The 54,512-nt window shown below is 41.2% G+C and overlaps 7 protein-coding genes across 7 annotated transcripts; 6 read left to right on the top strand and 1 right to left on the bottom strand.

The window, feature by feature from the left end:
- The first annotated feature begins 5,314 nt into the window (after positions 1–5,314).
- LOC121650539 (olfactory receptor 11A1-like) lies at positions 5,315–6,259 on the top strand. Its single transcript, XM_042002094.1, has one exon. The coding sequence runs from the start codon at positions 5,315–5,317 to the stop codon at positions 6,257–6,259; it is 945 nt and encodes a 314-aa protein (XP_041858028.1).
- Positions 6,260–10,724: 4,465 nt separating this feature from the next.
- On the top strand, positions 10,725–11,669 carry LOC121650599 (olfactory receptor 6N2-like). Its single transcript, XM_042002164.1, has one exon. It carries the CDS (start codon positions 10,725–10,727, stop codon positions 11,667–11,669), a length of 945 nt encoding a protein of 314 aa, XP_041858098.1.
- A 7,354-nt stretch (positions 11,670–19,023) lies between these two features.
- Positions 19,024–19,956, top strand: LOC121650582 (olfactory receptor 6N2-like). Its single transcript, XM_042002147.1, has one exon. It carries the CDS (start codon positions 19,024–19,026, stop codon positions 19,954–19,956), a length of 933 nt encoding a protein of 310 aa, XP_041858081.1.
- Positions 19,957–26,287: 6,331 nt separating this feature from the next.
- Positions 26,288–27,205, bottom strand: LOC121650581 (olfactory receptor 11H2-like). Its single transcript, XM_042002146.1, has one exon. The coding sequence runs from the start codon at positions 27,203–27,205 to the stop codon at positions 26,288–26,290; it is 918 nt and encodes a 305-aa protein (XP_041858080.1).
- Positions 27,206–35,149: 7,944 nt separating this feature from the next.
- LOC121650578 lies at positions 35,150–36,585 on the top strand. The gene is made up of 3 exons (XM_042002145.1): positions 35,150–35,278; positions 35,963–36,397; positions 36,520–36,585. The coding sequence occupies exons 1-3, from the start codon at positions 35,159–35,161 to the stop codon at positions 36,583–36,585; spliced, it is 621 nt and encodes a 206-aa protein (XP_041858079.1). The 5' UTR covers positions 35,150–35,158.
- Positions 36,586–42,717: 6,132 nt separating this feature from the next.
- On the top strand, positions 42,718–43,635 carry LOC121650577 (olfactory receptor 11H2-like). Its single transcript, XM_042002144.1, has one exon. The coding sequence runs from the start codon at positions 42,718–42,720 to the stop codon at positions 43,633–43,635; it is 918 nt and encodes a 305-aa protein (XP_041858078.1).
- Positions 43,636–53,233: 9,598 nt separating this feature from the next.
- LOC121650576 (olfactory receptor 11H2-like) lies at positions 53,234–54,151 on the top strand. Its single transcript, XM_042002143.1, has one exon. The coding sequence runs from the start codon at positions 53,234–53,236 to the stop codon at positions 54,149–54,151; it is 918 nt and encodes a 305-aa protein (XP_041858077.1).
- The last annotated feature ends 361 nt before the right edge of the window (positions 54,152–54,512 follow it).

Genomic DNA, 54,512 nt, shown 5'->3' with positions numbered 1-54,512 from the left:
AACTTAATGTTAACCTCTAAACTTTGTACTGCATTCTGGTGGATGCTTTGCTTAACAACCATGCCAAATTATAAAACTCATGGAGTATAAAAGCAGTGATCTAAATGCTAGAAAATGTCAATAAAAGGTTAAGAATGAAGGACTGTGCACAGACAGAAAGAAGCAAGGCAAAGACCTGAAAAAGTAACAAACAGTATGCCAAAAAGAATTTAGGCAAGGCAAATTTATTTATATAGCACATGTCATGTACAAGACAATTCAAAGTGCTTTACATAAGCAATACAAGTGCATTAAAAAAACAAAGATTAAAAGAAATAAAATTAATTAAATAAAAACAGAAAGAAAAGGCTAAAATAAAATAGATAAAATGCAAGAAATAAAGTTCCAGTGTGGGGAAAGATGGTATTAAAACATGATCAAGTTTAAAGATTCCAGCTTAAAAGAATCAGGTGGAGAGCTAGACTTCTACATAAAAACGACTGAAATGCAGCAGTAGACAGGTGGGCCTTTAACTTGGATTTAAATAAACTGAGTGTTTCAGCTGATTTGAGGCTTTCTGGGAGTTTGTTCCAGACATGTGGAGCATAGAAGCTGAATGCAGCTTCTTCATGTCTGGTTCTGACTTTGGGAACTGATACGAAACTGGATCCAGATGACCTGAGAGTTCTGGTAGGTTCATAATGGGTCAAGAGTTCACTGATGTATTTTGGTCCTAAACCATTTAAATCAAAATCAAACTTTATTTATAAAGCACTTTTCACGCCACAGGCAACACAAAGTGCTTTACATGATTAAAATCACTTATGCATAATAAAAATAAAACAAGCCTTTACATACATCAAAGTAGAATTACATAACAATAAAAACACTCATTAAAATATTTCACACAGTTTCACACACATGTATACACACACTCCAAGCAGCCCCAACCACTCTTTAAAAAAAAGTGACTCTCTAAATTCTGTCTCTGAACTGAATGTTGGTATAAAACATGTGAGAAAACAAGCAGGGGATCATGGGGATCCAGCCGCACTAGGGCCCAGTCCACCCATGTCCAACAGCGGCACGGCCCAGCTATCCATCCTCCTGCCCGATATGACACCGACGAGGACCAGATGCAGTTGGAACAGGCCAAGCTGTCAGCAGCAGAACAGCAGCACCAGAAGGAGAAGGACCTGTGCATGTACTGTGGGGAGGGGAGTCACCTCCTGCCTGGCTGTCCCCATGTTTCCAGGGCCAAAGGGGATAAAGGAGGGCTGCCTTCTGCCGACCCCAGGGTGAGTGTTACACCTCCCACATGCAGCTCTGATCAATTTGTTGTTCCAGTAGAAGTAGGTGCTGGTAATGTGAGTTTCCCTGTCTCAGCCCTAGTTGACTTGGGGACCGCCGGCAACCTCGCCTCCCCTGTGTTGGCTCATCAACTTCATTTATCTCTCCACCTGCTTTCCAGTCCCATCGCTGTCCGTACCATCGACAGAACACCCATCAGCGGGGTCTCGGTCACCCACTTTATTGTCCCTATTGAGCTGACGATAGGGGCTTATCAGGGGCAACTCTCCTTCGTTATTCCACAATCTCACCACCTCCTGTTTCTGGGTTTACTCTGGCTTGTGGCAAATGAGCCCGTCATCCACTGGAAGGACAGAGACGTGAGATTTCCCTCCTTATCACCTGGCATCTCATTGCCGGCACTGTGGTGTGCTTCCAAAGCGATTGAGAGCCCCTCCACAGTAGTAGATCCCTCTATTTCGGGGGTCTATAAGAACCTGACAGCGGTATTCAGCAAGACCAGAGCCACACCATGGCCGCCACATCACTCATGGGATTGTGCCATTGACCTCCTGCCCGGCACCTTTCCCCCTCGGAGTTGGATCTATCCCCTCACCCAGAGGCCCTTAAACAAAAGTTCATCCGCCCGTCCTCACCTGCAGCCGCAGGATTCTTCTTCGTCGATAAAAAATAGACGGTGGTCTCCGTCTGTGCATAGACTATCGGGGACTGAATGATATCACGATGAAGTACCACTATCCCCTCCCTCTAGTACCTAGTGCTCTGGATCAGCTTTGGATGGCCACTATCTTCACCAAGTTGGATCTCCGCAGTGCCTACAACCTTGTGCGCATCAGAGAGCGGGACGAATGGAAGACCGCATTCAGCAACCATGCAGGCCACTTCAAGTACTGTGTCATGCCCTACAGGCTGGCTAATGCTCCCTCAGTATTCCAAAGCATGATTAACAACATCTAACGAGACATGCTGGGTAAATATGTCATCGCTTACATTGATGACGTTCTCATCTACTCCAAAACCAGGTCCCGGCATGTTCGGCAGGTATTGGAGCGGCTGCTGGCCCATCAGCTGTATGTAAAGGTGGAGAAATGTGAGTTTCATCAGCCCACCATCTCCTTCCTGGGGTACATCATCAGTCCTGAGGGGGTAAGAATGGATGAGGTTAAGGTTGATGCAGTTACCTCCTGGCCACTTCTCTGCTCTGTGAAGGACCTCCAGCGGTCCCTTGGGTTTGCTAACTTTTACTGCCGCTTCATCCGAGGCTTCAGTACCGTGGCATCCCCTCTCACTCCTATGCTCAAAGGCAAAACAAAAACCCTGGCGTGGACACAGGAGGCTAAGGAGGCTTTCGAGGACCTTAAACATCGCTTTACCACTGCGCCTGTCCTGCGTCTTCCCAATCCCGATCTGGCCTTTGTGGTGGAGGTGGATGCTAGTGACACCAGCATGGGGGCTGTTCTCTCACAACGCTCAGGTGAGCCGCCTAAACTCCATATGTGCGCTAACTTTTCCAGGAAGCTTACGCCAGCAGAGCGCAATTATGACCTGGGGAATTGCGAACTGCTGGCTGTGAAGCTGGCTTTTGAGGAGTGGAGGCACTGACTCGAGGGAGTGCTCCATCCGTTTAAAGTCCTTGCGGATCATTGTAACCTTAAATATCTCCATACTGCCAAACGGATGAATCCACGTTAAGCAAGGTGGGCACTGTTCTTTTCACGCTTCAACCTTTCCATTTCCTACAGACTCGGTAGCCGCTATACAAAGGCAGATGCATTGTTCCGCAGAGATAGTCTGAGTGATGAAGCCACGGAGCCAACACCCATCCTGTCTGCCTCAATCTTTATTAATCCCATCATCTGGGACCAGGATGCCGATATCAACCCGGAGTTGAGACGGACTCCTGCACCTCCGGAATGTCTGTCCCACTGGAAGTTCATCACTCAGAGCCTGTGTGATCCAATCGATCCTTCCAGTGGATTGGATATTGCCTCGGTTTTGACCAAAGCCACAGCAGGGAGAGGAAGAGGATGGTAAGTAACCAACAAACGCCATATATCAGTAAGCCTAGCAAAATACTAAGTGTCCACCCTTAATAAGTCGCTACATGAGCCAGATTGTATCTCTGTGTGGTTTACTGTTGTAATATGACTGTCGGACTTTGGCCTGAGTTTGTCCCCGCAGGACACACCAGACGAGTATGTGTGTGTGTGTGTGTGTGTGTGTGTGTGTGTGTGTGTCTGTGTGCGGATTCAGTGTCAGTGACGAGGCAGCTCCGTCATATCATTCAACTGAATAGTAAGTACATTGTGTTTATTCACATCACGTCTATTAACAAAGGTACCTGCACCCTTTCAAGCCCAAATGTCTTAAAATAGTCACTTTTACCAAACACAGCTAAATGAATGGGGTAACTACATGGGAGCGCGGGGGGCAAATTATCCAAGACCGAATATCACAAAGCTTATGTTTTTTTGTGTCAGTTTCAAAGGGGACAACAAACTTTAAAATCAGTGTAAACCAGTCAATGACAGTTATTTTTTGATTATGAAAGCTGTATTCTGATTTACTTGTAAAGCCAAAGGAAAAAAAAAAAAAAAAAAAAAAACTCAAGGGATTCTTTTGCTGCCAGAACCATCTGCCTTGACTCCCCTTTCCTTAAGAAGTGTTATAGTCTTTCTTTCCACAACAGTGTGTTTTTTCTTCTAACGCAGCTGCTGAGGTTCTTTGGCTCTGCTGGCACCTACCTAAACCTAAACCTCCACCACTTGTGCTACACCACCACCCGGACATCACTTTCCCCACCTGTCGAAGATATGTCTATCATGGCTCATGCAGAAATTTCCTTCACACAAAAACATTAAATCTTTCTGGTCCACTTATAGTTGCCCGCACAGAAACTTTGGTCGGGCTGTTGATAGACTTGCATTAACCAGCTTTTTGTTCTGTGCAGTATAATGTTGTGTTTTGCAGTATTGTTATAATGTGTCGTATTCTGTGTAACATTGCCTACTTGGTGATAGTAGTCCAAGGGCTTGGTCTGTGGAAAAGAATTTCCCCTCTGGGACAATAAAGTCTAAGGGTTGGTCAGCTAATGCTGCTGTTTTCACGGTTTTGGCTCTTTTTTTTGAGATATGGCCTGTTTCATTTATAGTTGCAATAATAATGCTACTTTGGTGCTTAGGGGGTTATATAATAATGCTCGAGAACCTGCAATAAACCAGTAAAATATAAAAAAATACACAGTCATCACTAATGCTAGCAGCATCATGACATCTAAAACACTACTATAATCATGTGACATTACAGACAGGGAAGTAATACACAGTGGTTGGTTTTATAAGTATTCTATTGCCTAAAACTCTTAGAAGTGTGTAAGGAAACTCAAAGTATTAAATCTGATATTTTGACTGGCAGTTATCAAAGTTTTGACTCTAGAGTATCACTACCGCCATCCCTGGCCCTGACATTTTAATAAACCTACTACCAATGTATTGGTCTTCAACTAGTCAATTGTGTATTTAACTAGTTGAAGTTTTATCTTCTCTAGAAGCTATAAATTTGCTGAAAAATTGGAACTACTTACAGAAAATGCCATTTCGCATACTTAGGACAAATTGCTGTCTTCATAAAAAGTACCTGCATACATATGATACTAATTTAGCACATTTGGTAGTACTGGTTACTATTTAAAAAGCACCAGGATGATGCAAAGTTGCAATATACAAGTTGCAAGGGTTAATTAAAAGTTGTCAAACTAAAGTGTCACTTTGAGCCTCCAAGTTTTTATGAAAAGGTTTAATTAGTTCCCTGAAGAATAAAGTGATCTAATAAAACATTTCATCATAATCAAACCTTTCCCTTTATGTATTTTGGAGATGAACATATACTGAATGCAGTTAATACTTTAGAGGAGGTTGTTTGGTTTTCATGCAAAAGGTGAAAATCCTTTTTATTATCCATGTTGTTCATATTGACTTTGCAGTCTCTGTGTTTTATTATTAAACAGTTAGTTTAGGAAACATTAATGGAAAATAGTACATCACTTAATGTAACAACTTATATTATAACTTTTGATGGGTTTGTAGACTTGCACAAATTCAGATATCTTTATTTTGTATTGACATTGACAGTGTATATTTTAATAATCTTCAGTAATGTCACCATTGTGTATCTTATCTCAACACGACAGAGTCTCCATGAGCCAATGTATGTTTTCATTGCAGCTTTGCTTCTGAACTCTGTTTTGTCCAGCACTAATATCTACCCAAAAATGCTTATAGACTTTTTGTCTGATAAACCGGTCATATCGTATTCAGCTTGTCTCTTCCAGTTTTTTTTTATTTATTCTTTGGCTGGTTCAGAATTCTTTATTTTGGCTGCCATGGCCTATGACAGGTACGTGTCTATATGCAAACCCCTGCAATATCCAAATATAGTGACAAACACTACTATTGTCATTTACTTGGGTTTAGCTTGGCTTGTACCTGTTTTACATTCTACGATTGCATTAATTCTGATACATAAGGCTCAAGTTAAACTCTGTAACTTTGATGTAAAAGGAATATTTTGTAACAATGCAATTTACACACTTTACTGTGCAAGACCAAGATCAGTTACTATATTTGGTATATTGGTTGTGGTAGATTGTATAATACTTCCTCTACTCTTCATTGTTTTTACATACACAAAAATACTGATCATAGCCTATCGAAGTTGCAAGGAGGTGAGGAAGAAAGCAGCTGAAACCTGTTTACCCCACCTGCTGGTTTTATTCAGTCTGACTTGTTTGAGTGCATATGATATCGTCATTGTTAGAATAGAATCAGATTTTCCAAAAACAGCAAGGTTGATCATGACATTGCAGATAATTGTGTATCATCCTTTGTTTAATCCAATAATATATGGGCTGAAAATGAAAAAAATCTATAAACATCTAAAGCTGCTGTTCTGTCAAGCAAAAATCATCTGATGCATTATAAAATTGACTGTAAATCATTTTTCCATGTATTTTTAAATGTTTTCTTTGTTTCTAATTGAACAGTTATGAGTTCAGTTTGCAGTTGAATACTGTTTGCAAGTGATTCTCTTTGGGATTATTTGCTGCACGTGTATTTGAAATATATGCAAGCCAGAGAGGAAGCAGTTACTAATTTGAAAATATTGCATATTTCATCATGTGTGTTCCTACTCCAATACATCTGACTCATATTAATAAACCTCATCAAATTCTTTGCAAGCCTGTTAACGAGCTATTCATTGTATGTATTGTATTCATTGTAAAGTAAGGTTACCCGAGAGAAACATTTTTTTTCAGAATGGTTTTATTTATTATTATTTAATTTGGGCATTTGTCATTTATTGCTGCATGTTCTGACCAAGAGAAAATTATTACTTTCACTTCAGATCTCATCCCTCAAATCCTATGCACATTGACAAAACAGGATAAAAATTTATTACTGTGTTGGTCAGCTGGTCTGACACAATTTATATTCAGAAATTTAACAAACAATTATTATTGTTATCTGTTTTCTGCTATTCAAAGTCATCTTTCAAGGGTGTTTCTGTAAAGCAAAAAAAATGGGACGATGGAGATGAAAAGATGGAACTCATGGAGTATGAAGGCAGGGATGTAAATGCTTGAAAATGTCAATAGAAAGGCACAAGAATGAAGGACCGTGCACAGGCAGAAAGAAGCAAGGCAAAGACCTGGAAAAGTAACAAACAGTATGCCAAAAAAAATTTAATTCAAATGATTAATAATAATTTTGATAATAAAAGATTCACACTGAGACCTAGTTGTCCTCATTTTTTCAAGTGAAAAACAAGCTCATAAATAGTCACCCACTGAGATTCAAATCATTAGCATAAGTATTAAGTCAGCCTTTAAAGCAGCTTTATTAACAAATATGCAATTTATTGCACCTGAACTTAGAGAGCAGTCCTGCAATCTGGTCCCATAAGCATGTCTGGATGCACACATTCTTCATTTGCTAATATCTCTGAAGACGCTTCTTAAATTCTTTTTTTAAAATGATCTCAAGACATTTCATAAAAAAACAATAAATAAATAAATAACTTTGTCAGATTTACGAATTAGTTTGTTGACCTCAACATGGTTCATGTCCTTAATCTCAGATTAACCAAAATTTGTAATGTAAATTTTGGAATGAACTGTTAAGTTATTCTCAGTTGAAATATTTTTTTTTTTTAGGCCAAGACATTCAAATAGTGTGTTAGTTCCATAGATATGATGTCCTCAAATAAATCACATCCGCCTGTAGTAACATCAAAATGAGTGAAATTCTTAGGACACAATCACATTGAACCCCACAACACAGGCTTGTAGTTTCTAATGCAGATTCGGGTTGAAAAATTCACGTGTTCTACTACTGAAAATACCTAGACTGGATTCAAATTTCCTTTAGTTGCATAGACTCTACACATGTATTCCTAAAAAAAAAAAAAGAAAAAAAAAAATCGTTTTGTGTAGACAGTGTTTCATTACTAAACCAAATAAATAGTTTTTAATAGTTTACAACTTTGTGCAGTGTGATAATAAGAATTAGCAAGTATAACTGAACATGTTTTGTTCCTGTTAGAGGGGGTGGGGCCACTTTCAAAATGCAACATATCTGGACCACAAAAGTTCATGGACAATGCATGTTAAGCAAGAATTAAACATTTTGTGGTTGCTAACTTAATTTAAATTATGTGCATTAAAAAATTAAATTAAACTAATGTGTTTTAGTAAAGACTAATGGTTGCACGTGTTGATACAACTTAACCTGTTTAGTTTTAGCATTTGTAAAACTAAAGTGGTTTTGGGTATTGCGGAGCACCAACCTCAAATTTAAGCCAAATGCCACAGCAGGCTAAGACATGTGGCTTTCTATAAAAACGAGTCACGCTAAACCAGTGCACTCATCACAATGTTTTATTTTTCTTTATCTGTCATGGTGGCTGCTCTGCTGGGCTTCCAGTTCATTGATTAGGCTCATTGGCTCCACCTGCAGTTCCCTGATTGCTCCCTTGTCTCACCTGTGCTCTGCTTTACTTAAACCCTCTCCAGTCAGCTTCTCTCTGTCTTGTAGACCAGGAACCAAGAACAAGAAACTGGATGCCCTCTCCAGAATTCATGACTCCCCAGAGGAGGAGCAGATCACCAATCAGACTGATTACATCTTACCACTCTCTGTACGGTTGGCATCTACCAGGTTGGACCTTGAGAACAAGATAACCGATTCACATCAACATCATCCAGTACCAGTCAACTGCCCCATGGATCGATTCTTTGTCTGAGGTATTGTCTTTTTGCCCTTGCTCCCGTTTGTACTGTCACCCAGGGGTTAACAAGACCCCATCTGTGGTTAAGGGTCATCTCTGGTGGGAAACTCTGTTCCAGGACGTTAAGGAGTCCAGTCCTGCAGACACTGCAGCCAAGCCAAGCCTTCCCGTCGACCACCTGTTGGTCTACTACGTACTCTTCCTATACCCTTTCGTCCTTGGTCTAATCCAGGGCTACTCAATTCGGTCCTACGGGGGCCGCAGTCCAGCAGGTTTTCCATGTATCCCTGCACCAACCTGAGTCAAATTAATGAGTCATTGTGTAGCACCTGATTGGCTGTTAGAGCCACCTAATTTGACTCAGGTGTGTTGGTGCAGGGATACATGGAAAACCTGCTGGATTGCGGCCCTCGTAGGACCGAATTGAGTAGCCCTGGTCTAATCTATGGATTTCATTACAGGTTTACCTGTCTCGGACAATCACTCTGTGTTACTCACCATCGTCGATCAGTTTTCCAAGATGACGCATCTGGTTCCCCTTCCCAGGCTGCCTTCATCCAAAGAACTCGGTATCATCCTAGCTAAAGAGGTTTGTCGTCTTCATGGTCTTCCTGTCAGTATTGTTTCTGACAGGGGTCCGCAATTTGTGTGAAAGTCCTAGAAAGAATTCTGTTCCCTACATGGGATCCAGGTGGTCCTTTCGTCTGGCTTTCATCCACAGACTGATGGGCAAACGGAACAGGTCATCCAGGAAGTGGGAACCAAGCTACGCATTTTGTGTAAGCAGGATCCCTCTATGTGGTCACAGAACCTGCCGTGGGTGGAGTACGCCCTCAGCTCCCTTCCCTCCAACTCTACCGGCCTGTCCCCATTCTATACTGTGTATGGTTACCAACCTCCTGTGTTCCAGATCCAGGAGGGGGTCACTGGGGTTCCCTCTGCCCATGCTGCAGCTCATTGCTGCCAAAAGGTATGGCGACGAGCCCGCCGGGCTCTTATCTACTTCTGCCCTGTATTCCAGGTCTGCTAACAGGCGACGGATCCCCGCACAATAAATTAACTTAAACTTATCCAACTCATGTCGTGGTTTGAATTATTGGGTCCTCTGGGAAAACCCTTACATTATCCATATCACCATCGTAAGAAACAAACACTTCGAGTGATGTAAGGATATATAAAACGGTGCATTTAGATGACGTTAATGGTATAAACAATGATGACGGTCAACAGAAAATATCTCCCCAAGCTCACCCTGCCTCCATGCTCCAGGCCCAAACCCGACACAGGTGAGCATAACCATTATCGAAGCCAACACACCCACAGTGCCAACCATAATTACCAGTGATGTCACTATGCATGTGCAACATACATTATAAGGAAAAATAAATAACCTGACATATGGCTCCTACATTGGAAAACAGGTTTCCATGCAAATTTCTAATAAACTCAACTAATCTGCGATTACTGTAGGTTATCAGCTACTATGCTGTTTATAGTGCTTTTAATAAATTCATTCAACTGAAAAGTAAGTACAGTGTTAAATCTGATATTTTGACTGGCAGTTATCGAAGTTTTGACTTGAGAGTATCACTACCGCCATCCCTGCCCCTGACATTTTAGTAAACCTACTACCAATGTATTGGTCTTCAACTAGTCAATTGTGTATTTAACTAGTTGAAGTTTTATCTTCTCTAGAAGCTATAAATTTGCAGAAAAATTGGAACTATAAAAAACCAATTTGCATACTTAGGAGAATTGCTGTCTTCATAAAAAGTACCTGCATACATATGATACTAATTTAGAACATTTGGTAGTACTGGTTACTATCTCGAGTGGAATATTTAACCCAGCAAACAAAGTAAACAAAGCAGAAGAGCACCAAGATGATGAAAATTTGCAAGTTAATGTACAAAATCACATAGGATTAATTAAAAGTTGTCAAACTAAAGTGTCACTTTGAGCCTCCAAGTTTTCAAGAGAAGGTTTAATTAGTTCCCTGGAGAATAAAGCGATCTAATGAAAACATTTCATCATACTCAAACCTTTCCCTTTATGTATTTTGGATGTGAACATATACTGAATGAAGTTAATACTTTAGTGCAGGCTGTTTGGTTTTCATGCAAAAAGGTGAGTTAGTTTAGGAAACATTAATGGAAAATAGTTCATCACCTAATGTAACAACTTATATTATAACATTTGATGGGTATGTAGACTTGCACAAATTCAGATATCTTTATTTTGTATTGACATTGACAGTGTATATTTTAATAATCTTTAGTAATGTCACCATTGTGTATCTTATCTCAACACGACAGAGTCTCCATGAGCCAATGTATGTTTTCATTGCAGCTTTGCTTCTGAACTCTGTTTTGTCCAGCACTAATATCTTCCCAAAAATGCTTATAGACTTTTTGTCTGATAAACCGGTCATATCGTATTCAGCTTGTCTCTTCCAGTTTTTTTTTATTTATTCATTGGCTGGTTCAGAATTCTTTATTTTGGCTGCCATGGCCTACGACAGGTACGTGTCTATATGCAAACCCCTGCAATATCCAAATATCATGACAAACACTACTATTATTATTTGCCTGTGTTTAGCTTGGTTTGTACCTGTTTTACAAACTACGATCTCATTAATTCTGTTACATAAGACTCAAGTTAAACTCTGTAACTTTGATGTAAAAGGAATATTTTGTAACAATGCAATTTACACACTTCACTGTGCAAGACCAGGATCACTTACTGTATTTGGTATATGGACTGTGGTAGATACTATTATACTTCCAATGCTCTTCATTGTTTTTACATACACAAAAATACTGATCATAGCCTATCAAAGTTGCAAGGAGGTGAGGAAGAAAGCAGCTGAGACCTGTTTACCCCACCTGCTGGTTTTATTCAGTCTGACTTGTTTGAGTGTGTATGATATAATCATTGTTAGAATAGAATCAGATTTTCCAAAAACAGCAAGGTTGATCATGACATTGCAGATATTTTTGTATCATCCTTTGTTCAATCCAATAATATATGGGCTGAAAATGAAAGAAATCTATAAACATCTAAAGTTGTTGTTCTATCAAGCAAAAATCATCTGATGCATTAACACGTTGATTGGTAATAGTTTTTATCCAACATTATTAAGACGTGTATTTTTAAATGTAATCTTTGTTCATTATTTTGCAGTTATGACTTTAGTTTGCAGCTGAATACTGTTTGCAAGTGATTCTCTTTGGTATTGTTTGCTGCATGTGAATGTGAAATACATGCAAGCCAGCGAAGAAGCAGTTAATAATTTGACGATATTGTGTTCCTACTCCTACACACCTGATTCATATTAATAAACCTATTCAAGTTCTTTACAAGCCTGTTAACGAGCCATTCATTTCATTCAGGTGTGTTAAGGGAGGGTTACCTGAGACAAACACTGTTTTACACAATGTTTTATCTTTTCTTTTCTTTTTTTTTTTGTTAATTGCTGCATATTCTGACGAAAATTTTTACTTTCTCTTTAGATCTCAACCCTCAAATCCTATGCACACTGACTAAACAGGATAAAAATTAGTGTGTTAGTCAGCTGGTCTGACACAATTTACATTAATAATAAAAGATGCACACTGAGACTTATTTTGCCTAATATTTTTTGGTGAAAACTATTTTTAAATAGTCATCCACTGAGATTCAAATGATCAGTTGTGCATCAGTATTAAGTCAGCCTTTAAAGCAGCTTTATTTATAAATATGCAATTTATAATTTATTGAACTTAGAAAGCAGTCCTGCAGTCTGGTCCCATAAGCATGTCTGGATGTACATATTCATCATTCACTAATATCTCCTGAAGAAGCTTCTTAAATTCTTTAAATTTATTTCAAGACATTTCATAAAAAAAAAAATGTCAGATTTACGAATCAGATTGTTGATCACAACATGGTTTATATCAGGACTCACCAACCTTTTTGAAACCAAGAGCTACTTCATGGGCACCAAGTCATGTGGAGGGCAACCGGTTTGACACACTCCTCTAAAATAACACATTGTAAATATATATGTGTATATATATATATATAACTAGTTATAGTCAATAACTTAGAGTGGGAAATATATATATATATATTTATTTATTTTATTATTTTTTTTTTTTACTAATCTCAGCAATATGGTAGCGTCACTTTTCTGTGACGTTGCCACTGACAACATCTGGCATCAGTTTCTTTTTTAGTGAGTAGACTGGCATTGCATGCTGTTTACCTGTGTATTGTATTCAGGTGTGTAACTTGACACTGCAACTCTGAGTGAATCTTGCAGATGTGCATCAGTGAGACGTGTTCTGTGTTTGTTCTTGATGAAGTTCATGTCTCCAGCTTATCCTAAATACTGGAGCATAAATAAAATACCCACATTTGTCTACTAAAGAGGCACCAATTCAAAACTCTGCAAGAATATCACAGACCTCGTATGTTATTGTCAAATAAATGGTGGTTCATTGTTACAACCTACCCCACTACTGGTAGGTTGTAACACATAGACTACAGCTGAAACAATCAATGTTTACCTCAGGAGTGTGTGTATGTGTGTGTAAATGAGTCTACTGGAACTAACTTTAATAACAGTATAGCTGCTTAATGAACACTGCAATTGTGTGAAAAAGCTATGTGTGATATCTAGCCTATATAATTTTTGCAGATAAGAAAACAAAGAACAAAACAACAAAAGATCAGAGCCAGTTTGTTTAACACTACTGCCTAACCTTTTGTAAGGTGCTTTGGATAAAGGTGTCTGCTAAATGATTGTACTGTAATAAATCAATGTTAAATAATGATTGGGAGCCCTGGAGTGCAAGCTTGGCGGGCCCAAAGACTACGTAGGGTACATTTTATACCCCACTTCCTTTGGCCTTGAGTTGCAAAATGGCTCCATGCAGACAACTCAAATTTTATCATCATCTGAGGTCTCAGAGTCCTCAGCATTACCTTTCAGCTATGTTTCCCCCCTTTGGGAGGATTTTTCTTCTGCTTTTCTTTATTCTTTCCCATGTTATTTGGTCTTGCAGTTTTGCCTTTTCCTTTCTGTTCCTCTTCCATCAGTGCTCGTTTTATTGGTGTAAAGTATCTGAGAGTATTTCAGATTGCCTCTTCTTCCTGATTCTCATGCTTGAAAACTCACCAAATTTTTCCTAACCTCCAAAGGAATGTGAAAATGTATGTATTTTGGGGTGCTCGGGACTGTTCAGGCTAAATTGAATGTGAGCGCCACCTATTTATGTTGCCCCGCCACTGCATGTCATCAATCTTTATGAAATTCGCTACACATGTTCTAAATGCTGGGGCGAACAAAAAATCCTCATGGAGCAATGGCTAAAAATCAACAGGAAGTCGCCATTTTGGGGTTTTGCTCACTTCGCTTAAAATCTATCTCCTCCTAGAGATTTCATCGTACTGCCACCAAAATTGCTCAGGACGTTCAGAAGGCATGTATCTTTAAAAGCTATCAAAAGTTTTTTAATAGGAGAAAGAGCATAGAGGGGACGGGGCGACACAGTTTGATGTCTCGCCATGAAAAACGAAAGTGATATAACTTCCACATAAAACAACATATCTGAATCAAAATGGCGTAGGATTGCCAGTCCCATCCTGAACTCATCTACATGTCAATAATTGGATTATGAATAGGCCACGCCCCCTGGTGACAGGAAGTCATGGTTTTTACTCGAAGACCCACTTCTCTGATGTTTTGGACACAACCAGGTCCAAACTGGGTCAGACAACAGAAAACAAGTTGGTGATGATATCCAGTGAAAACTGTTGCTCTATGCAGCAGAGCGAGACCGCGGCGCCATGGCGAACTTCGATAAGATGCCATGACATCATAAATCAGTATAAATCCCTCAATTCTCATCCAATCCTCATCAGACTTGGAGAGATTAATCAGGGTATGGCCCTGAACAAATCCACATGACCAATTCCGGTCTAACCCTAAGCCTGCGCACTTTCAACAGGAAGTACTTTTTTTCCAGACACCATGGTCCTTCTCCTCAGGAATGAAACTTACACATTTGAAAGTGCCTCACAACAGGTCCAACCCTTTCATGATACCACAATAAAAAAACTCAAGTTTCTTTGCCAAATGTAACCTTGGCAAGTTGTGGTTCAACGCCATGACACAGGAAGTCCTTGTAACTGACCCATTGTAACGTTGATCTCCACCAAACTCGCCAGGGAGGAAGACGGTCAGGCCAGGAACTCAGCCAAATTGACATGTCGGAAAAATTGCAATATGTCACTATAGGACTCCCTATAAATATTTAATCTATCAGCCCCAACTACTGTATTGACTGACATTATGAAATGTGGCATATTTATATAACATGCCAGGACAAACAAAAAAGCCTCTTCATGTCCAGATGCTGTCAATGCCATTCCTGGAAACAGGAAGTCCCATCATTTTAACCTTGTAAAACTAATTCAAACTCATTAATATCATCCTTCATGAAATCATGGTTGAAAATATGACTGACTTCTTGCAGCATCATGATTAAAATGGCTTCCTGTGATGGTTATATCATTCGCTATGAAACAGAAAATGGCTCTAACCCTGCCGTCAATTGACCTATGAAGGTGATATTTTCCTGTTCTCATTACAGTTCCAACCTGAACATGTTTCTATATGAAAAACGACTATAGCACCACCCAGTGGCCCCATGGAATTTTCCTCTTGATAAAATTATGCTCCGGTTTGTAAGAATTCAACAGTTTGTAAGAAACAAGGTCATGAATGGTTCAGATGTCATCACTGGTCAGACTGAGGTGAAAGTTGATCCTCTAATGAATAAAATCACCCCTTAATGCAGACAACCTCTGGAAGAAAGGGCATACAGCTGCGGGCAAGAGCGGCCAGGCGGTAGGACGGGGGTTACCTGCTGATGGGGCGGTGCAATAAGCCGGAGCAGTGCATTAGGAATGAGAGCCTTCATCACTGCTTGCAGCTTTAATTAGGGTCCGAGCCATACAAAGTATGGCGAGACCCTATTGTAGTTGAAATGTTTATTCTCCTCCTTCTAAGCTCCTAAAAGCCATATTTGACCCCCTAAACACCCATGAAAAGTTGTGAAATTCGTCACACACATCAAGCCCTGAGCAAATTTCGATATTCTATGGTCCGCATACACTTCAATGCAAAAATGGCTCAACAGCGCCACCTAGAGACCAAAAAAATCCCCAAATGAATGGGGTCCCAAAAGTCTACTTCGACGTAGGAAGACGAAACTCGGCACACACGTGTACCACCCCGAGTCGAGCAAAAAAGTCAATGAAACACCTGTTGCCATGGCAACGGGGTGCCCGCCATCTGGCGTGTGCGGCCATTTTTTGGCCATTTTTTGCACTTTACACACATCGTATTTGAACGAACTAGTCTGAGGGGATTCGCCCGACTGACTCCAAACTTGGTGGGAAGCTTCCTGACAAGTTGGGGACCAAACGCTCCTCAAATCTTTCTAATAGGAAAAAGCGTGTAACCGTAGCAACCGTCAGAAAAACGCCTTCTCGCCATGAAACACGGTTTGCTCATATCTCCATGGAAATACGTGGGATCTGCACCAAACTTGACAGTATTCATACGTGTCACACCCCAACTCCAGCAAAGAAGTCAATCGAACACCTGTTGCCATAGCAACAGGATGCCCGCCATCTTGGATTTCACTGCCATTTGAACGAACTAGTCTGAGGGGATTCGTGCGACTGACTCCAAACTTGGTGGGAAGCTTCCTGACAAGTTGGGGACCAAACGCTATTCAAATCTTTCTAATAGCAGAAAGCGTGTTACCGTGGCAACCGACAGAAAATGACCTCGCCAAGAAACACGGTTTGCACATATCTCCATTGGAATACATGGGATCTGCACCAAAGTTGACAGGATTCATACCTGTGACACCCCAAGTCCAGCAAAGAAGTCATTCCAACACCTGTTGCCATGGCAACCGACGGAAAATGACCTTCTCGCCATGAAACACGGTTTGCTCATATCTCCATGGAAATACGTGGGATCTGCACCAAACTTGACAGTATTCATACGTGTCACACCCCAACTCCAGCAAAGAAGTCAATCGAACACCTGTTGCCATAGCAACAGGGTGCCCGCCATCTTGGATTTCACTGCCATTTGAACGAACTAGTCTGAGGGGATTCGTGCCACTTACTCCAAACTTGGTGGGAAGCTTCCTGACAAGTTGGGGACCAAACACTCCTCAAATCTTTCTAATAGGAGAAAGCGTGTAACCGTGGCAACCGACGGAAAATGACCTTCTCGCCATGAAACACGGTTTGCTCATATCTCCATAGGAACACATGGGAACTGCACCAAATTTGACAGTATTCATATACGTTGGGTCCTTAACGCATTACAACACCTGTTGTCATTGCAATATCGGGTGGCGGGGTCCAGGCCGCTCGGACCCGATGGATGCCGCTTGAGGCTTTAATTTAATTTGAAGTTGCTGCTGTAGTGTCAAATTAGTAAAAGTATTTTTCACTAATAACTCCAAATCGTCACCCTCCATGTTCGCACTTAGCTTAGTGGTGTTGCTAATAGTGATCGCTATATTACAATCATGTGGACAAACTTCTCTGATTTGATTGATATGATGCAGAGAAGTGACTGGCTTCCCTTGGCACAAGCTCATCTAATCACACTTTGGTAGTGGCGTTACATTAGCCTCATCTGATTGGCTGATCATTAAATTTTATTGGCCCTATTTGCCCACCTCACGGCTTTAGCATAAAGTGTATCACCACTAATTTACCACAAAAGGGCAAAGAGACGGCAATTTGCAGAACGGTAAATAAAAATTGTCTTTGTATTTACTCTAAAATGAAATGTTTCAGAACAATGACAGTCATGGTCTTAGAAAAATTTATCAATGATTGAATGGACATAAACAAAAAATAAGTAGAGGAGGCCTAGCTTCACTTCGCCTCTGGGAGAAAACGCCACTGCTGTTAAAATAGGGGGGGGGGGGGGGGGGTCACATTTAGCCTAAAAGACAATTTACTGTAAGTCATATAGTTTTATCTTCAGTTATATAAGTACTAAACAAAGTTTAGTGTTAGTAAAAGAAAAAAAAAACTTCAATATCTCAAAATCTGTTTTTCTCAATAAAATCAGCATACATGTATTTAAACCTTGATCACTGCCATGTGAGACTGAGAAGGAAGTGGGCAAACCTTGAAATGATCATCTGATTCCTGTTTCATTCCTGATTGGTGGAAATGGTGACGTTCCAACTCTTCCCATGTTCCAACCATTTCTGGTCTCCCCTACATTAAAACAAATGAAAACAAGAATTAAAGAAATTAAATATAACACAAAAAGTTAAGCTAGAAAAGGGCATAAAATGCAAGAAATTTCCGGTTTAAGAAATTAGGAACCATTTTAAATGAAAACAGGAGCAAATTGAAATGCTTTTTTACCTTGATGTAAAACAGCTGAGTTTCAGTAGACCTGCAGTTTTTGGAAGTTTATTCCACATGTAAGGAGCATGAAAACTGAAAGCTTCTGCTGCACTAGGAGTGAATGTGAGCATGACCGGTTGTTTGTCTCTAATTGTTGAACCTGTGATGGACAGGAAACCTTTCTAGGGCGTGCCTTCCCTCTTGTCTAGTAGCAGCTGGGATTCGCTTTAGCACCCCCCCCACCCCCACCCCCCACCCCCACTACCCTGCATTGGAATAAGTGGGTAGGCAATGGATGGATGGATAAATTCACTATGATCTGACCAATAAAAACTAACAAATCATTTGCTTGGTGTCAGGTCACAGATAATTTATGCCATTCACAGAAACTAATGATAGCCAGTTTAATAACTCTGCTACACAGTAATCTCTGCCTTCTGTTTATTTGACATCCAGCTATCTGTTCAGCATCCATAAAAGTTAAGCTACAGTTCACTTAACAACTGTGGCTCCTGACATAAACTGCTATTTTCTGTCAGAGAAATTGTTTTATTTGCAAATATATCTGCATACATATGTTATTAATTTGGCACCTTTTAGTGGTACTGGTTATTATCTCTGGAGTGGAAAACCAAGTAAACTAAGCAGAAAAGCACCAGGGACATGAGCAGTTATGTGTTATGTATAATGTGACACATGCTTAATTTTAAGTTGTCAAACTACAGCACCACTTCAGGCCTCTACGTTTAAAGAAGTTCTTTGCCAGTTAAAATTAGTTTGAGAGAACGTTTAATTAGATCCATGGAGAATAAACCAATCTAATAAAATCTTTCAGCATGCTCAAACCATTTACAAAATGTATTTTAGAGGTGAACGCACACCAGATGTACGTTTCAGGTAATTTGGTTTTCATGCAAATATGATATTGTGTTTTATCCATGTTGCTTATAATGATTTTTTTAGGTTCTTTGTTTTATTAGTGAACAATTAGTATAGAAAACATTCATGGAAAATAATAACACACAAAATGTAACATATATAACTTTTGATGGGTATGTAGATTTGCACAAATTCAGGTATCTTTATTTTGTAATTCTGTTGACAGCATATGTTTTAATAATCTTCTGTAATGTCACAATTGGATGTCTTATCTGGACACACAAAAGCCTCCATGAACCCATGTACATTTTCATTGCAGCTTTGCTTTTTAACTCTGTTGTATTCAGCATTAATATTTACCCCAAACTGCTTATAGACATTTTATCTGTTAAACAGATCATATCATATTCAGCTTGTCTCTTCCAGTTTTTTTTATTTTATTCTTTGGCTGGTTCAGAATTCTTACTTTTAGCTGCCATGGCCTACGACAGGTACGTGTCTATATGTAAACCTCTGCAATATCCAGTTATCATGAGAAAATCTACAGTTACTACTTGTCTGTGTTCAGCTTGGCTTTTGCCTGCTTGCTTTATTGCAGTCCTGGTAACACTCAGTGCTAATATGCAGCTCTGCAAATTTAATTTAAATGGAATTTTATGTAATAATTCAATATACAGTCTTCACTGTGTGAGTTCTGAAACACGCTCTATATTTGGTGCTGTTGCTCTGATTATGTCTGCACTTTTCCCTCTGCTATTCATACTTTTTACCTACACCAGAATACTTATAATATCCTATCACAGCTGTAAAGAAGTCAGGAGGAAAGCTGGACAGACCTGTGTTCCCCATCTGTTGGTTTTAATCAGTTTCTTTTGTTTGTGTGCTTTTGATGTTATAATAGTTCGAGTGGGCTCCAGCTTTCCAAAGGTTGTGCGCTTGACAATGATGGTGCAGTCAGTTTTGTATCATCCTCTGTTCAATCCAATTATTTATGGAGTAAAAATGACGGAAATTTCTAAACAATTGAAAAAATTCTTCTGTCAAACTAAGGTAATCTAATGACGTGAAGGTAAAAGTAAAAAGTAGGAATATAGATAGACGTGTGTATATACATTTATATTATTTGTAAAGAGAAAGCAAATATTTTAATTATCTCATTGTTATATTTTTTGGAAAAATGTTAAATTATATGAAATGTTCTATTGTATTTGCGGGAAACCAAAAAGCAATGAGAATGAATAAAATGTTGAAAAATATGTGTTTTACATTCCTGTTGTGGCTTTATTAGTATGTTGTGATGTGAAGAGGAAGTAAGGTCTGTTTTTTTTACTGAGGATTTAAAGATATGCAGTTTAATGAGTGATTGATACTACTTAAGAACAGCTCTCTGAATGCAACTCAAAAAAAGAGAAAACATGACAGAAACATTGACTGAGCCATGGACAGCATTTCCAGCATGTCACAGACTTTCAGACCAGTTTGAACTCCCAAACCCTGAGAACGATTCTTTTCAACTTCTTAACTAGTTAGTCGTTTCCAGACCAGGTTCTTCTATCTTCTGTCCCAGTTCTCTTCTTGATTTTGAAATTTTCCTGCTCAAACCAAACTGATTCAATCAGTGTTACAGCGCATCAGCTCATTGTGTTGAAGCTGAAAACTGTGGAGTTTGTTTGTTTTCTAGAAAACTGGCTCAACAAGTGCACATCCACTGGAAGCAACGTGTTAATAATAATCCAGCCCTCCAGGAAAGCATTATGTTTAATATAATTTACATGGACAATTGTTTACTACAAGGACATCAAGCTGTATTACAGAAGTTGTGAAAATAGCATAATGAACCATAAACCTGTAAAGAATACCTGCTTTCTTAAAGACTTATTAACAAAGCTGACTTTTTAAAAACTATTGCAGTAATCCAGTACCAGATACAGGAATCAATAAGATTTTATTGATACCGATGTCATACTCAGTGCTGCTTATCTATATGGTTATATATCGATCGCTTGTTGAGCCATGTTTTCTAGAAAACAAATAAACTCCACAGTTTTCAGCTTCAACACAGTGAGCTGATGCACTTTAACACTGAATCAGTTTGATTTGAGCAGGAAAAGTTCTGATTAGAAAGAGAACTGGGACAGAAGAACCTGGTCTGGAAACAACTAACTAGTTAACAAGTTGAAAAGAATCGTTCTCAGGGTTCGGGAGCTCAAACTTAAATTAAACGTTCTCTCAAACTAATTTTAACTGGCAAAGAACTTCTTTAAACGTAGAGGCCTGAAGTGGTGCTGTAGTTTGACAACTTAAAATTAAGCATGTGTCACATTATACATAACACATAACTGCTCATGTCCCTGGTGCTTTTCTGCTTAGTTTACTTGGTTTTCCACTCCAGAGATAATAACCAGTACCACTAAAAGGTGCCAAATTAATAACATATGTATGCAGATATATTTGCAAATATGATCGGACTGTGGTGCTGCTCACTGAATGAGGAAGGAGGTGGAAGTGACATCAGCATGAGAATGCCTGCCATTTTTTTTAAAAAGGAAGCCCTGCTATGCCTCCACGTATTGCAGGTTGAGCTGGTTCATTCAGCCACCAGCAGTATTTTAATCACTACACTTAAACTTTAATTCATTCCCTTTATAGCTAAAATAATAGCTAGGCTACAGCATATAGCCATAATAAAATAATGTTTTAAAATCAAAGTATAAAGCAACAACTATAGCACTGTTTTCCACAAGAACAAACAAAATCTAATCTTCAATTTGTGCAGCCTGAATATTTATAAAAAATGGAACGGGGGTGGATAAACCAGAAGTGGTAGAGAACACCAAAACAACATGACAAAAGTAAGAGAGAGGTTAGATGATGCTGTCATGACAATCTACATTATTTACTATGAGGCTAAAAAAAGCCTTGGCTTAGAAGTCACAGTCAGCTCAGATCATGTCTCTGCTCCTGCAGCTCCTACCAATACTGTAGCACCTGCACACAGATTTGCCTGCTGCCGGTGTCAGAGGTGTTTTTTTTTTTTGTTTGTTTTTTTTTAACCCCAGCGTCTCTTTACCTGACACTGCCTCCTTTCTGGAGTCTGCTGCAGCTTTGGATTGTGCTCCACGTGTTATTACAGGTTGAGCTGGTTCATTCAGCCACCAACTGTAATTTTAATTGCTACACTTAAACTTCAATTAATTTACTGAGGCTAAAAAAGCCTTGGCTTAGAAGTTACAGCCAGCTCAGATCATGTCGCAGCTCCTGCAGCTCCTGCAGCTCCTGCCAATACTATAGCACCTGTGTACAGATCTGCCTGCTGCCGGTGTCAGAGTTTTGTTGTGTTTTTTTCTTTTTATCCAGACGTTTTATCTAGTTTTATTTTATCTAGACGTTACTCTGCCTGCTGCTTTCAGTCCACTTCTTGAAGATGATGTGGACATTTATTCCTACAAGGTCCAGTATGCTGTAAAATACAGCTTTGATCTATCTCTGTGTACCATCCTTTATAGAATACTTCCACATTATCGATCCAGAACGAACGAAAATAGAACAGCACAAAATCTGGTTAAAATGACCACCTGTGGGTGAAATAAGTAGAAATTATCCTCTGTTCTAATGTCTGTTATATTAAAACTACTTTTTCTGAAAGTTCATGTAGTTTTAGGAAAAGTCAAGGACCAGCAAGGTTTCATGATTTTATTAGACAAAGTTACTGAATGAATATGCAAATTTCAAAACAGTTAAAATGCCCACCTTAGTAATTCTGGTGTTAAAAAGAAATTCTGGTCAGATTACTAACAAATGTGCAGTGCTTAACTATTACGCTACAGTAATCTCGAATTTCATTATTTGCAGTGTCATTATCACAGTTCCTGTAAGAATTGTCCCTCCCTGGTCACTAGGATCTACTGAGCAGCTTACATCGATTGTATCATTGACAAGGTTCAAGCTTAGAGGCGTTCAGGCTTTCGCAACAGTGGCACCGAGACTCTGGAACAAGCTGCCTCTAAATGTTAGGCAGGCCTCTTCACTGCCTGTTTTTAAATCTCTTTTAAAATCCACTTGTGTACTCTGGCTTTTTCTAATAAAACATGTGACTGAATTGTTCTGTGTTTGTGTTGTATGTGAAGAAAGATTTATATATATGTACATGCATATTTATAGACATACTGTTGATTTTATCTGTAAATGTTATTTATTATTTTATGATGTCTTCCATTGTTACCTGTTTGTGGGTCTTTCTGCTTTAAGTTTTGCCCAAGCGGTAACCTTCACCTGTATAAAGTGAAGCCTATGTGGAAGTGCAAAAAATTGCAGTTCACCCCTCATCCGCTAGGGTCTGGCTCCAAAACAAAGCAAATCCCCATAGACTCCCATGTTAAAAAGGCCAACTTCACAGCAGAAATAAACATGTTTAAAGGCTGGTACAAAAATACATTTTAGGATTAATAGGTCAAGTTTACCTTCATGACAAATGTGAGGGGGGTGAATGTTTTTATAACTCATCAGTTTGGATGTTATTTAATCTTGAATTAGGCATAATTAGGGGCATGTCCTTTTGATTGACAGGTATCTAATATCTGGGGCAAGAAAGGAGAGTGCAGCACAACCAAGGTTTTTAGCCGGCTAACACTGTGCCTTAGCTTTAGCCCACCAACCTTCATTAGCCGGTTAACTCACGTTAGATCCGAATTGACTCAGTTAGCTCTTAACTACAGGCAGCTCGGAGTTTGATAGTCAATCATCCACCCCCATGCTCACAGCCCCCCTCTGAGCTCTGCCACTTTGCCCATCTTTGTATTTTCTGGGAGCGATGGCAGGCATGACGCTGCCTAGATGGCGATGGTAGGAACCACCCAACGAGCTTCACTTTTGCTCTTCAGAAATCTACGGGTGACGTCACAGAGGCTCCATCTTTTATATACAGTCTATGGTTTTGTCTTAAGCAAGAAATTCATAGTTAATCGTATTGATTTCATCTGGCTACTTCTGTCTGCTGTCACATCAAAATAAACATCAGTGACTCCTCTGTATGTGCCCTCATGAAGTCTTCTCTTTATGGTAGCCTCTGGAGAGTGTTATTCACTTGGGTGGATGTTGTGAAGGGGTTTTTCATCACTAAGGAAAGGATCTTGCAAACATCCACCTCTGTTCTCTTCCATGGACATCCATACCTGTTTTAAATTCCCAAGCTTACCAGTGAACTGTTTTCCTTGCAAAAAGTACCTGACTGTTGAGTTGGTCATTCCTAACATTTCTACTATCTCTCTGACGGATTTCTTTCACATCCATTGAGAACTCTTTTGACTGCATGTTGTGGGTTCACAGCAATAGTTTCCAAATGCAAATGCCACACCTGGAATCAACTCCAGAACTTTTACCTCCTTGATTGATGATGGAATCATGTGTGTGTGTGTGTGTGTGCGTGTGTGTGTGTGTGTGTGTGTGTGTGCGTATTTTCTGGACGGTCCAGAAAGTCACTCGCTGCTCCAGAGCTGCAGGTTTTAGACCCCTGATTTAATGTCTGTAAACCAAAATTTACTACATTTTCATCATATAGGAGGAAGGTCTCTTTTAAAGGAAACAAACATTTTGCGTTTAACAATACGATTATTCGCAATTAATCTTAATGTAATTTTATGTAATTAATATATACAAACACACACATTTCTGTTTTCAAAACAGCAAAATCCAGCCTGAGCCAGTACAATTTGTCATTGATCTATGTTTTATTTATTTATTTATAGCAGGAAAATGACAATTGATGGACCAATGTGGAGACAAAATGTCACTAAAACAGGATGACAAATTACTTGAGAGAAAATGAAAAAGAATGGAGAGATAAATAAATACATGAGTTAAAAAAAGAATTACAAGTTGGATGGGGTCAGGGTGCTTATTACTGTAGTAAAGCAAAAAAAAAGTAAAACAGGTCACAGGTAAAAATAAAATGCATAATAAAAAATGCAGGGGTATGGCCAAGTCACTGAGATTAATGCTTTTGTTTTTATTTTATTTATTTATTTTTTTTTTTAAAGAACTGTGTTGTGTTTTGGATATTTAAATAACAGAATTTATTATCTGGTGCTGGACTTACCCTTACTGAGCTGGATTTGTGATTCAGGAACAGGAACATGTCTTAAACCTGAGACTGTGGATATTTTGTTTTTGCAAAGCAATCTCGGTTCAAATTAATGTCAGCTGTGAACATTTCAGAGCAACACCCAGTTTGACACTCACAGGCCTGACTGAGACCGGAGTCGAAATTGTACTTCACAGTTGTCTACAGCAGAAAAGCAGAGTGAAAAATGTGTTTGATTATATCACTCTCTGATTCTCTTTCTCCTAATTTGTTTCTGAGTTGACCCTTTTTGTCAAAATGGGAAAGGAAGAGATAAAGTTTGAGTAAAAGAAATTAGGACTGTTGGTCTAACATGATACAATGTGGAGAAGCTAACTCCTGGGAAACTGTGTATTTACTCATCAGAGATGCGTGTTTAAACTTTTTAACATATAATTCAAACCTGACTACAGCCTTTATCTAAGCAACTGATCAGTAGGTTTAAATGGGTTATTATAATCCTCACACAGAAAGTCAATGTGAGCTGCTTCATTAGCTGAAACTAAAGATGCACAATATCGGCCTAATAATGGTGTCGGTCAAGATTAAATATTGCATATTGGCCATTCCACCAATTTAATTAACAGATAAAATAACAGGCACTGGCAACATAATCTAAGTCTGTTTTGTTTAAAAACAATTGTCATGATTCAGTTTTTTCATGTTGTACATAATTTAAGTTCAAAAACATTTTCTTATTTTAAACAGAGTAGTTTTTAAGTCATTTATTTATTTATTTTTACACCTGCATTTGCCAACAGCCAAGATGACAGAGTATGCAGGATAATAAATTTAAATTTCACAAAAAAAGAAATCAGATAATCTCTGCAGTTAGCTGTGTGTGTAGGAAATATCAGTATTGATTATCAATCAAATGAGCTGTAAAATATTGGCATATTGGACATCAGAAAAATTTATCATGCATCTCTAACTGAAACAGAAGTACTGAAGCTGGGAAATATCTAAAAAAAAACAAAGAGAAACTGTGATTTTATAAAACTTGTAAAGCCATTGTTACATGCAACATCTGTAGAAAAGCTGACAGATTACACCATGTAAGAAAAAAGTGATTTTAAACCATTAGCAGGGGACACATGTCTGTGCAGCTTCTCTTCTGACTGCTTTATGATGTAAATTGGATATCACCAGTATTTTACTGTGATTATTAACAGCAGATGGTGTGCTGTCATAATTAAAAACGATACACTTGAACTTACAAAGTACTGGCTGTAATTTGAATAATTACATAAACAAGTGTATTTGCAGTTAGAATTAGGTTAAAGTAAGACACTTTTTCAGATGTTTAGAAATTTCTTTCATTTTAAACCCATAAATGAATGGATTAAACAAAGGATGATAAAGAAGTATTTGTAAAGTCATTATCAACCGTGCTGCTTTTGGAACATCTGATTCCACTCGAACTATAATTACATCATATACAGTCAAAGTGGAGAAGCTGATTAAAACTAACAAATGCGGTAAACAGGTTTCAGCAGCTTTTTTCCTGAACTCTTTACCACTGCGATGAGATATTAGCAATATCCTTGTATATGTAAAAACTGTAAAAAGCATTGGGAATATTACAAGATTTAACAAACAAATGAGTCCAAATATGGTAATTGAACTCGATGTCACACAGTGAAGTTTATAAATTGAGTTGTTACATAATATTCCTTTTAAATTAAAGTTACATATTTCAGCTCGAGCACTCTGTATTGTTTGTACTGCAATATGACAAGCAGGAACAATCCAAGCTAGAACCAGGAAAACACTCACAGTGTTTCTATTCATTATAGCTGGATATCTCAAAGGTTTACATATTGACACATATCTATCGAAGGCCATTGCTGAAAGCAGTAAGAATTCTGAACCACATGTAGAATAAAAGATAAAAAACTGAAAGTGGCACGCAGAATGTGATATGATCTGTTTTTCAGATAGAAAGTCAATCAAAAGTTTTGGGTAAACAGAAGTGCTGTAAAGGATACAGTTAAATAACAAAGCTGCAATGAAGACATACATTGGCTCATGGAGGTTATTGTGTATCCAGATCAGGTAGACTATAGCAGAATTACTGCAGAATATTAAAACATATGCTGTAAACATTACACAAAAATATAAATACCTGTATTTGTTCATTTCTATATACCCATTAAGAGTTATCTGGGTAATGTTTAGGTTGTCATCCATAAATGAGCAAATAACTATTGTAAATGTTCAAAAGAGAAAAAGAGAAATATTCTATGTTGCACAAAAATCTAAACTGCACTGAACATGTTTTTCATTTCCTGAATTTAAAATACACTGGTTAAACTGAGTTCATTATCATTTGAAGTATGACAAACTGAGCAGGATGAGTTTGCAGAAGGATTTTATGAGGTTGTTAAATGCTCTAAGGATCACATCTCTGGAGGCTTGACACACTGTCACACAGTCTGGACACACAGTCTGGCTTATTCAGCATGTACCAGAGCCCACAAACAATTTTGCACCACACGCTGGAAAGTAGCTGGAGCATTGCATAGCCCAAAGGGCATGCACTCCCACTCATACAGTCCCATAGGGGTGGTAAAGGCAGTCTTCTCCTTATCACGGGGGTCGACCTCGACCTGCCAGTACCCACTGGACAAGTCGAGCGTCAAATACCATTTAGACCGCATCAGCCCTGCTAGCGATTCCTCAATCCGCAGGAGTGGGAACGCAACCTTATGGGTGACAGCATTTAGTTTGCGGTAATCTACACAGAACCACCAGGTCCTGTCCTTCTTCTGGACTAACACCACTGGGGCGGCCCACGGGCTCGAACTCTCTGTCACCACCCCACTAGCCAGCATCCCCTGCAGCAACGTCCACAGCTCCGGAAAGAGGCTAGGTGGAATGGGCCGGTACCGTTCCCTCACCGGAGGCCCCGCAGTACCAGCTTCTTCTGGTCATGTACCTCCAAGGGGTCAAGCGGGGACACTCTAGCCAGTGACCTGTGGATGGGCAGCTCTACTGGATAACAATGTGGATTACAAACAAGAAGAGAGGGCCTTTTGGCCTGCATCTGAACCACTGCCCTTCCTACCCGCCATTCTCCACTGCTATTCCCCATATCCTCCACCAGACATTAACCCAACCACCCCGCTGCCTGAGGAACCCAGGCCCAGATTAAAGTTTCCGCCTGGGGGGCTAAAACAACCTTCTCCCTGACCCGCAACTGGGCATTCCCCTGAAAATCCTGGGATGGCTCCTCAACTCGGACACGATGACACACTCTGAAAGCCTTATCCAAGGCTTCCCCTTCCCCATGGGACAGGGTAGACTTAAAGGCTAAAAGCCCCTTGTGCCCATCCCGGAACAAAGTCTCCCAGTAATGGCTAATAACTTTCCTGCCCAACATCCCGTGGTCGGATGGACCATTCCGATCCTCCACTATGATCACACCCAGCTGAGGTATTACCACCCCGCTTATCTCAAAATCTACCAGGGCATAGCCCACATGGCAATTCCAACCCATTAGCCGCCCTCAAGGCCAACTAAGGAATCTCCGTGGGCCCTCTAACCCACAGCTGCTTCTCATGTCGCTGAAACAGGAAACAACTAAATAAAGTCACTTGCGACCTGGTGTCCAGAATACATGGGACAGCACAACCCTATACCCTCACTTCAACCTCCGGACACTGACCAACTAAGGCGGGCCCCAGCAAATCCTTCTTTCGTGCCCCTCCTTTAGCCACTGGTTCCACCGTGGCTGATGCAGACAAAGAATCCTGTGCTGCAAAAGAACCGGCCTCCCCTGGTCATACCCCTGCAGCTGCCGCCCTCGCTGTCTCCCTGACAACTCACCTGTCCTCCGAGGCCTATCTGCAGCTGGGGACGGCCTCGAAGACCCTGGAAGTGGAACCTGGGAAAAGTGATCCTCAACCGCCTTTGCCTCTCTACTGAGGTTGCCAAACTTAAGGGTGGGGCTTTGTCTTACCAAGTTCTGCAGCTCCAGCTGCACTGGCCCCAGGGTCAGCTCCCCCACCAATTAAGACAACAATATCTCCTCGGTGGCCTCCTCCAACCCTGGCTCTCTCGCTTGCCACCGTGCAAAACACTCACGCAGCTGCAGAACAAAGCCCCCATCCCTTCCCCAGATAGCTGTCTACAGCTGAAAAACTGGGCTTGGAGCTGGACCTTGGACACTTGGTTTCCATACAAGTCTTCCAAGGCCCTCAGGAGCTTATCAGGGGTGTTAGAGTCCGGTGCAGAGTCCCAGCAGCTAAACAAGGAGCCGGTGTCCCGAGCCAATGCATGGTTCCAAGATCCCCTCGGGCAACGGACGACGTTGAGACACTTAAGGGTATAACACTTTTATTTAACACAACTCATAAGGCCATCCAGTTGGTTCTGCTGCTCCCCGCAGCTTCCGGTGTTTTGTCCTGCTTTTTCTCCCCAGTTTTCTCTCCTTGCAGAAGGCCTTATTGCTTCCAGGTGTAGTCAATAATTACAGGAGTCCACAGTACTCAGGCTCCCTCTGCAGCCCAGTCAAACTCACATTCCCTATGTTAGAGTCCTTGGGAGTCTGACAGTTCAGCACAACTAACAAAATCAATAATACAAAATAACTTTGCCAAAACCTGGTTCTACCCACGATACATACTCAATCCACAGTAGGTGCGATGACCAGGAAGAGGGATTCCGAGAGGCCATACAAATTGCAGGACAGTCTCCAACTCCTGGTTTAGTCTCTGTCTGGCCACTGGTCTGAGGATGAAACTCTGAGGACAGATTGACAGTGGCACACAGCAGACCACAAAACTTCCTGCAAAACACTGAGATGAATTGAGAACCCTGGTCAGAAACCATATGTATCTGCAAACAAAAGCATAGAGTAGAACCAATTGTGCAGTCTCTTTAGTAAAAGGAAGTTTGGTTAAGGGAACAAAATGAGCCATATCCCTTAACTCCACTATGGTGAGGACCACGGTGTGCCCATCTGATGCAGGCAGACCAGTGATGAAGTCCAGGGAAATATGAGACCAAGGGCAATAAGGAATAGGAAGAGGCCAAAGCAATCCAGCCAGAGGTCTTCATGAGGTCTTAAGTTGGTTACAGGTAGGGCAGGCTTTAGGACTCCTGAATGCCCTCTAGTAGAGGAATTTCACCACATGGTTAGGTTCTTTAAAGGTACCACAGGCCAGAAACGTACAATATAAAACAGTATGATTTTATTAAACACCCAATAAAAAGATAATAAAATTAAAACACAAATCCAAAATAATGGTAGTGTAGCAGGACACACGGATGTTATGTGTTTCATTAATTGCCGTATGTGTTGGTCGGCTAATTGCTGAGCAGGCCGATGATATAAAAGGCAAGCAGGGTATGCAGGCTGCCTCTTGCTGGTGGCTGAGTTACGTCAGTTCCTGGTATCCGTAATTTCCCCCTCTTGGATGGTGCAGGTAGGCTAGCAGCCGCTGCTGCAAATTGGTTGTTTGTCCCTCCAGTGCTGCTCACTCTGGTTATTGTTGCAGAGACTCACCGGGTATTGCTGCAGGGTGCACTCTTCATCAAGCTCCCGGATCCGTGAGGCTGAGGCTGCAGGCTGCATAACTAGTCGGGGATTCCTTTTATACACAGCGGCGTGATAACCCGCCGCCTGACGCTAAGCTGCAGAGGATAAAGCGGGTCGGTGAAAGCTCCGTGATACGAGGTCGTCTGATTCGAGCTGTGGAGTGACCGTGCAGCGCTGGATCACGTCTGCTTGGACCGCTGCTGCTTTGCTTTGCTTGGTTCCGTTCTGTGTTGCTTGGCTGTGCTGGTGTGGCTGCTCTTTGCTCGGCGCTGTCACTGAAGAGGATCTTCGTCAGGAGGACGTGTCGGCTAAGTTTTGTTTTTTTTCAGGGACTGACGGCTGCGGTGTGTGCGCTGACGCCGTCAGCTGTTTAGCCAGAAGGAACCTTTCATATTGACTATTAGCCGAGCTGGCGTGCACGCGTGCGCTTGCCCGTTTTAGAATAGACGTCGTTTTTTGTATTTTCTTTTATCAAGTTTGTGTTGGTTTGTCTTATTTAGCGTGATTATAATTCTGTTTTCTTTCCTTTATCAGGTGCTGAGCCCCTTGGTGGTGGATCGGTGTCCCTGTTGGTGGTTTCCCCCTATGTGTGTTGTGTGGAATTGAGTTGGTGTGGTTTGTTCACCCTCACTTGTGGTGTCCCTGGGATCCCCTTTTTCGTTTGTTTTTGGACCCTTTTTGAGAGCGGAGACACATTTCCGGTTGTTTGGGGTTTTTTTTTTTCTTTTTAGTTTTCATGTGAGTTATGTTTTAACTTGTGTGTTTTGTGTTTTTTTTTTTTTAGTCAAAGCAAAGCAGCAGCTGGTTCCTTGGATCTGACGAGTCTGCAGGCAAACTCACCCACCATTTGCTCCGCCCTTGGGTGCACGGTAGGCTGAATAGCAATATTCATCGCTTTAGTAATGGCGGAGGAATTACAGGGTCTTCGGGACTTAGTTACACAACTACAGGCTGAGAATGAGAGACTGCGACAGGAATCGGATGCATCCAGGCCTGGTCCTTCTACTGCAGCCCCAATCCCTACTCCCTCCATTACTCCCCCTACTGCCAGTGCCCCTTTAATGGAGAGACTGATTTTTGTACCCTGGGATAGGAAATGCCCCACTTTTAGAGGTAACTCAGGTATAGGATTAGCAGAGTGGCTGGAAGAAGTGCAGGTTTGTATGAGGGCCCGCCACCTGTCTGCCTCAGACCAGGCCTTCTTTTTATTTGACCATTTAAAGGGTGAAGCACGTGAAGAGATTAAGTACCGTTCCAGTGAGGAACGTGCAGACCCAGCTAAGATTATTGGGGTTCTGCAGGAGCTATATGGCTGCGCAGAGTCATACGTATCATTACAAGAGGCCTTTTTCTCCCGACGGCAACACGAGGGAGAGACTCTGCTTGAATTTTCACTTGCCCTAATGGGTCTCATGGCATCGGTGAGGCAGTGTGCACCTGGTGGTATGCCTAATGCTGAAGTCTTGTTACGTGACCAGTTCATAGAGCATGTGCTGGATGGGGCTTTGCGTCGTGAACTGAAGCAGTTTGTACGAGGGCAGCCTGCCGCCACCTTGCGGGAGGTGCGGAGTGAGGCAATCCGGTGGGAACGAGAGGGTTTGCCGGGGGCTGGGAGGGGTCGTAGTCACTCTGTTCCGTCCCTCTTTGGAACCCAGTGTGTGGTTCAGGGTAGCGGCCAGAGAGAACAGGACTCCCCAAATGCTTCTGCGCTGCAGGAGTTGAGGGAAATGCTTAGGTTACAGCAAGAGAAGTTGAACAAACTGACTCAAAGCCTCTCTCAGCTGCAGGGCCTTCAACGGCCTGCCCGTACCGCTTCCCGTGGCCCAATAATTTGTAGGAGGTGCCAGCGGCCAGGTCATCTGGCTAGGGAGTGTGATGGGGCCCGTGTTCCTTCCCTCATGCAGCAGAGCCGGCAATTTCCTCCTGCCCAGGAGCCGGAAAACTAGCACACCCTGAATTGCAGAGCCACAGTTCAGATGGGGCAGTTGTGGGCTCAGGTTTTGTAGATGGCGTGGAAGGATCCAAGCTGATGTCGTCATGTCCGTATATAGATGTGCATATGGGTGGAGTTCCTGTCTCTTGTCTGGTGGATACCGGGTCAATGGTGTCTACCATTACGGAGTCTTTTTTTCATCAGCATTTCGAGCCATGGGGTCAAGAGCGATTAAAATCTTGTCACTGGTTACAGCTCAGAGCAGCCAATGGTTTGGCTATACCTTACATTGGCTACCTGGAACTAGATGTGGAGCTTTGTGGTAGATTTATGTCAGGTTGTGGGGTTTTAGTGGTCAGGGACCCCCCTGGGGGGACATCATCACAGGCTCCAGGCGTTCTAGGAATGAACATCATTCGTAAGTGTTATGGGGAGCTGTTTGGGCAACATGGCCTGGCTCTGTTTGATCAGCCACCGGTATCGGAGACCTCTGAAACTGTCCGGCAGGCACTCCAACGTTGTCACCAAGCCAGCATTACAGCGCATAGGGGAGTAGGAAAGGTCAAGGTCCGTGGAAAAGGGGCCTGTCGTATCCCTGGTGGCGTTATGAAGGTGGTGGCAGCTACCTGCTCAGAGCAGTACAGGGAACAGTGCTGTTTGAGCCCCTAGATTCAGGGCTTCCAGCAGGGCTCCTTGCGGTCCCAGCCCTGGTACCAGTAGTCCGTGGCACCACTTACATTCCAATTATGAACGTAGGGTCCTCTGATGTACTGCTTTATCCTCGTGCGGTCGTGGGGTCCCTAGAAGAGGTACAGGTGGTAAGCTTGCCTGCTGGCATCACTGAGGTGCTGCCTCAGGTAGCTACGGTGGCCTCGCAGCTAGTCTCCCCCTCAGTCCAGGAGCAGATAGCCGCAATGGAGTTATACCATCTTCCTGCAGAAGTGCAAGATAAAGTGAGGGCTCTACTTGGTCAGTACAGCTCCGTTTTTTCAGTCCATGATGGGGATCTGGGTTGCACAGACCTGATCGCTCATGAGATTCCTCTAGAGGATGACATTCCGGTGCGGCAGCGCTATCGTCGCATTCCTCCTTCTGAATATGAAGTCGTTAAAGACCATATTAACCAACTACTTGGGTCGCAAATCATTAGGGAGAGTAGCAGTCCTTATGCCTCTCCCATCGTAATGGTTAAAAAGAAGGATGGCAGTCCGCGGATGTGTCGATTATAGGCTGCTGAATAGTAAAACCAGAAAGGATGCATTTCCATTACCTCGTATTGATGAGTCTCTGGATGCTTTGACGGGTGCGTGTTGGTTCTCCACTTGGTTTGGGCTTTGTAACGCTCCAAGCACATTTCAGAGGTTGATGCAGCGGATTTTTGGGGACCAGCAGTGCCAGTCCCTGCTGTTGTACCTCGATGACATCGTGGTTTTCTCTTCTACCACAGATCAACATTTGGAGAGATTGTGTGTGGTGTTGGAGCGTTTACAGTGTGAAGGGCTTAAAGTGAAGCTCAATAAGTGCGCCTTCTTTCAGCAGGAGGTACGCTACTTGGGTCATGTCATTTCTGACCAGGGTGTGTCTACTGACCCCGATAAGATTGAGGCAGTTGCTTGCTGGCCGCTCCCTGCTACACTTCCAGAGTTGCACTCCTTTCTTGGTTTTGCTAGCTACTATCGCCGTTTTGTGGAGGGCTTTGCAAAGCTGGCCGCACCGCTGCATAGACTGGTGGCAGAGTTGGCAGGTCGTCCTTCCACACGTGCAGAAAAGACTGTTTCCAGTCATTGGACGGGTGAGTGCCAACGTAGTTTCGAGGCACTGAAAGACAAATTTTGCTCCGCACCAGTCCTGGCCTATGCTGATTTCACGCTGCCATTTATTTTGGAGGTGGATGCCAGCTATGGAGGCCTTGGCGCTTTGCTATCCCAAGAGCAAAATGGTAAGGTTAGACCCATTGCTTATGCTAGCCGTGGGCTGAGGCCCACAGAGCGTAATATGCAAAATTATAGCTCTATGAAATTGGAGTTCTTGGCCCTTAAGTGGGCGATGACGGAAAAATTCTGCGAATACCTGCTGGGCCATAGGTGTGTGGTCTATACAGACAACAACCCACTGCGACATTTGACCTCTGCTAAGCTTGGGGCTACTGAGCAACGTTGGGCGGCCCAACTAGCCTCTTTCGACTTTGAGTTGAAGTATCGCTCAGGCAGTAGTAACAAAAATGCGGATGCCCTTTCTCGTCAGCACCCCCCAGAGCCCCAGGACATGCAAGCCCTAGTCGGTGGCACATCACTTCCTGAACCCTTGCAGCAGGTCTTGCGTGCTGATGAGGCTGCTATTCAAGCGGCAGTGGCAGCCTTGCCCCACCACCCACCATCAAATGGAGGTTTTGGTTTTTTGGAGGCGGAAACAGCGCCCTAATAAGGAGGAACGGAAGCAGGTGTCTCAGTTGGCCTTGGTCTTGTTGCGGCAATGGGACCGGTTAGTTGAGAAAAATGGGGTGCTGTATCGCCAGGTTTTCCGGCCTGATGGGGCAGAGGTCCGGCTTCAGCTGTTGTTGCCGGCTGCGCTAAAAACTGCTGTGATGACCGAAGTGCACCAGGGGCATGGCCATCAGGGGATTGAGAGGACCTTAGAGCTCCTTCAACAGTGGTGCTATTGGCCAGGTATGTCCGCGGAAGTGGCCCAGTGGTGCCAGGCATGCAAACGGTGCCAAATGGCTAAGGATAATCAGCCGGTTGCCCACAGTTTCATGGGTCACTTGCTGGCGTCACGGCCAAACGAGATTCTAGCAATTGACTTTACGGTGCTGGAGCCCAGCCGGAATGGCATGGAAAACGTTCTGGTTATGACTGATGTGTTTAGCAAGTACACGTGGGCCGTCCCTACCCGTGATCAGCGGGCCGCGACGGTAGCTCAAGTTCTGGTAGTGGAGTGGTTTTCAAGATTTGGGGTGCCAGCAAGGTTACATTCGGATCAGGGGCGGAGCTTTGAGAGCTTCCTCATTAAGCAGCTCTGCGCTTTATATGGGATTGAAAAGTCCCGCACCACACCGTACCACCCCTCAGGTAATGGACAATGTGAGCGTTTTAATAGAACGCTGCACAACCTTTTGCGTACGTTGCCGTTGCCCCGGAAACTCGATTGGAGCTCTTGTCTGCCCCAAGTTCTGTACTCCTACAACACCACCCCACATCAGGCAACTGGAAAGTCTCCTTTCCTGTTGATGTTTGGTCAGGAGCCTAGGCTAGCTGTGGATTTTATGTTGGGCCAAGTTCAGGACCCTGTGGGTGGTGATGTCCACGAGTGGGTCCATGAACACCAACTTCGCTTGCAGGTGGCTTTCGATGGGGCCCGGGACAGGCTGAGGGTAGCTGCTGAACGCCGCAAGAGAAACCATGATAGGCAAGTCCAAAGTGTCCCCCTTAGGGAGGGCCAGTTGGTTTGGTTGCATTACCTTGGTATACGGGGACGCCATAAGATCCAGGATCAGTGGGCCCCAGAGGTGTATTGTATTGTAAGGGCACCAAACGGAGGAGGGCCAGTCTACACCATTGCTGCTGAGAATGATCCCACCAAGACTAGGCAGGTCCATCGGTCTCTTTTGAAACCAGTAGTAGGAGGTGATTCGCCAGGTGGCGCCGCTAGTCCTGCGTTACCCCCTCCTCGGCGGCCTCAAGTAGAGGAGGAGTCCTCATTTGACGGCGACTTGTTGGTTTCGTTACCGCCAGACTGCTTGTCAGCTCCTCCACGAGCAGCAGCAGTGATTCCGACCACCTCTCAGCCGTTGCCGTCCCAGCCAACCCCAGGCTCATCTTCAGGGCCAGCCTCATCAGTCGATGGTGCTTTGGCAGCCAGTAGTAGTCTTCCTCCCCATGGGGTGGAGGAACCTCTTGCGCGGCGCACTGTTAGGTCGACGGCTGGCCACCATTCTAATGTGCACCATCTTCCAAGGTCGTCAGGGAGACCCGTGTACAGGGTGGCAAGTCCCCCTGGTCCAGTGTCTCACTCTGTGACTGTGTTATTTAGGCCCTGGTGTTAAAATTGAAAATCCATCATCGGGACGATGATTCAACTGGTGGGGGCCGATTGTAGCAGGACACACGGATGTTATGTGTTTCATTAATTGCCGTATGTGTTGGTCGGCTAATTACTGAGCAGGCCGATGATATAAAAGGCAAGCAGGGCGTGCAGGCTGCCTCTTGCTTCCTGGTGGCTGGGTTACGTCAGTTCCTGGTATCCGTAATTTCCCCCTCTTGGATGGTGCAGGTAGGCTAGCAGCCGCTGCTGCAAATTGGTTGTTTGTCCCTCCAGTGCTGCTCACTCTGGTCATTGTTGCAGAGACTCACCGGGTATTGCTGCAGGGTGCACTCTTCATCAAGCTCCCGGATCCATGAGGCTGAGGCTGCAGGCTGCATAACTAGTCGGGGATTCCTTTTATACACAGCGGCGTGATAACCCGCCGCCTGACGCTAAGCTGCAGAGGATAAAGCGGGTCGGTGAAGGCTCCGTGATACGAGGTCGTCTGATTCGAGCTGTGGAGTGACCGTGCAGCGCTGGATCACGTCTGCTTGGACCGCTGCTGCTTTGCTTTGCTTTGCTTGGTTCCGTTCTGTGTTGCTTGGCTGTGCTGGTGTGGCTGCTCTTTGCTCGGCGCGGTCACTAAAGAGGATCTTCGTCAGGAGGACGTGTCGGCTAAGTTTTGTTTTTTTTCAGGGACTGACGGCTGCGGTGTGTGCGCTGACGCCGTCAGCTCTTTAGCCAGAAGGAACCTTTCATATTGACTATTAGCCGAGCTGGCGTGCACGCGTGCGCATGCCCGTTTTAGAATAGACATCGTTTTTTGTATTTTCTTTTATCAAGTTTGTGTTGGTTTGTCTTATTTAGCGTGATTATAATTCTGTTTTCTTTCCTTTATCAGGTGCTGAGCCCCGTGGTGGTGGATCGGTGTCCCTGTTGGTGGTTTCCCCCTATGTGTGTTGTGTGGAATTGAGTTGGTGTGGTTTGTTCACCCTCACTTGTGGTGTCCCTGGGATCCCCTTTTTCGTTTGTTTTTGGACCCTTCCCAACCAAGTAGGTCTCAGCCCTGATTTACCCTTTTTTAATCTTATTGGTTATTTTAACGGATATTGCTTTGTTTAATAAATTCATTGGTTTATTGGAAGTGCTGTCTCTGCCTCGTGCATTGTGAACCTGGGTACCTGGTGGTAAGAATTACCACCGGGGTTCATTTCCTCGGGTGGAAGCCCCGGGGTGGCGTTGTCCAACCCTTGCACGACCCCTTAACGCCACAGTAGCACTGAGGCAAAATGGAAAATCACTGTCAGGGGCCGACCCAGCACACGGCAGCTCCAATCACTAACAGGGAGAAGGGGTCTACATTCTAAACATCTGTGTAATCACTCACACTCACACAGCGATCAAGGGGAATCGTGGACCACCACCCGAAGCACCTGACAAAGAAAAGGGGGGACACGGTTAAAACACAACGGCCACAGTGCTACACATTCAAAAACAAAATCAACAATCCAACATAAAAAAAAAACATGCACAAGAAATAAAGCCAAATAATCATGCAACTTGATTAAATAACAAATTAGTTGAAACACAAAAAAATCAATAAAATGACACAAGCCTGGCAGATCAATTAGTCCATGCTCCTGTGACTAGGCAGTGTCGATGCCAGAACAATGCGACAGGACAGCAACCACCCCGACACCAGAAGCATCGACCTAAAGCAGCAAGGGCTTAATTCTGAAACCCGGCAGTTGGCCTTGCTTCCGCAGCCAATGCAAACAGCAGAGCCTCATGCTGTTGCAGGGCAATCTCTATCGTCTCAAGGGGGGGTAAGGCATTGTGTACTGGGTTCATGTTTTGGCCAGATTGTACTGTAACAGAGATGGTGACGACCCAAATGCAACAAGAATAGACTGGGGAAGAGTCAGATGGATTGGACAAAGGTGAAATCGAACCCCCGTCACCCACTTGTCAGGTAAAATTGTTTTCTCTGGACCAATGGGAATGACTGTGAGGATACAGAACTGAGGAGTGAGCAGTAGTCCAGGAGATGACAAGATGATGAAATGTTGGTTTAAGCAAGTGAGACTCACTGTGATTACTGGTCTTTCCAGAATGTGGTTCAGGTAAATCCAGACACTGAACAGAGCTGAGACAAAAGGCAAGGTCAGGAACATGCAGGTTCGGAGCCAGGGACTCAGAGACAACTTCAAACATGGATCCAGGACAGTATGGAAAGCCGTTTTATTCAAAATTAAATAAATAGAAAAATAACTAAATTATTGAATATATATATATATATATATATATATATATATATAAATAAGTAAATATATATATAAATAAATATATAAAAATAAATATATATATAAATATATATATATATATATATATAAATATATATATATATATATATATATATATGTATATATATAATTTATTTAATTGGGATCATGAGGACACTTTTATTTTGGAGTAATTTTTGGGAGCAACATATAGTGCAGCACCACATTGTGCTGCGCCTATTTCGTGCTTCTGTTTTATTTCGGATCCTTATATTCAAATTAAGGGGCGGGGCTTCTAGACGTGGGCTGAACGTTGTAGGGGCAGAGCAGAGTGACTCTAGAGAGAGTGGCGCCACCGGAAGCTCAAAACGCTTGCCGATCACGTGGTCCACGTAGCCTCCAAAAGTTCCAGGAAGTGCTTGGCGGCCAATACAAAATAATAAGAAAACTACGATAATCGGTAAATAATGATCAATGAAGGCTTTGCTTTGCAATATTTTTATAGTTGTGTTCATTGATATGAATCATGTTAACTAAACCTGTATGACATCAACAGCAATGTAAATCGTAATATTTTGTTTTTTTAACTTTATCTTTCAGACTGAGGCATACCAACAGGTGATGACAATGATTTACCAAGTGACTACACAATAAATCTAGGCTCACAGCATAATGATAACTGTTCTTACAGGAAATCTATATCCAATAAATAAAATTTAGATCCCAATTCATTTCAAATAAATGGGTCATCTATTCTTACTTATTACTATCTACTTGTGTGAATTGCTTTTAAGTCTTAAGACTTATTTTGACTGAGGCAGACTGATAACTACACAAGTCTGGACTTACAATATAATGTGTTATTACAGAAAATCCATGGCAAATAAATAAAATTTTGATTTCAATTCATGGAAAATACATGGCTTTCTATCACTATTTGTTAACTATCCCAAGACTTACTCCCTACATATACACAATAAATCAGACAAACACCCTTTGTTTTCCAAATGCATTTAATACCTAAAAGAATTCCTTTACAATAAAACTCGACTAGATCAGCATATCTAGCCATTTCTTTTCTCTGCTATCCTTAACCATGGTACAGTCTTAACCATGGTATGCTGTGCTGCATGGGGATGCTCCACTCGCTCAGAGAAAGGCGTGCATATGTATGGCTTCCCCAAAGACAGGGACAGAAGGAAAATATGGATGGCCAAAGTCAGCAGGATACATTTGACCACCATCAGGGACTGTAAAAACAAAAAAATATGTGAGGTAATCATATTAAAACAATGCATTTACACATTTTCAAAGACCATATCATTGGGAAGTTTAATATTTTTAAATTAAACACAGAGAACACATCACAGGGAGATTTATATGGTTGAGGTTGCAGAATGTAGAAAAAAAGACAGGAAACAACACTTAAAAGTGGCCAAACCAGGAAGGTGAAGAAGAACAGTATCCCAATTAACGTCAGGCAACCCCAGAACTGCTGAAAGTTCTTCAGGACAATGCTGCACGAGGGAAGAGTGATATACTTCCCTTAAGCATCTCTCTGCTTCTCTGCTCTCATCCTGCACACTGGGAGAGTGCTGAGTGCTGTCTAGTGCAGCAAATGCACTCAAGTACAATCAGCCACTTATTTTGTATATGTATATTTTGTTAAGTTCTTAAGGTTAACATGTTTGTTACATTTAACAGGTTAGGTTTTATAGTTGCAAAGATTGTAAACATATATACTAAGAGTATTGTGCTATCTAATACTGTGTATTCATTTTCATATCTTTGTCCATTATTCCACAGCCTTATAAATACATTAAAATTAAATAAAAATGTAACTACAATCGCTCTCCCTACACATTAACCTCGCTATCAACGGCGTTGGATCAATTTATATTGACGAACAGAATTTACATTCATCAGCCTGTGGCATCTGTTGCTATCAGTGTGCTAGCATAAACTTTTATCGGTTTATAATCTCTAAATATATTAATCTAGACGGGGACAATCCGTCGACATATTTAATTACTCCTGTCAAGTTGATTTCGATGCACAACTGATATGGAAATATGACTGTTAAAACACCTTACCTTGAAGAAGTGTAGCTCCGACAATCTGCTCCATTGAAATACATTGACCGTCGCTTAGCTTTTGCTAACTACCGGGAACTTTTGAGGGGCTCCATACGCCGCCATTGCTATGAAAAAACTGAACCATTGCAGTGAACGGAGATGGCGCCACTCTCTCTCTAGAGGCACTCTGCTCTGCCCCTACTACATTCAGCCCACGTCTAGAAGCCCCGCCCCTTAATTTGAATATATGGATCCGAAATAAAACAGAAGCACGAAATAGGCGCAGCACAATGTGGTGCTGCACTATATGTTGCTCCCAAAAATTACTCCAAAATGAAAGTGTCCTCATGATCCCAATTAAATAAATTATATATATATATATATATTTATTTATATATGTATATATATATATATATATATATATATATATATATTCAATAATTTAGTTATTTTTCTATTTATTTAATTTTGAATAAAACGGCTTTCCATAGGACAGGGCCAAGATGCGAGGCAATGGGCTGGAACAGGCAGGCAGGGCTGGCAACAGGGAATCAGTCTGGGAACAGGCATGGAAACAAAGACAATCTGGCAATTAGTGAGTGAGACAGGCCAGGTTATACACACGTGGACAAAATATTTGGTGCCCTTTTGTTAATGAAAGAAAAATTCACAATTGTCACAGAAATAACTTGAATCTGACAAAAGTAATAATAAATAAAACCAATAACAGTCAGACATTGCTTTTCAACTATGCTTCAACAGAATTAAGCTGGGTCATCTGACTTTGGCAGGCAGAAAAAAAGTAGTTCCTGACAACTGGGTTTAATTTAGGGAAGCTCTTGATATTAAAATGAGTTTCCACTGTATTCCAGTTTGTGATAGACTGAAGTTTTACCCCAAATCAGTAAAATATGGATAGATTTTTTTTTTTTTTTTTTTACCTGGCCTGTCCTGCATCATAGCAAGCAAAATGATAATCTGGTTGCTGTATTGTGCTGAACAAATTTGCTCTGCCAAGGGGAGGCCTATGGGTAGGGCTCCTCTAGATAATCTGATTAATTTATTTATTTATTTACTTTGAATCACGGAATCTATGTAATCTTGCTGGACCTGACCAGAGGGGACAGAAAAAGAAGGAAAATAGCAAAAAGATGCAAAAGGGAAGAAGAAAGGAGACAAAAACATCACAGACAGAAGAAAATGACCCTTTAATCCACACCATCACCAGACAACAAACTGTTACATCTGTACATGAACACACCAGAAGATTTTCTACAACTCTTACAAAAAACAAAAACAAGCAAAAAAAAAAAAAGAAAGACAAAAAACAAAAACAAAAAAAAAAAACAGAGCTGCTAGTCATTAAAAGTTTTTAAATAATAACCAAATAAAAAAGACATGTCATGAAAGTAGCATAAATAAAGCATAAAAATATTGATATTCTAAAATGAAAAACTATTCTAGAACATAAAATGCGGGTATCATTAGTATCGATATTTTGGTATCAAACCGAACATCAGAAAGTTCCACATCCCCAAAGTAACTTTGGTTCAGACCCTTCGAATTCAGTCTAGAGTGTTCTTTATTGTGTGTGGGCTCTGCTGCATGCTGAATAAGCCCAAGGTTATCCAGACTGTGTGACAGTGTCAAGCCTCCAGAGAAGTGATCCTTAGAGCATTTAACAACCTCATAAAAACCTTCCACAAACTCATCCTGCTCAGTTAGTAATACTTCAAATGATAATGAACTCGGATTAACAAGTGTATTTTCTGTGCAGGTTAGATTTTTGTGCAACATAGAATATTTCTCTTTTTCTCTTTTGAACATTTACAATAGTTATTTGCTCATTTATGGATGACAACCTAAACATTACCCAGATAACTCTTAATGGGTATATAGAAATGAACAAATACAGGTATTTATATTTTTGTGTAATGTTTACAGCATATGTTTTAATAATCTGCAGTAATTCTGCTATAGTCTACCTGATCTGGATACACAAAAACCTCCATAAGCCAATGTATGTCTTCATTGCAGCTTTGTTATTTAACTGTATTCTTTACAGCACTTCTGTTTACCCAAAACTTTTGATTGACTTTCTATCTGAAAAACAGATCATATCACATTCAGCGTGTCACTTTCAGTTTTTTATCTTTTATACTACGTGTTTTTCAGAATTCTTACTGCTTTCAGCAATGGCCTTCGATAGATATGTGTCAATATGTAAACCTCTGAGATATGCAGCTATAATGAATAGAAACACTGTGAGAGTTTTCCTGGTTCTAGCTTGGTTTGTTCCTGCTTGTCATATTGCAGTACAAATGATACAGAGTGCTCGAGCTGAAATATGTAACTTTAATTTAAAAGGAATATTATGTAACAACTCAATTTATAAACTTCACTGTGTGACATCGAGATCAATTACCATATTTGGACTCATTTGTTTGTTAAATCTTGCAATACTCCCAATGCTTTTCACTGTTTTTACATATACAAGGATATTGCTAATATCTCATCGCAGTGGTAAAGAGTTCAGGAAAAAAGCTGCTGAAACCTGTTTACCGCATTTGTTAGTTTTAATCAGCTTCTCCACTTTGACTGTATATGATATAATTATAGCTCGAGTGGAATCAGATGTTCCAAAAGCAGCACGGTTGATAATGACTTTACAAATACTTCTTTATCATCCTTTGTTTAATCCATTCATTTATGGGTTTAAAATGAAAGAAATTTCTAAACATCTGAAAAAGTGTCTTACTTTAACCTAATTCTAACTGCAAATACACTTGTTTATGTAATTGTTCAAATTACAGCCACTACTTTGTAAGTTCAAGTGTGTGGTTTTTAATTATGACAGCACACCATCTGCTGTTAACAATCACAGTAAAATACTGATGATATCCAACTTACATCATACAGCAGTCAGGAGAGAAGCTGCACAGACATGTGTCCCTTGCTAGTGGTTTAAAACACTTTTTTCTCTTACATGGTGTAATCTGTCAGCTTTTCTACAAATGTTGCATGTAACAATGGCTTTACAAGTTTTATAAAATCACAGTTTCTCTTTGTTTTTTTTTAGATATTTCCCAGCTTCAGTACTTCTGTTTCAGTTAGAGATGCATGATTATTTTTTCTGATGTCCAATATGCCAATATTTTACAGCTCATTTGAATGATAATCAATACTGATATTTCCTACACACACAGCTAACTGCAGAGATTATCTGGTTTCTTTTTTTGTGAAATTTAAATTTATTATCCTGCATACGCTGACATCTTGGCTGTTGGCAAATGCAGGTGTAAAAATAAATAAATAAATGACTTAAAAATTACTGTTTAAAATAAGAAAATGTTTTTGAACTTAAATTATGTACAACATGAAAAAACTGAATCATGACAATTGTTTTTAAACAAAACAGACTTGGATTATGTTGCTAGTGCCTGTTATTTTATCTGTTAATTAAATTGGTGGAATGGCCAATATACAATTTTTAATCTTGATCAACACCATTATTAGGCCGATATTGTGCATCTTTAGTTTCAGCTAATGAAGCAGCTCACATTGACTTTCTGTGTGAGTATTATAATAACCCATTTAAACCTACTGATCAGTTGCTTAGATAAAGGCTGTAGTCAGGTTTGAATTATATGTTAAAAAGTTTAAACACGCATATCTGATGAGTAAATACAGTTTCCCAGGAGTTAGCTTCTCTACATTGTATCATGTTAGACCAACAGTCTTAATTTTTCTACTCTAACTTTATCTCTTCCTTTCCCATTTTGACAAAAAGGGTCAACTCAGAAACAAATTAGGAGAAAGAGAATCAAAGAGTGATATAATCAAACACATTTTTCACTCAGCTTTTCTGCTGTAGACAACTGTGAAGTACAATTTCAACTCCGGTCTCAGTCAGGCCTGTAAGTCTCAAACTGAGGGTTGCTCTGAAATGTTCACATCTGACATTAATTTGAACCGAGATTGCTTTGCAAAAACAAAATATCCACAGTCTCAGGTTTAAGACATGTTCCTGTTCCTGAATCACAAATTCAGCTCAGTAAGGGTAAGTCCAGCACCAGATAATAAATTCTGTTATTTAAATATCCAAAACACAACATAGTTCTTTAAAAAAAAAAAACAAAAGCATTAATCTCAGTGACTTGGCCATACCCCTGAATTTTTTATTATGCATTTTATTTTTACCTGTGACCTGTTTTACTTTTTTGCTTTACTACAGTAATAAGCACCCTGACCCCATCCAACTTGTAATTCTTTTTTTAACTCATGTATTTATTTATTCTTTTTCATTTTCTCTCAAGTAATTTGTCATCCTGTTTTAGTGACATTTTGTCTCCACATTGGTCCATCAATTGTCATTTGTGCTGCTATAAATAAATAAATAAAACATAGATCAATGACAAATTGTACTGGCTCAGGCTGGATTTTGCTGTTTTGAAAACAGAAATGTGTGTGTTTGTATATATTAATCATATAAAATTACATTAAGATTAATTGTGATTAATTGTATTGTTAAACGCAAAATGTTTGTTTCCTTTAAAAGAGGCCTTCCTCCTATATGATGAAAATGTAGTAAATTTGTTTTACAGACACTAAATCACGGGTCTAAAACCTGCAGCTCTGGACAGACCCGGCTGCAGAAACAAATTAGAGGGGGGGCATCACATTTATTCAGGGGGGCATACTTTTTCAACCTACATTTTATATGCCTTAGGATGAACAGTGGCTCTGCGGCTACTCCTACAGTATTAACAAATCATTTTCTCCCACTAGAAAAAGGAAAGTTCATCCTAAAATAAAAATATTATATTATATATATATAATTATATTTTTTATTTATATATATATATATATATATATATATATATATATATATATATATATACATATATATATAACAAAATACCATAGTGTAGTGCTGGGTCCATTTAATTAACTCAAAACTCAAAACTCAAGAACAGCAACAGGGGCTGGGTCATACAGAGAGCAACACCATAGCTTCAATTCTCTTTTAAAAATAAGCAAAATCTGAACACTGGATCAAACATTCAAGCTGGGGAAGGTAGCTACAGCAGCTAGGGAGCACAAGGAGCAGAACTAAGCAGCTGACCCTTCTGCCTGCAAGTAATGCAAGTTAAATTGACCAGGACTATCAATGGAGTATCTGTGAGGTATGTGTGAGAAAGGATGGAGCAAAGATTTAACCACTTTAACCACAATACAGTATGTAGTATGTTCATGCCAACGACGGCAAAAAGCACCTAATCTCACAGCAACCAGACCGGTGAGCTTAATCGTTTGAACTAATGACCCGCCCCCCTCCGTTTGTAATTGGCTAACATGTTGCCTTTGTTCATTGGTTGGATTGTAAGATTGACACATCAAGATAGATAGTTTGAAAGGAAGATGGATACTCCGATTAAAAAAACAAAACCCAGACCCAAATAAAATAACGAAAAACTGCTTTTAGTCCAGGGCGGGCATAGCTGAGTCCATGGGCGGGCACGGCCCCCCAATGCCCGCCCATGCCGCCGGGTCTGGCTCTGGAGCTGCGAGTGACTCTCTGGACCGTCCACAATGGCTCTTAATAGATGGCAAAAAGTGCAAAAGAATTAACTAACGTTTTTAAATATAGATATAATAACAAATGCAGGTTGTCTAAGTTGTCCTTTTTCAAAAAGACTCTGAACATGTGTGTGTGTGTGTGTGTGTGTGTGTGTGTGTGTGTGCGTGCGTGTGTGTGTGTGCGTGTGTGTGATTCCATCATCAATCAAGGAGGTAAAAGTTCTGGAGTTGATTCCAGGTGTGGCATTTGCATTTGGAAGCTGTTGCTGTGAACCCACAACATGCAGTCAAAAGAGTTCTCAATGGATGTGAAAGAAATCCGTCAGAGAGATAGTAGAAATGTTAGGAATGACCAACTCAACAGTCAGGTACTTTTTGCAAGGAAAACAGTTCACTGGTAAGCTTGGGAATTTAAAACAGGTGTGGATGTCCATGGAAGAGAACAGAGGTGGATGTTTGCAAGATCCTTTCCTTAGTGATGAAAAACCCCTTCACAACATCCACCCAAGTGAATAACACTCTCCAGAGGCTACCATAAAGAGAAGACTTCATGAGGGCACATACAGAGGATTCACTGATGTTTATTTTGATGTGACAGCAGACAGAAGTAGCCAGATGAAATCAACACGATTAACTATGAATTTCTTGCTTAAGACAAAACCATAGACTGTATATAAAAGATGGAGCCTCTGTGACGTCACCCGTAGGTTTCTGAAGAGCAAAAGTAAAGCTTGTTGGGTGGTTCCTACCATCGCCATCTAGGTAGCGTCACGCCTGCCATCGCTCCCAGAAAATACAAAAATGGGCAAAGTGGCAGAGCTCAGAGGGGGGCTGTGAGCATGGGGGTGGATGATTGATGTAGTTAAGGTCAAGCCTCTGCCTGTAGTTGGAATCTTTAAACTTGATCATGTTATAATACTGTCTTTCCCGACACTGGAACTTTATTTCTTGCATTTTATCTATTTTATTTTAACCCAGTTGTCAGGAACTATTTTTTTTCTGCATGCCAAAGTCAGATGACCCAGCTTAATTCTGTTGAAGCATGGTTGAAAAGCAAAGTCTGACTTTCATTGGTTAAATTTCATAGATTTTTTTATTTACTATTACTTTTGTCAGATTCAAGTTATTTCTGTGACCATTGTGAATTTTACTTTCATTAACCAAAGGGCACCAAACATTTTTTCTAACCTGACCTGTCTCACTCACTATTTGCCAGATTGTCTTTGTTTCCATGCCTGTTCCCAGACTGATTCCCTGTTGCCAGCCCTGCCTGCCTGTTCCAGACCATTGCCTCGCATCTTGGCCCTGTCCTGGATCTGTGTTTGAAGTTGTCTCTGAGTCCCTGGCTCCGAACCTGCATGTTCCTGATCTTGCCTTTTGTCTCAGCTCTGTTCAGTGTCTGGATTTACCTGAACCACATTCTGGGAGGACCAGCAATCACAGTGAGTCTCACTTGTTTAAACCAACATTTCATCATCTTGTTATCTCCTGGACTTCTGCTCACTCCTCAGTTCTGTATCCTCACAGTCATTCCCATTGGTCCAGAGAAAACAATTTTACCTGGCAAGTAGGTGACGGGGGGTTCGATTTCACCTGTGCCCAATCCATCTGAATCTTCCTGGAAATTTCATAAAGCTTGTTTTTCCTTTTCCCCCAGTCTATTTGTGTGGCATTTGGGTCATCACCATCCCTGTTACAGTACAATCTGGCTAAAACATGGACCCAGCATACAATCCCTTACCGCTTTCCCTCTTTGAGACGATAGAGGGCGCCCTGCGACAGCATGAGGCTCTGCTGTCTTCCATGGCTGCGGAAGCGAGGCCGGCTGCCGGGTTTCAGAATCAAGCCCTTGTTGCTTTAGGTAGACTCTTCTGATGCTGGGGTGGGTGCTGTCCTGTTGCCACACTCTGGCATGGATCAGAAACTCCATCCCTGCACCTACTTCTTCGATTATCGTCCGCTGTGAGAATCTACGATATCGGAGATAGAGAACCCCTGACTGTCATATTGGCTCTTGATGAATGACGTAACTGGTTGGTTGGAGGGTGCCAAGGAGCCCTTTCAAGTATAGACAGACCACAAGAACTTGAAGTATGTACGCTCTGCTAAGAGACTGAACTCCTGAATTCAGACGAGGGCAAAAAATGGATTCCGTAATAAGCCTGGTCCCAGTTCTTGTCCACCTGTCTTTTTGTTCCTCCATCTCTAAGGTCAGATATGTTGCACTGGGCCTATTCCATTCTATTCTATTTTATTCTATTCTATTCTATTCTGTTCTACAGTCATTTAACAGACGCTTTTATCCAAAGCGACTTACATTTGAGAGTAAGAACAACACAAGCATGAATTCAAACAAGATAGGACATCATCATTAAGTGGTAGTTAGAATGCTGTGAGTCCAGTTGGACCCAGGTGCTGTCATGTAGTGCTAGAGGCAGTGCATATAATTTTTTTTTTTTTTTTTTTTTTTTTTGTAAGTCATTTTGTTTAAATACAAGATTACGATTTCATTGAACAATATCAATTTGGGCATAGTGCACACAGCTTATTCAATACTTGGTTGAGCCAAAGAGCTTCTTTCTAACTCATTCTGTTGTGTAGAAGAGTTAAGCTAAGTGCGGAAATGCTCCTTTAACAACTGAGTCTTTAGCGTGCTCTTAAAAGGACTCTGCAAATCGGACAGAGTTTGGTAGATTGTTCCACCACCGGGGGAAAACGGAGGAGAAGAGTCTAGCTACTGATTTTGCACCATGTTGTGGTGGGAGCACTAGGCATCTTTCACTGGCAGAGCATAACTGTTGAGAGGGAGTGTAGCTCTGGATTAATGAGTGGAGGCAGACAGAAGCCATTTGGGTTATTGTTTTGTAAGCCAGATGCAGAGCTTTGAATTTGATGCGTTCTGCAACTGGAAGCCAGTGAAGAGCGATTAGTAGCGAAGTGACATGAGCTCTTTTGGACTGGTTGAAGACCAGATGTGCTGCTGCATTCTGGATTGTCTGCAAAGGTTTAACTGAGCATGCAGGCACACCAGCCAGTAAGAAGTTGGGGTGGTCAATGCATGAAATGACCAGAGCATGCACCAGGAGCTGTGCCATGTATTCAGTCAGGTAGGGTCTGATCCTCCTGATGCTGTAGAGAGCAAATCGGCAAGATCGAGCAACCAAGGCAACATGGTCTTTAAAGTTCAGCTGGTTGTCTACCATGACACCAAGATTCCTGGTAGAAGACATAGGCACAAGGGTGATAGAGTCAAACTACACGCTTATCTGTGGCAGTAAGGAAGGATTGGCTGGAAAGACAATAAGCTCTGTCTTGGACAGATTAACTGAAGGTGGCAATCCTTCATCCATGCGGGATGAAGCAAGGCATTCTGATATTTGCATTGTGACGGTTGTGCCGTCAGGTGGGAAAGAAAGGAAAAGCTGAGTGTTATCTGCATAGCAGTGGTAGGAGAAGCCATGAGAGCTAATGATTGCACTGAGTGAGGAGGTGTATAGTGAAAAGAGAAAAGGGCCAAGCACTGAGCCCTGAGGCACCCCTGTTGTCAGCCCATGTGATCTGGACACTCCCCCTCGCCACGATACCTTGAAGGATCTTCCTGTGAGGTAGGACATAAACCACGAGAGGACAGATACTGATATGCCAAGCTCCGAGAGTGTGGAGACCAGTATGTGATGGTTGACCGTGTCAAAGGCAGCAGACAGGTCATGCAGTATGAGGATTGACCAGTGGATCTAGCAAGCCGAAGGGAATCAGTAACTGACTGACATTCGTCCAAGCTTTTCTGTCACCCAGGTATCCAAAAGACCCAGCGGGCCATCCAGTAACATTTCTGGTGGCCTAGGCTGCTAGAGGAGAGGATTACGTTAAAGCCTGCCTCACCTGTAACCAACATAAGACCTCATGAAGACCTCTGGCTGGATTGCTTCACCCTCTTCTTGTTCATCATTGCCCTTGGTCTCATATATCCCTGGACTTTGTCACTCGTCTGCCTGCATCAGGTGGTCACACTGCGGTCCTCACCATAGTGGACCGATTCAGTAAGATGGCTCATTTTGTTCCCTTAACCAAACATCCTTCTGCTAAAGAGACTGCACAATTGGACCTACTCCATGTTTTTTGTTTGCAGGTCTCCCGGTAGATGTGGTTTCTGACCAGGGTCCTCAATTCACCTCAGTGTTTTGGAGGAAGTTGTATGGTCTGCTGGATGCCACTGTCAGTCTGTCCTCAGTATTTCATCCTCAGACCAGAGGCCAGACAGAGAGTCTAAACCAGGAGTTGGAGACTGCCCTGCGATGTATGGCCTTTCAGGATCCCTCTTCCTGGTTATCGCACCTTCTGTGGATTGAGTATGCTCACAATACCCTTATCTGCTCCTCTACTGGTCTGTCGCCTTTTCAGTGTGCTTATCGTTTTCAACCTCTGTTGTTTCCTGACCAGGAGAAGGAAGTCTCTTGCTCCTCTGTTTAGGCCTTTATTTTCTTCCACTGTTCCTTCCGCCTGATTGTGCCCACCTCCGGGTCCCCCCTGCCTGCCCAGCATGGTGTTCTGGGGGATGTCGGGGGCCATCCCTTGCGGTAGCGTTCTGTCACAGTCTGCCGTGACCTCCTGCTCTTTGGCTGTGCAACTCCCTCTCATCAGCTCAATCATTTCTACCTGCTTGCGCTACCTGATAATTATCTCACCCACTATCCACATCTTGTTGTTATCTCAAAGTCTGCTCACACAAAGAGCAAGTTTGTCCTGACAATCTGCTCTGAAACGGCTCATGGTGACAGCCACAAAAATTAAACTTGTTCAATATTTACGACCAAAAATCTTTACATGTGTGGGAAAAGCCGATAATTGATAAGTGACATGGAACGGAATGTAGCCAATCAGAGAGCGAGCTGACTGGGGAGCAAGGAGAAATATAAAGTTTGGGATATTTCTCTTAACAATAGTCGCAAGACCACCATCATTACTTCATCTGTGTCCTCTTCCAATGTTGGGTGTTGTGTTTTCCAGTTGTTGTCATGGTTCTTCTTCTTCGTTTTTGTCAGATTAAGTTTGATCGTGCAAGATTTCTGGCTCGGAGGACCAGATTCTAGATAGGCTGTGGGATAGAATTGTTACGTGTGTGTTGCTCTGTGCTGAGATTATTGGAGCACACCACACACTGTTTAATGCCTGATTCTTTTACCTCAATGTGAGGGGTCTCTAACAGATAAAAAATCTCATAATATTTAGAAAATCCTTGTATGTTCCCAGCTTAAGAGTGAAGTTTGTCTTTATAGATGCCATAATAAACCTGTAAATTTACTTTGCTCTATTGGCGCTCAACTTTCCTACTCTTTTTGTCATTTTTCATCAGTGTGGAATTTCTCCATGGAGACTTTTTGCTTCCACAGTTCACCTTCACCTCAGTGGGAGCAATAACATCCATAACATTTCACATTTTAGCATTGAAGCTAGTGACAAGCTCATTGACTGAACCAAGGCAGGTGTTAAAGAAAAGACCTGGTTAAAGAGCTGACTCATGTTTACAGTTATTCACTGCTTTGTGATCACCTCTATTAAAACAATTTGTGTGCACTGAAAAGGTTCTCGTTCTCTTTGAGTTATGTGCTTCTGCGTCCCTACGCTGGGACATCAGTGTCTGAATGTGTGTGAATGAGTGAATGAGATGTATGATGTAAAGCGCTTTTGGGTATCCCAAGTACAGAAAAGCGGTATATAAATACAGACCATTTGCCATTTACCATTTTACATATGACTGGCAGACTGAAAAAAAAGTAGTTCCTGACACTGCTGGGATAGACTGAAATTTGAATTTACTACTACTTTGTACAGAAACACCAGATGACACCAGCCTCTGTAGCATCCTTACCCACTAAATTTAGTGGTCCTCAAACCACTGAATAGTGGTTGGTTGGTTAGTACCTGGTTAATACCTGCCTGCAGCATCAAAGAACTCTAAGACTGACGTGTCTTGCCCTTCCAGCACCTTTCCCGGTAATGTCCTCCTCTTCCTCAGCATAATTTAATTGTATACTGTGTTATGGTTGACTCTCAGACGTCTAAGGAGGTTTGTGGTGTTGCTACAACACTTCTATGTCTTCCCACACACATCATACATCACACCGTTGCTGTTCAGCTCCACACGTGATGCTATGGCCTAAGTGATGCGCTGCTGTACCCCTACACTGGGTCATCTGACTTTGGCAGGCAGAAGAAAAAGTAGCTCCTGACCACTGGGTTTAATTTAGGGAAAATCTTAATATTAAAATTACTTTCCAGGCTATTCCAGTCTGTGATAGACTGAATTTTACCCCAAATCAGTAAAATATCAATATACTAAAATGAAAATCGTGCTAGAACATAAAAAAATTGGTATTGGTAGTATCAATATTTTGGTATCCATCTACACATCACTATCAGACAGTCCCACATCACACACTCTCACCTTGGTTCAGACTCTTCGAAATCAGTAAGTCCAGAGTGTGTTCTTTATTGTTTGTGGGCTCTGGTACATGCTGAATAAGCCAGACTGTGCGTCCAGACTGTGTGACAGTGTGTCAAGCCTCCAGAGATGTGATCCTTAGAGCATTTAACAACCTGATAAAATCTTTCTGCAAACTCATCCTGCTCAGTTTGTAATACTTCAAATGATAATGAACTCAGTTTAACCAGTGTATTTTAAATTGAGGAAATGAAAAAGATGTTCGGTGCAGGGTAAATATTTGTGCAACATAGAATATTTCTCTTTTTCTCTTTTGAACATTTACAATAGTTATTTGCTCGTTTATGGATGACAACCTAAACATTACCCAGATAACTCTTAATGGGTATATAGAAATGAACAAATACAGGTATTTATATTTTTGTGTAATGTTTACAGCATATGTTTTAATTATCTGCAGTAATTCTGCTATAGTCTACCTGATCTGGATACACAAAAACCTCCATGAGCCAATGTATGTCTTCATTGCAGCTTTGTTATTTAACTGTATTCTTTACAGCACTTCTGTTTACCCAAAACTTTTGATTGACTTTCTATCTGAAAAACAGATCATATCATATTCAGCGTGCCTCTTTCAGTTTTTTATCTTTTATTCTTCAGGTGGTTCAGAATTCTTACTGCTGGCAGCAATGGCCTTCGATAGATATGTGTCAATATGTAAACCTTTGAGATATCCAGCTATAATGAATAGAAACACTGTGAGTGTTTTCCTGGTTCTAGCTTGGTTTGTTCCTGCTTGTCATATTGCAGTACAAACAATACAGAGTGCTCAGGTTGAAATATGTAACTTTAATTTAAAAGGAATATTATGTAACAACTCAATTTATAAACTTCACTGTGTGACATCGAGATCAATTACCATATTTGGACTCATTTCTTTGTTAAATCTTTTAATATTCCCAATGCTTTTTACAGTTTTTACATATACAAGGATATTGCTAATATCTCATCGCAGTGGTAAAGAGTTCAGGAAAAAAGCTGCTGAAACCTGTTTACCGCATTTGTTAGTTTTAATCAGCTTCTCCACTTTGACTGTATATGATGTAATTATAGCTCGAGTGGAATCAGATGTTCCAAAAGCAGCACGGTTGATAATGACTTTACAAGTACTCCTTTATCATCCTTTGTTTAATCCATTCATTTATGGGTTTAAAATGAAAGAAATTTCTAAACATCTGAAAAAGTGTCTTACTTTAACCTAATTCTAACTGCAAATACACTTGTTTATGTAATTATTCAAATTACAGCCAGTACTTTGTGAGTTCAAGTGTATGGTTTTTAATTATGACAGCACACCATCTGCTGTTAATAATCACAGTAAAATACTGGTGATATCCAATTTACATCATAAAGCTGTCAGGAGAGAAGCTGCACAGACATGTATCCCCTGCTAGTGGTTTAAATCACTTTTTTCTTACATGGTGTAATCTGTCAGCTTTTCTACAAATGTTGCATGTAACAATGGCTTTACAAGTTTTATAAAATCACAGTTTCTCTTTGGTTTTTAGATATTTCCCAGCTTCAGTACTTCTGTTTCAGTTAGAAATGCATGATATTTTTTTT

Source organism: Melanotaenia boesemani, chromosome 12 (genome assembly GCF_017639745.1).
Source record: "Melanotaenia boesemani isolate fMelBoe1 chromosome 12, fMelBoe1.pri, whole genome shotgun sequence".
Taxonomy (NCBI): Eukaryota; Metazoa; Chordata; class Actinopteri; order Atheriniformes; family Melanotaeniidae; genus Melanotaenia; species Melanotaenia boesemani.
Note: the sequence above shows the minus strand (reverse complement) of the source record. Positions and strands in the feature narration are given on the sequence as shown.

Excerpts from the sequence above, each read along its gene's own strand:
- LOC121650539 (XM_042002094.1), top strand. The coding sequence starts at position 5,315 with ATGGAAAATAGTACATCACTTAATGTAACAACTTATATTATAACTTTT.
- LOC121650599 (XM_042002164.1), top strand. The coding sequence starts at position 10,725 with ATGGAAAATAGTTCATCACCTAATGTAACAACTTATATTATAACATTT.
- LOC121650582 (XM_042002147.1), top strand. The coding sequence starts at position 19,024 with ATGGAAAATAATAACACACAAAATGTAACATATATAACTTTTGATGGG.
- LOC121650581 (XM_042002146.1), bottom strand. The coding sequence starts at position 27,205 with ATGGATGACAACCTAAACATTACCCAGATAACTCTTAATGGGTATATA.
- LOC121650578 (XM_042002145.1), top strand. The coding sequence starts at position 35,159 with ATGTCCGCGGAAGTGGCCCAGTGGTGCCAGGCATGCAAACGGTGCCAA. Across the intron at positions 35,279-35,962 it reads CGTCACGGCCAAACGAGATT|CGCCATAAGATCCAGGATCA; the intron begins CTAGCAATTGAC and ends GGTATACGGGGA. Across the intron at positions 36,398-36,519 it reads AACCTCTTGCGCGGCGCACT|GCCCTGGTGTTAAAATTGAA; the intron begins GTTAGGTCGACG and ends TGTGTTATTTAG.
- LOC121650577 (XM_042002144.1), top strand. The coding sequence starts at position 42,718 with ATGGATGACAACCTAAACATTACCCAGATAACTCTTAATGGGTATATA.
- LOC121650576 (XM_042002143.1), top strand. The coding sequence starts at position 53,234 with ATGGATGACAACCTAAACATTACCCAGATAACTCTTAATGGGTATATA.